This window comes from Capra hircus, chromosome 15 (genome assembly GCF_001704415.2).
Source record: "Capra hircus breed San Clemente chromosome 15, ASM170441v1, whole genome shotgun sequence".
NCBI classification, from domain to species: Eukaryota; Metazoa; Chordata; class Mammalia; order Artiodactyla; family Bovidae; genus Capra; species Capra hircus.
The window spans coordinates 17,852,741-17,913,398 of NC_030822.1; the positions used below are offsets into that span (position 1 = coordinate 17,852,741).

Consider the following 60,658-nt stretch of genomic DNA (forward strand, 5'->3'; position numbering starts at 1 on the left):
CCATATAGTGAAACCTATGGTTTTTCCAGTAAACATGTATGGATATGAGAGATGAACCGTTAAACCATAAAGGCTGAGTGCCCAAGAATTGATGCTTTCCAATACTGGTGCTGAAGAAAAGACTCTTGAGAGTCCCTCAGACAGCAAAGAGATCAAACCAGTCAATCCAAAAGGAAATCAATTCTGAATATTCATTGGAAGGACTGATGCTGAAGCTGAAGCTCTTAATACTCTGGCCATCTAATGCGAACAGCCCACTCATTAGAAAAGACCCTGATGCTGGGAAAGATTGAAGGCAGGAGGAAAAAGGGACAACAGAGGATGAGATGGTTGGATGGCATCACTGACTCAGTTAACATGAGTTTCAGCAAGCTCCAGGAGCTGGTGATAGACAGGGAAGTCTGGCATGCTGCAGTCCATGGGGGCAGAAAGAGTCGGACACAACTCAGCGACTAAACTGAACTGAATGCACTCACTACTTTATGCATTGCTCTAGCCCAGAACCCGGTGCCTGATTCATGAGGGACACAAAGTAAATATTGTTGGAGGGATGAATAAACAGCCCAGAGTAGGAACTACATTCAGGATGACAAATCATAGATGATTTCTTTCCTTTTATTTTTTCCTTTGCTATTTTTTCTTACTATAATTTTCAGATGCCGTTAAAAGCTATTTCCTCCTTTCTTTTTTTTTTTCAGTTGCTCAGTCGTGTCCAACTCTTTGTGACCCCATGAATCACAACACGCCAGGCCTCTCTGTCTATCACTAACTCCCGGAGTTTACCCAAACTCATGTCCATCGAGTCGGTGATGCCCTCAAGCCGTCTCATCCTCGGTCGTCCCCTTCTCCTGCCCCCAATCCTTCCCAGCATCAGAGTCTTTTCCAATGAGTCAACTCTTCACATGAGGTGGCCAAAGTATTGGAGTTTCAGCTTCAGCATCATTCCTTCCAAAGAACACCCAGGGCTGATCTCCTTTAGGATGGACTGGTTGGATCTCCTTGCAGTCCAAGGGACTCTCAAGAGTCTTCTCCAACACCACAGTTCAAAAGCATCAATTCTTCAGCTTTCTTCACAATCCAGCTTTCACATCCATACATGACCACTGGAAAAACCATAGCCTTGACTAGATGGACATTTGTTGGCAAAGTAGTCTCTGCTTTTGAATATGCTATCTAGGTTGGTCGTAACTTTCCTTCCAAGGAGTAAGCGTCTTTTAATTTCATGGCTGAAATCACCATCTGCAGTGATTTGGGAGCCCAAAAAATTACCCATATTCAAATAGTTGTTCTTCTAAATCTAGGATGCTAAGACCTTCTTAAAGCCCCATACTATAGTACAGAAGGAGAGGAGTCAAGTTTTCTTGGCTTGAGCTCCATCTTAAGAGACTGAACAAATGAAGAGCTTGCATCCTTTCCATCCCCTCTTATAACAGTTTCTTTTCTGCAGCCACCAAAAGTAACATGGAGCCAGAGACTGGCATGTTCAGAAAGGCTCTCTCATATCATTTTGTCCTTCTCCCTCCTGGTACAAGGAACCTTGATGAGATCCACATCTAGAAACTGGGCGCCTGAGAGTGGATATATTACCTAGACTTCTACCTGAGAACTCCTTTAGTCCTCAGTTCAGTCGCTCAGTGGTGTCCGACTCTTTGCAACCCCATGAATCGCAGCACGCCAGGCCTCCCTGTCCATCATCATCTCCCGGAGTTCACTCAGACTCACGTCCGTCAAGTCAGTGATGCCATCCAGCCATCTCATCCTCTGTCGTCCCCTTCTCCTCCTGCCCCCAATCTCTCCCAGCATCAGAGTCTTTTCCAATGAGTCAGCTCTTCGCATGAGGTGGCCAAAGTACTGGAGTTTCAGCTTTAGCATCATTCCTTGCAAAGAAATCCCAGGGCTGATCTCCTTCAGAATGGACTGGTTGGATCTCCTTGCAGTCCAAGGGACTCTCAAGAGTCTTCTCCAACACCACAGTTCAAAAGCATCAATTCTTCAGCACTCTGCTTTCTTCACACTCCAACTCTCACATCCACACATGACCACTGGAAAAACCATAGCCTTGACTAGACAGACCTTTGTTGACAAGGTAATGTTTCTGCTTTTTAATAAGCTGTCTAGGTTGGTCATAACTTTCCTTCCAAGGAGTAAGCGTCTTTTAATTTCATGGCTGCAGTCACCATCTGCAGTGATTCTGGAGCCCAAAAAAATAAAGTCTGACACTATTTCCACTGTTTCCCCATCTATTTCCCATCAAGTGATGGGACCAGATGCCATGATCTTAGTTTTCTGAATGTTCAGCTTTAAGCCAAATTTTTCACTCTCCTCTTTCAGTTTCATCAAGGCTCTTTAGTTCTTCTTCACTTTCTGCCATAACAGTGGTGTCATCTGCATATCTGAGGTTATTGATATTTCTCCTGGCAATCTTGATTCCAGCTTGTGCTTCTTCCAGCCCAGCGTTTCTCATAATGTACTCTGCATAGAAGTTAAATAAGCAGGGTGACAATATACAGCCTTGACGTACTCCTTTTCCTATTTGGAACCAGTTTGTTGTTCCATGTCCAGTTCTAACTGTTGCTTCCTGACCTGCATACAGATTTCTCAAGAGGCAGGTCAGGTGGTCTGCCTGCCACCTGACCCATCTCTTTCAGAATTTTCCACAGTTTATTGTGACCCACACAGTAAAAGGCTTTGGCATAGTCAATAAAACAGAAATAGATGTTTTTCTGGAACTCTCTTGCTTTTTCCATGATCCAGTGGATGTTGTCAATTTGATCTCTGGTTCCTCTGCCTTTTCTAAAACCAGCTTGAACATCCGGAAGTTCATGGTTCACGTACTGCTGAAGCCTGGCTTGGAGAATTTTGAGCATTACTTTACTAGCATGTGAGATGAGTGCAATTGTGCGGTAGTTTGAGCATTCTTTGGCATTGCCTTTCTTTGGGAATGGAATGAAAACTGACCTTTTCCAGTTCTGTGGCCACTGCTGAGTTTTCCAAATTTGCTGCCATATTGAGTGCAGCACTTTCACAGCATTATCTTTCAGGATTTGAAAGAGCTCCACTGGAATTCCATCACCTCTACTAGCTTTGTTCGTGTGATGCTTTCTAAGATCCACTTGACTTCACATTCCAGGATGTCTGGCTCTAGATGAGTGATCACACCATCGTGATTATCCGGGTCGTGAAGATCTTTTTTGTACAGTTCTTCTGTGTATTCTTGCCACCTCTTCTTGATATCTTCTGCTTCTGTTAGGTCCATACCATTTCTGTCCTTTATCGAGCCCATCTTTGCATAAAATGTTCCTTTGGTATCTCTAATTTTCTTGAAGAGATCCCTAGTCTTTCCCATTCTGTTCTTTTCCTCTATTTCTTTCCATTGATCTCTCCTTACTATTCTTTGGAACTCTGCATTCAGATGGTTATATCTTTCCTTTTCTCCTTTGCTTTTTGCTTCTCTTCTTTTCACAGCTATTTGTAAGGCCTCCCCAGACAGCCATTTTGCTTTTTTGCATTTCTTTTCCATGGGGATGGTCTTGATCCCTGTCTCCTGTGCAATGTCACGAACCTCATTCTATAGTTCATCAGGCACTCTATCTATCAGATCTAGACCCTTAAATCTATTTCTCACTTCCACTGTATAATCATAAGGGATTTGATTTAGGTCATACCTGAATGGTCTAGCAGTTTTCCCTACTTTCTTCAACTGAAGTCTGAATTTGGCAATAAGAAGTTCATGATCTGAGCCACTGTCAGCTCCTGGTCTTGTTTTTGCTGACTGTATAGAGCTTCTCCTTCTTTGGCTGCAAAGAATATAATCAACCTGATTTCAGTGTTGACCATCTGGTGATGTCCATGTGTAGAGTCTTCTCTTGTGTTGTTGGAAGAGGGTGTTTGCTATGACCAGTGCATTTTCTTGGCAAACCTCTATTAGTCTTTGCCCTGCTTCATTCCACATTCCAAGGCCAAATTTGCCAGTTACTCCAGGTGTTTCTTGACTTCCTATTTTTGCATTCCAGTCTCCTATAATGAAAAGGACATCTTTTTTGGGTGTTAGTTCTACAAGGTCTGTAGGTCTTCATAGAACCATTCAACTTCACCTTCTTCAGCATTACTGGTTGGGGCATAGGCTTGGGTTACCGTGGTATTGAATGGTTTGCCTTGGAAACGAACAGAGATCATTCTGTCGTTTTTGAGATTGCATCCAAGTACTGCATTTCGGACGTTCTTGTTGACCATGATGGCTACTCCATTTCTTCTGAGGGATTCCTGCCCACAGTAGTAGATATAATGGTCATCTGAGTTAAATTCACCCATTCCAGTCCATTTTAGTTCTCTGATTCCTAGAATGTTGACGTTCACTCTTGCCATCTCTTGTTTGACCACTTCCAATTTGCCTTGATTCATGGACCTGACATTCCAGGTTCCTATGCCATATTGCTCTTTATAGCATCGGACCTTGTTTCTATCACCAGTCACATCCACAGCTGGGTATTGTTTTTGCTTTGGCTCCATCCCTTCATTCTTTGTGGAGTTATTTCTCCACTGATCTCCAGTAGCATATTGGGCACCTACTGACCTGGGGAGTTCCTCTTTCAGTATCCTATCATTTTGCCTTTTCATACTGTTCATGGGGTTCTCAAGGCAAGAATACTGAAGTGGTTTGCCATTCCCTTCTCCAGTGGACCACATTCTGTCAGACCTCTCCACCATGACTGGCCCATCTTGGGTTGCCCCGCGGGCATGGCTTAGTTTCATTGAGTTAGACAAGGCTGTGGTCCTAGTGTGATTAGATTAGTCCTATACACCACTTAATCCCATTTGAGCTAATAACATTCAACCTCTGCAGAGTCTAGCTCAAGAATGGTAAATGTTGTGCCTATGCTCTGCCCCACCACTCCAAGCACCCTCCCACCACTCCCTCCCCTCCATACACACACAGAAAACATTGCTGATAGGTTGTGGCACTCTTTACACACTGTGTCAGGATCCTTCTAAACACAGCTCCCCAGGCAGTCATAACCATCAGTCCAACTTGGCAGGCAAGATAAAAGCTATTTTTCATCCCTCATCTAGTCCATGCTAGAGAATATATCTTTATCATCAACAAACGTTTATTGACTTCCTAATGTGCACAAAGGCTTACAATCTAGATATGAATTCAGGAAACCCTTAAAGAAAAAGAGATACAAGGCAATGCCAGGTAGCCCATGCTAAAGGCCAAACGCGTGATGGATTGACTTGCTGGAGGAACTTAGATGTTGCTGGAGATGCATGAGAGCTTCTAGAAGTTTACCGTAGAAAATTAGACTGTAAGGAATCATCGAAGGAAAAATGGAATTTGGGTAAGTGAAAAAATATGGAGAGAAAAATTCCAGCTTCAAGAAGAAAGTGATCAAGAGCTCGGGGACAGACAAGTGTACATGGGGTACTTTTAGAAATGGAGAACAAACCCACTTAGCTAACACCAAGTCATTCAACTCAAATGCCACTTCCTGGGTTGAGGTCTTTCTGGATCAGACAGGTGAAAACAGGGATTTGTTTTTCTTCATGGACCTCCCGACCATGAGTTCCATAGGTCAGGGACCTTGCTTATTCACCTCGATGTTCCCAGTCACTAGAAGAGACCTAGGCACACAGTAGGTGCTCAGAAAATATTTACTGGATAAATGAATAAACCACAGGTTCCTGTAGGGGATGTTATAGGTGCTCCATATGGAGAAATATGTGGGTTTAATTGTTACTACATTTGGATATTAAACTAAGGACTTGGGCCTATGAAAAAGTATTCCAAAGTGTTTCTCGTCTAATCCCATCAAATGTATTAGGTCAAAACAGGATTTTATTTTAATATTTTTTTGACCTGGACCATTTTTAAAGTTTTTGTTGAACTTTTTACAGTATTTCTTCTGTTTTATGCTTTGGCTTTTTGGCCCCAACACATGTGGGATCTTAGCTCCCCGACCAGGGATCGAACCTGCATGCCCTGCATTGAAAGGTGAAGTCTTAACCACCGGACCACCAGAGAAGTCCCCAAAATGAGAATTCTAGATTGAATGCATTTTTGGATCACTGGATAACTTCTTGAAGTTAAACAAAGTTGACCATGTTCATTTTCTGCAATTCTTTCTTTCACGTCTACCGTATCTTTCCAGGTGGTGCTAGTGGTTAAGAATCAGCCAGCCAATACAAGTAGATAAGATGTGGATTCAATCCCTGGGTCAGGAAGATCCCCTGGAGGAGGATATGGCAACCCACTCCAGTATTCTTGGTTGGAGAATCCCATGATCGGAGGAGCCTGGCAAGCTACAGTCCATAGGATTGCATAGAGTCGGACAAGACTGAAGCAACTTGGCACACACACACCGTATCTTTGTGGATATTCAAATATTCTCCAAGCATTATCCCATAGCACTCTTCTTTTATTTTCTCTTCTTTATTTTTTTCATTAAATGCAGCATACTGAATTTAGTGTTTACATTAACGTGAAGACAATTTGGAAAATGGAGCTGTGGAACCTTTAGAGATGCTGGAATGGGAGTTTCTGCATATGCAATGATATTTTAGGAGGATCAGTGTGGTAGAATAGATTAGGAAAGGAGAGAGGCTTAAAACAGGGAGCCTCACTTGGGGATGATAGCAGAAATCATCCTCTCAAACATATGCCACAAATAGGATATGCCAGACACAAGACAGCAAGCATAAAGCAATAAACAAAACAAAGTCTACTCCACCTGAAGAGGATGCCCATATGTTCTGGTTTGTCCAGGACAGTCCCAACTTTTGTCTGTTGTCCCCATACAATTAGTAAATAGTACCATGTTTATTCAGCGCTTCCCTGGTGGCTTCCTTGCAGGTAATGAATCTGCCTGCAATGCAGTAGACCAGGGTTTGATCCCTGGGTAAGGAAGACCCCCTGCAGAAGGAAAGGCCAATCCACTTCAGTATTATTGCCATGTTTATTCTCGAAATTGCCACAGTTTGGATAATAAACTAATGGCCACTCAATTCGTGGAGCTCACGTTATGGAAGAGACCAAGACATGAGCCCACGTGGCACCTTTGTATAAGTCAGAATCCCTTTCTGGGTGGACACAACTTGAATAAAGGCAGTTTTGTGGGAAGATGCAGGCTCTCACAGGTCACTCAGAAGGCAGAGCTCAGGCTGGGTGTTTATCTCCTCTCGCTTATTGCATGCAGGGGGTTTTGTAAGCTAGGTGTGGATTCAAGAATGATTAAAAAAAAAAAAAAAGGCACAAGATAACGCCTAGCCCTGCCTTCTTGGGCAGTGAGCCACCTGCACAACCACCAGCTGGCATCCTGGAGATAATCAGTAAACAAATAAATATATAAGTAAATGAAACATTAAGTACTGGAAAGTCCTGTGAAGAAAACTAGCATGAAGCAAGGGGATCAAGAGTGAAGGGCAGCCCTAGTGCATACTCCAGCAGGCACCACTGGTGTCGTAGGCTGTGGAGAGGGCGCCCCCTGGGGTTGAGCAACTTGGCCACCCAGACATGAGGTGCTTTGTTAGAAAGGATGGTCAGGAAGTCCTCTCTGTGGAGGCGGTGGGTCATTTGTCACTGACTGTAAAGGAAGAGGGATAGACAGGAGAGAAATGTCACAGCGGTGTGGAGTCAGTGTGACATGGTGCCAGCCTTGGGAAGGACTTTGAGGAGTGAGTGTTAAAGATGACTTCAGGCTTCCATGCGTGAGGAACTAGGAAAACGCTGCTGCTGCCAAGTCGCTTCAGTCGTGTCCAACTCTGCACGACCCCAGAGACGGCAGCCCACCAGGCTCTGCCGTCCCTGGGATTCTCCAGGCAAGAACGCTGGAGTGGGTTGCCATTGCCTTCTCCGTAGAAAATGCTCGCACCGCTCAAATCTACCCACTTGAGCCTGCCACAAGTGGGTGGTGGAGGCAACACCCCAGGGAAAGAGGCGCAGTCCCTTCTCTTGGGGAGTTGACTGTCTCCTTCAGAATTTCCAAACCTGTCTGGAGGAACACTAGCTAGGTATGCTAATAGGTGTTACTAGAAAAAGTTGCTCAAGTTTGGGAAAGACTGGATTAAGCAAAATCAAAGAGGTTTCTTTACTAGACGAATTCTCAGAGATTTTAATATACCCTCGTGAGCTTCGTGAATCCGAAGCAGGGACTATAAAGGGTAACCCGTCCTGAGTTAGCTGACCGGAGACATTTTTCTTCGCAAGGTGTTTCAGGATACCAGACCCCACATCTGTTGGGGCCCACGGTTGCTATGGTGCATTGGCAACCTCTGAGTCAGCCCCCCTCAGGGCCAAGATTAGCCTCTGACTGACTGGCTAAAAGCAGTTGTGTAACCTCCTTGGGCCTCCACTTACCCTTCTATAAAATGGGGATAAAGATATTGCCCTCCCTCTCCTGGGTGGCACGAGGCACTGATAATTACTATTTGGCCAGGTGCTGAGGTGCTGATGAGCTCTGTCTGACACATTTCTTCGTGCCTCCTCCAGACGCCGTGCCTCGCCTCCCCAGACACAGCCCTGCTGCTCACCCAGACCTCAGCCACGTCGGGCAAGGCAGCAGCTGTCTCTCTTCTTCATAGCTCCCGTCAAAACAGGAGACTCGCCTGACCTCCAGCCCCCACCTGGGCATTGTGGAGGTGGGAGGGCCATCTGCCGGCTGCCATTCTGGGGCCCTGCTGCACGTGGGAGGCTGTTCAGGGCTGGGGCACCCCGAGGGGGTGTCGCCGGCCTGGAAGCAGCCATGCAGTATCCTTGCTGCTGAGGAGCCCAGCCAACAGGGGCCTTCTCGGGGCCAAGCAATGACCACGTCAGAGGACCAGAGCCCGGCCCAGCCTGGCGGGACAAGCGAGCAGAGGTGGGTGCTGCATGTCTGAGGGTGCAGGGAGAGGAAGGGGCACCTGATGGGAGAGGAGACAGCCCATGGGCAGGGCTAGCCTTGCTCCAATCCTTCCACCGAGAGTGAGGAAAAGGGGGTGCTGAGAAAACGCGGAGGTTCCTGTATATCCACTGAGCCTGCAAACCAGACTCTATCACCATGCCTCGGGGGTAGGACAAGCATCCTCATGAAGCATGGTGGCCTTTTGCAGTTACTTTTTGCTCTTTAGTCTAGGCCGTGAGATTCATTTTTACCCAATGTCATCCAGATAGGAAATGTTGGGGAGTCAGAAAAGCAGCACGTGGCACCCCTAATTCGAGGCTGTAGGCACTTGGAACAGCTCTGCAGGTGACTAAAATAATGCCTGGCCCTGAATGGAAGGATGGAAAAGGAGTGGTTGTTGGATCTCCCTGGGTAATTTTGAAATGCCGGTGCGCATCTGCAGAATGGGATCATAATCACATGCAGTCCCTTCCGTTGGCTGGTGTCAGGGCTCATTCCTGTGTGCTGGGCATTCTCCTGTGATCCAGCGGTTTGTTTTGATGCGCATCTTGCTTATTCGTACTGGCATGCCTTCTGCCCAGCAGAAAAGCATCCCATTGGATAGTAGGTTCTTACTTTCATCCTCAGCTAAACTCAGCTGCTCTAAAATGTGTAAGACAGAGCTGCGACCCAAGCGGATGGCAGTCCCCATCTCCAGGCCCATGGCACCAAATGCCAATTGAAAATCAAGATCTCTTAATTCTTGGAGATGGGGTGGGGGGCACTCGGGGTCTAATTCCAGGGGAGGGACTAAATTAAGGAGTGACATCAGGGGCCTGTCTAGCTCAATTTCTAGCCCCCACCTACTTTAAAAGCCACCAGTGTCTGCGTGTTACCAAATGACTTGTCAATGTTAGAGGAGCCATGCAAAGAATATTCAGCACGTCATTAACCTCATTCCAACATGTAATTAGCCTAAAAGGCCTCTTCGCTGCCTCCATTCAGCGTTACATCATAAAGAATCAGATATTTTCAGGACATCGTGAAGACTTTAAAGAGTTAATTATGGCTCAGTAGAGCCCATCCCCAACAGCCTAAGATCCAGGAATTAAACTGTTTATTTTCAAGTGTCAGTCCTCCAGACAGCATTCACAGTCACTTCCTCCAAGGAACCTGAGACTGACATTGGTTTGGACGTAGAGCCACCAGAGTATGCCGTGGTGAGTTAGAGGAGGTAATTGAATTCAGGCCTTCCTCCTACTTTGGGCCGTGTGTTCTCAGAGATATCATCTGTACAGTCTCAGAGAGAAAAGGGAACCAAGGCGAGCTGGAATTCTACTTACCCTCCTAGTTCCATGGGGCGAATCCAGCTAAAGCCATTTTAATCTCTGAGCTGGAGAGACCAAGAGTGTGTCCAGAGTTCAAAGGGAGTTCAGTCCTAATCTGGATGTTACCATCTGAGCCAATCTAACCAAGCAGGCTCTGAGGACATTACTATCAGTCAAGTGTAATTATAGATAAAATAGTTTTATTAATCAGCTTCCTAAGGAGACTGTGTTTATCTGATGGCTGTGCATGGCGTGGGAGGATCTGTGCTGTGTGTGGTGGATTGCTGGGGAGGACAGGCTGTCTAGGGGAGAGCATGGAAGATATAAGAGGGGGTGTGGTTGGGAGTTGTGTCTAAGACTGCACATGACGAATGGGAGTACAAGCGGTAGAATTTGGCCTGTTCTCCCTTCTATATTGAATCTGTCATAACTCTTTTCCCCCCAGAAAATAGACCCTTCTATATTTCTATTTAGCTAAGACCTCTGGAGCTCCTGATAGCTATCCAATAGCTATCAGGTTTCCCTGATAGCTCAGTTTGTAAAGAATCTGCCTGCAATGCAGGAGATGCCAGTTCGATTCCTGAATCAGGAAGATCCTCTGGAGAAGGGACAGGCTACCCACTCCAGTATTCTTGGGCTTCCCTTGTGGCTAAGTTGGTAAAGAATCCACCTGCAATGCAGGAGACCTGGGTTTGATCCCTGGGCTGGGAAGATCCCCTGGAGAAGAGAAGGGCTACCCACTCCAGTATTCTGACCTGGAGAATTCCATTGACTGTATAGTCCATGGGGTCGCAAAGAGTCGGACACAACTGAGTGACTTTCACTTTCATGGGGCTCCTAATTGCCAATTCTACCTGCAAGTACCCTCTTTAGCCACTGTCTGCCACATTTTCAAATCTTCCGTCCAGGCCTATCTTGGCTTGTCTTCAACGTCTATCACCTTAAACTAGTTTGTAAGTTGCAAGGGCTCCTGAAACAGTACTGCTCCTGAATATTGTGTGGCCTGACTGGAGTCAACTCTACTCACCTCTGGTCCAGATAAATGAACTCCTCAAGGGCCAATACTAAATGAGTCCTCCAGAAAGTCTCCAATTCTGATTTAAACTTGATTAAACATCAGTGGTTTCCTAAAGGAAATCAACTCTGAATTTTCATTGGAAGGGCTGTTGCTAAAACTGAAGGTCCAATACTTTGGCCACCTGATTGAAGAGCCAATTCATTGGAAAAGACACTGATGCTAGGAAAGACTGAAGGCAAAAGGAGAAGGGGGCAGTAGAGGATGAGATGGTAAGATAGCACCACTGACTCAATGGACTTGAATTTGAGCAAACTCTGGGAGACAGTGAAGGACAGAGGAGCCTGGCATGCTGCAGTCCATGGGGTTGCAAAGAGGCGGATATGACTTAGCAACTAAACAGCAATAACAAACATCAGTGGTCAGATGGGTGTAAGGTAACACTTCAAAGCTAGGTTCCCCGCTACAGCAAGGGCTGAGCACCTATCCCCATGTGGGGCAGGCCCAGAGCCAGCCTGGTCATTTCCACCCTTCCCCCCAGTCTACTCACAGCCTTAAATACTTGGACGGCCTCTCTTAGCACAGCCATGGTCTGCTGGTCAATTGTGCAACTCACCGCTTGCTTTGGCTGGAACACTTGACCCCAGTTGGTTATTTCCTCCCTCAGATGGCCTTGTGCAAAATCTGCCATCTGCCTTAACGCCACCTGAACTTTACTCTAAGTGACAGCTGCAGCCTGGGGTGAAGACAAACCCCTAATCAAAGAGACCCTGTGCCTGTTTCCCCCCCCATAAAGGCAGGTGGTATCCATTCTCTCCTAGGTACAGCAGAAGGTGAATTTGCCAAAGCCCACCCACAGGGCTTGCGCAGAAAGATGGAGAGTGGGCCCTGGCCAGGTGGCAGAACTGTTGGCCACTCTATAAAGTGAGTTGTTGGGATTTTTGGAGCATCTTTGTTCCCAGAAGGGCACATGGGAGGTCAGGACAAAAAAGTTTGGGTCAGGGAATGAACATTTTATAAAAGTATAAGATGGATAAAAAAGTGTAAGTATAAAAGTACATCTTATAACATCTTATAAAAGTATTACTCTGTTTAAGATAATTAATAACTGTTGGCCAGATATGCTGGCCTTCTCCTAACTTCCAAGGTTAGTGCACTTTTGACAGACACCAGGTAAGAGATGGAAAATGAACAAATGGATGGATGAAATCAACTAAGTGCCAGGGGCACACACCTGTATTATTTCAATTAATCTAGTGAATAGCTAACATTATTCTCATTTTGCTGATTAGAAAATTGAGGGGTGGCTAAGTTTAATAACAACAGCAGCAGCAGCAATAATAATAATATAGTAAGAAGTATAACCATCATTTATTGAGTATTTAATAAATGCCAGGCATTGAGCTAAGTACTTCTTGTTTTCTATTATTTCCTTTAATCCTTACCAAAACTCTATGAAGTAACAATTTATTTCTCCAGGTTTTTAGATGAGGAAGCTGTGTCTTAGGGAGAGGATTACTACTGGCTACCAAGTGATAGCACGAAGCTTTGAACCTGCAACTGTCAGACTCGAAACCTAGTGGCCTTTCTTGTTCTTGTTTTTCCTTTGCTACCTTCTTATCTGGTTTTTGCTTTTAGCAACACCACAGTTGTCTGTTTAGTTACTGTTTCATTTAAAACTGTTCGGCCATTTTGCACAGAAAAGGAAACCATAAACAAACCAAAAAGACAACCCACAGATTGGGAGAAAATATTTGCAAATGATGCAGCCAACAAGGGCTTAATCTCCAAAATATACAAACAGCTCATGCAGCTCAATATCAAAAAAAAAACAAACAACCCTATCAAATAATGGGAAGAAGACCTATATAGACATTTCTCCAAAGAAGACATACAGATGACCAAGAGGCGCATAATTCTCAACATCACTAATTATTAGAGAAAAGTAAATCAATGAGATATCACCTCTCTCCAGTCAGAATGTGTGTTCTTAGTCACTCAGTCATGTCCAACTCTTTGTGACCCCATGGACTATAGCCTGCCTGTCTCCTCTGTCCATGGGGATTCTCCAAGCAAAAATAATGGAGTGGATTGCCATGCCTTCCTCCAGGGGATCTTCCCAAACCAGGGACTGAACCCAGGTTTCTCTCATTGCAGGCAAATTCTTTACCATCTGAGCTACCAGGGAAGCCCATGAATACTTGAGTGGGTAGCCTATCCCTTCTCCAGAGGATCTTCCCAACCCAGGAATCGAACTGGGGTCTCAAGCATAGCAGGCGGATTCTTTATCAGCTGATCTACCAGGGAAGCTCTCACTCAGAATTGCCATCATCAAAAAGTCTACAAACAATAAATGCTGGAGAGGGTGTGGAGAAAAGAGAACACTCCTGCACTCTTGGTGGGAATGTAAATGGTACAGTCACTATGGAGAACAGTATGGAGGCTCCTTTAAAAGTCAAAAATAGAGCTATGATATGATCCAACTATTCCACACCTGGACATATATCTAGAGAAAAACATAATTTGAAAAGATACCTGCACCTCGATGTTCACTGCAGCGCTGTTTACAATAGCCAAGACATGGAAGCAATCTAAATGTCCATCAACCGAGGAATGGATAAAGAAGATATGGTACCTGTATATAATGGAATATTGTTCTTGTTTAATCACTACGTCTTGTCTGACTCTGAGATGTGTGTCTGACTGTAGCCCACCAGGCTCCTCTGTCCATGGGACTTACCAGGCAAGAATACTAGAGTGGGTTGCCATTTTTCTTCTCCAAAGGATCTTCCCAGCTCTAGGATCAAACCCATGTCTTCTGCATTGGCAGGCAGATTCTTTACTGCTGAGCCACCAGGGAAGCCCAGTGGAATATTACTCAGCCATAAAAAAAGAATGACATAATGCCTTTTGCAGCAACATGAATGGACCTAGAGATTATCGTACTATGTGAAGGAAGTCAGACAGAGAATCACAGATGTCAGATGATATTGCTTATATGGGGAATCTAGAAAGAATGATACAAATGAACTTATTTACAAAGCAGAAACAGACTTGGAAAACAAACTTATGGTTAACAAAGGGAAGGGAGGAGATAAATTAGGAGTTTGAGATTAACCTATACACACTACTATATATAGAATAGATAACCAACAAGGACTATAGTATAGCAAAAGGAACTCTACTCAATATTCTGCAATAACCTGAAGGGGGAAAGAATTGAAAAGGAATAGATACATCTGTATATATAACTGAATCACTTTTCTGTTCACCTGAAACTAACATAGCACTGTAAATCAACTATACTACAATAAAATTATAATAATCAACTATACTCCAACAAAATAAAAATTAAAAAAGGAAAAGAAATAAAATGTTCAGCCAAGTCCCATATTTCATATCGGTTCTTTGGAACCAAAGGATACCATTGACTTAGAATGAAACTGAATCCTACCTACCTGCTTTTGTACTTTGAGAGGAATTAAAACATCATTTCACGAAAAGAGATGAGGGCAAGTGATGTCCAAGACCAAAGAAGACACTTATCTTCTCTTTAACGCCAACAGCTCAATAATAACTTCCACAAATGTGGACCCTAGACAAACACCTTGGGGAGTGAAAAATGCCTCATTGGAACCTTCCCGGGTTTGCAAGTTCAAGGCACAAACCAGTCAACATTGATGTGAAACTCTCAGTGAGGCCAGGCAGCTTCCCAAATTTGAAGGCTCACCTCTCAGATTTATAAGTACTCTTAAGTACCAGAATTGTTGGATTTTAGTTAGCATATGATAACACACTCTAGAAGAAGGTGATAAATCAGAAAAGTTCATAACAATGAAAGGCTGAAATTTTGTAAAACACAGTGCCTGAGTTCTTAAACCATCCTGTGTTTACAGCTGAGACTGTTTCTCTAAGAGAGTCTCCAACAAAACCAAACTCAGGAAATTTCAGTGCGCAGTCCAGACCTTTGTACTTTTTAATGGCAAATCAAACTGTGGGAGATAGCAGAAGATTGCAAGGAAACAACCTAAGAAAGCAATATTAGTTTAAAATGAGTGGAAGAAGAAAACCCAGCAGTAACCTCCATAAGAAATACAGTGTAATCCTGGAAAAAGTCACGGACAGAGTAAGAGAAAAATCAAAGTTGTTGACCAAGCATCATTGCTGACCTGCAAAAATCTGACCCTGAAGAACAGACAAGATCTGAGACCTCCTCAAACTCAAAACCCCTCATCAACTAGCCAGAGACCCGTGCTAGTTCTTAGTGGTTGATGTCCCAGGACTGCCATGTGGTGGCATGTGTTAGATGCGAGCTCCTGGGCCATCCCATGCTCATTCTCTCTGCAAACCTGCAAGTTTCCTCTTGTTTGAAAGAGCCTGTCCTTCTGGCCGTCTCAGACACCACAGAGTGTGGTGGGCCACGGCCTGAGCTCTGAATCAGGCAGTGGGACCCTGGTTCTGCTGCTTGTTAGCTGTATGACTTTGGGCAAATTCCTGAAGCTCTTTGAGCCTCAGTTTCCCCTTCTGTAAAATGTGGATAATAACAGGCCCAATTCCTATAGTTGTAGTTGGCACATAATGAGCAACCATTTTTAGCAAGTCATTCCAATTTTTCATAACCCAACTCACATGCCATATCTCACAAGAAGCAGTTTCTGACTGTTTCAGCTCTTATTGACCTCCCCCTCGCTGAAGTCCTACAGTCCCTAGCTCAAAATTAGACTTGGATTCTATACTCGCTCTAAATGTCTCTTTTTGAATTCTCTGCTAAAGTGTTTGTTACTTGAAGGATACAACTAGATCTTGCTATTTTTTAAATATTCCTGAAAATATTGGCCTATTACATATGCTTTAATTACTATATTTACCAAGTTCACATTTTAAACATTTCTGAAATCAGGATAAGCTTTACCATCTACCTATACATTTAATATAATGTTTTCTGCCCACAAAGTTTACCTAAATCAGTGTTGTCTATTATAATCAACAGCATCTTAGAAATAAGATTTGCTTGACTAATAAAAGTAGATCTACGTGGATCCACTACAGATTTCCCCTAGCATCCCCCCCAAGCCAGCCTCCATCCTCATAGGTGCCATCGCCCCCAGTCCACTGACCGTAAACATGCTTTTTGATGACAACTGACAGAAGAGTTCAGTGCGGAGACATGGATATCAGTGTGAAGACACGCAATATCAAACGCCATGTGTGGTCATGCCTACCGATGGATGAGGAAACTGAAGTTCAGATAAATTTAGCCAGCAAGTGTCAATTCACCTGTAGGAAGATTAAGTCTTCAATGATTGACTGATGGATCATCTAATGATAGCCTGTCATTAATGTGGTTCCTGAATTAACGAAGCGAATGAGCCATAGCTGAAGGGACTGGTCCATTCAATACTCGTCAATGGCAGCACCGTCAGCACCACACCATCCTCCAACCAACATCATGAACTGGCCATAGGAGTCAATGGCATCCATTCTTCGAATTGTCACCCCCAGCAATTCTCTCAGGAAGCAAGCTCATGCCCACCAGGGTATTGATGATTGGTAGGAAAACAGCTGAAGAAAATACTCTTTAAGAATGCTTCCTTTGAGAAAGCTTCCCTTGGCTGGGCCTCTCAGATGCATTCAGTGTATAGCCATTATGACTTCAGATTCAACTTCAAAACATAGCACCTAGCTAGGTGGCACTGCTGCTGCTGCTGCTGCTAAGTCACTTCAGTTGTGTTGCGTCACTCTTAGCGACCCCATGGACTGCAGCCTACCAGGCTCCTTTGTCTACGGGATTTTCCAGGCAAGAGTACTGGAGTGGGTTGCCTTTGCCTTCTCCGTAGGTGGCACTAGCAGTAAAGAACTTGCCTGCCAATGCAGGAGAGGTAAGAGAGGCAGGATTAATCCCTGTGTCAGAAAGATCCCCCGGAGGAGGGCATCGCAACCCTCTCCAGTATTCTTGCCTGTACAATCCCGTGGACAGAGGAGCCAGGCAGGCTACAGTCCATGGGGTCGCACAGAGTCAGACATGACTAAAGCGACTCAGCATGCTCCAGTATCTCTACAGAGAGAGAGGAGACCAAAACTACTGTCATGCAGTTGTGTCTGCTGTTTTATAAACATTACCATAATTAAACCTTAAAATGACAACATCAGTATATCTAACCTCATTTTCATTATGCCTGCCATTGTCTTTGCTATTGTTTAACCTTCACGATGCCTTCTGTGATGGAAATCACACAAAGATCCATTTCTTCCACGAAGCTCATAGCCATGGAAGGATTATCAAGGCAGCTATCTCACTGCTGTTCTCTGCTGAGTTGGGGTTCTTGGCCAGGAGAATGGACAGCGTGAATAGCTAAGGGATGAGCTGGATATAGGAGACTGGGGAAAGACCCAAAGAGGAAATAAAGCAAATACACAACCAGCAACAAGAGTTGCTTCAGCACTTATTTGTGCTTAAGTCCATCCTGGGTGTTTCCGTCGATAATAGGTTTATAATGCTTATCCTTGATTTTGATCCCCAGAGAAGCCTAAGAAATTGATATCAGGACTTCCCTGGTGGTCCAGTGGTTAAGAATCCTCCTTCCAATGCAGAGGATGCAGGTTCGGTCACTGGTCGGGGAACTAAGATCCCACATGCTGCAGGGCAACTGAGCCTGCATACTGCAACAAGAGACAGCACAACAAAGACCCAGCACAGCCCCCCGCCCCCAAAAAATTGTTTCTCCACAACTTAGATTGTGCCTCCTCCAGAGGTACCAAATGATAGCCTAATGGGGAACCTTGTGACTCCAGTGCCACCTGTGTGTACATGCTAAGTCACTCAGTTGTGACCGACTCTTTGTGACCCCATGGACTGTAGCCAACCAGGCTCCTCTTGGGATTCTCTCACATCAGTTCAGCTCAGTTCAGTCACTCAGTTGTGTCCGACTCTTTGCAACCCCATGAATCGCAGCATGCCAGGCCTCCCCGTCCATCAACAACTCCTGGAGTTCACTCAGACTCATATCCCTTGAGTCGGCGATGCCATCCAGCCATCTCATCCTCCGTCGTCCCCTTCTCCTCCTGCCCCCAATCCCTCCCAGCATCAGGGTCTTTTCCAATGAGTCAGTTCTTCGCATGAGGTGGCCAAAGTACTGGAGTTTCAGCTTCAGCATCATTCCTTCCAAAGAACACCCAGGACTGATCTCCTTCAGAATGGACTGGTTGGATCTCCTTACAGTCCAAGGGAGTCTCAAGAATCTTCTCCAACACCACAGTTCAAAAACATCAATTCTTCGGCACTCAGCTTGCTTCACAGTCCAACTCTCACATCCATACATGACCACTGGAAAAACCATAGCCTTGATCAGACAGACCTTTGTTGGCAAAGTAATATCTCTGCTTTTGAATATGCTATCTAGGTTGGTCATAACTTTCCTTCCAAGGAGTAAGCGTCTTTTAATTTCATGGCTGCAATCACCATCTGCAGTGATTTTGGAGCTCAAAAAAATAAAGTCTGACACTGTTTCCCCATCTATTTCCCATGAAGTGATAGAACCAGATGCCATGATCTTAGTTTTCTGAATGTTGAGCTTTAAGCCAACTTTTTCACTCTCCTCTTTCACTTTCATCAAGAGGCTTTTGAGTTCCTCTTCACTTTCTGCCATAAGGGTGGTGTCATCTGCATATCTGAGATTATTGATATTTCTCATGGCACTCTTGATTCCAGCTTGTGTTTCTTCCAGCCCAGCCTTTCTCATGATGTACTCTGCATAGAAGTTAAATAAGCAGGGTGACAATATACAGCCTTGACGTACTCCTTTTCCTATTTGGAACCAGTCTGTTGTTCCATGTCCAGTTCTAACTGTTGCTTCCTGACCTGCATACAGGTTTCTCAAGAGGCAGGTCAGGTGGTCTGGTATTCCCATCTCTTTCAGAATTTTCCACAGTTTATTGTGATCCACACAGTAAAAGGCTTTGGCATAGTCAATAAAACAGAAATAGATGTTTCCTAGAACTCTCTTGCTTTTTTGATGATGTTGTCAATTTGATCTCTGGTTCCTCTGCCTTTTCTAAAACCAGCTTGAACATCTGGAAGTTCATGGTTCACGTACTGCTGAAGCCTGGCTTGGAGAATTTTGAGCATTACTTTACTAGCATGTGAGATGAGTGCAATTGTGCGGTAGTTTGAGCATTCTTTGGCATTGCCTTTCTTTGAGATTGGAATGAAAACTGACCTTTTCCAGTCCTGTGGCCACTGCTGAGTTTTCCAAATTTGCTGGCATATTGAGTGCAGCACTTTCACAGCATCATCTTTCAGGATTTGAAAGAGCTCCACTGGAATTCCATCACCTCCACTAGCTTTGTTCGTAGTGATGCTTTCTAAGATCCACTTGACTTCACAATCCAGGATGTCTGGCTCTAGATGAGTGATCACACCATCGTGATTATCTGGGTTGTGAAGCTCTTTTTTGTACAGTTCTTCTGTGTATTCTTGCCACCTCTTCTTAATATCTTCTGCTTCTGTTAGGTCCATACCATTTCTGTCCTTTATCGAGCCCATCTTTGCTTGAAATGTTCCCTTGGTATCTCTAATTTTCTTGAAGAGATCTCTAGTCTTTCCCATTCTGTTCTTTGCCTTTATTTCTTTGCATTGATCGCTGAGGAAGGCTTTCTTATCTCTCCTTGCTATTCTTTGGAACTCCGCATTCAGATGCTTATATCTTTCCTTTTCTCCTTTGCTTTTTGCTTCTCTTCTTTTCGCAGCTATTTGTAAGGCCTCCTCAGCAGCCATTTTGCTTTTTTGCATTTCTTTTCCATGGGGATGGTCTTGATCCCTGTCTCCTGTACAATGTCACAAAGCTCAGGCCATAGGTCATCAGGCACTCTGTCTATCACATCTAGTCCCTTAAGTCTATTTCTCACTTCCACTGTATAATCATAAGGGATTTGATTTAGGTCATACCTGAATGGTCTAGTGGTTTTCCTTACTTTCTTCAGTTTAAGTCTGAATTTGGCAATAAGGAGTTCATGATCTGAGCCACAGTCAGCTCCCGGTCTTGTTTTTGCTGACTGTATAGAGCTTCTCCTTCTTTGGCTGCAAAGAATATAATCAATCTGATTTTGGTGTTGACCATCTGGTGATGTCCATGTGTAGAGTCTTTTTTTGTGTTGTTGGAAGAGAGTGTTTGTTATGAGAGGGTTTGTTATGACCAGTGTGTTCTCGTGGCAAACCTCTATTAGTCTTTGCTAATTCCGTACTCCAAGGCCAAATTTGCCTGTTACTCCAGGTGTTTCTTGACTTTCTACTTTTGCATTCCAGTCCCCTATAATGAAAAGGACATCTTTTTTGGGTGTTAGTTCTACAAGGTCTTGTAGGTCATCATAGAACAGTTCAACTTCAGCTTCTTCAGCATTACTGCTTGGGGCATAGGCTTGGATTACTGTGATATTCAATGGTTTGCCTTGGAAATGAACAGAGATCATTCTGTCTTTTTTGAGATTGCATCCAAGTACTGTATTTCGGACTCTTTTGTTGACCATGATGGCTACTCCATTTCTTCTGAGGGATTCCTGCCCACAGTAGTAGATATAATGGTCATCTGAGTTAAATTCACCCATTCCAGTCCATTTTAGTTTGCTGATTCCTAGAATGTTGACGTTCACTCTTGCCACCTCCTGTTTGACCACTTCCAATTTGCCTTGATTCATGGACCTGACATTCCAGGTTCCTATGCAATATTGCTCTTTACAGCATCAGACCTTGCTTCTATCACCAGTCACATCCACAGCTGGGTATTGTTTTTGCTTTGGCTCCATCCCTTCATTCTTTCTGGAGTTATTTCTCCACTGATCTCCAGTAGCATTTTGGGCACATACTGACCTGGGGAGTTCCTCTTTCAGTATCCTATCATTTTGCCTTTTCATACTGTTCATGGGGTTCTCAAGGCAAGGATACTGAAGTGGTTTGCCATTCCCTTCTCCAGTGGACCACATTCTGTCAGACCTCTCCACCATGACCCTCCCGTCTTGGGTGGCCCCACACAGCATGGCTTAGTTTCATTGAGTTAGACAAGGCTGTGGTCCATGTGATCAGATTGGCTAGTTTTCTGTGATTATGGTTTCAGTGTGTCTGCCCTCTGATACCCTAGACTCAAATCCTGCTTCACGTTCTACCAGCTATGTGATATTTGGCAAATCCCTTGAAATTTCTATGCCTGTTTCCTCATTAGTAAGTTTTAGATAATAATAATAGTACCTTCCTCACAGGAGTGATGCAAAGATTAAATGATTTAATACATGGAGCATGCCTAGGCAATGTCTGGCAAGTAGTAAATGCCAGATAAATGGTAGTGATTGTGATTATTCATTGCAGAAGGGCAACAGTATCCTACTTGCTGTGGTAATCCTCAAAGGTGGGTGATCTTAACCAACATCTACATTTCTCTCCATAGACCATAGGAGTCACCATTCAGTGAGAACTTAATGTGTACCAGGAATCAGAGTAGGTATGTCCAGATGAGGAAACTGAAGCCTTACAGTGTGAGGCCTCATCTAATGGCTCCCAGGTGGCAGGTGCCAGGAGCTTGTTATCATACATATCCACAAACAGAAAACTTTTCATTCTAGATATTTAAGCCAATAGAGCATAGAAAATGTAATTTTTCCAACAGACTCTTTTCCAAAAAAAAAAAAAATGGTTTTAAGATAATGGAGACAGAGATCCTAATCCATAGCTCATATATTTTATCTTCACCCTGAAAGTCTGTTCCTGCTAATGGCCTCATCTCTGAATTTAGCTAAATGTATTTTTTAATTCACTTTTGTTTTCAGCCTGTGCTGCCCCTTGGGTCATGAGGGTGATAGACTGAGGGAGAGAAAAATGACTAAAGAAATACTGGCTCGGGTTAACCAGAGTCAGGATCTAGGAGAAGAAGGGAACCCATTACATCTAGTGAAAGGAACTGGGTAGGAACCTCCAGCCTTATGTCAAGAGGATTGCCTTTTAATTCACTCCCATGATACATGCATGTAAAGAGCGTCTTCTTTGTCCCAAGAACCACACTAGACACCAGAAAATCAAGGAGGTAGCAGAATTTCTATTCTACTCTGAGAGACAGACTGTGTGTGCAACAGTCATGAGACTGTGTGATCTTAAGGCAACCGAGAGGGAAGGACCCCCTCTGAGACCAGCTTGAACTCTTGTGTCTACACTGTGGTTTTAACAGTGGGCAGCCTTGAGTTCAACCCAGGCTTGGCCACTGCCCAGCTGTGTGACACCCAACAAGCCTGACAACTCTGATTCTCCATCCTTTAAAAGAAGGTAGTCATAGCTACTTTTCAGGATTACAGTGAAAAATAACCACGGGACAACAGGTGAGCGGTTCTAGAACAGTTCTTGGCATGTGGTCGATTCCCTCCTCCTGTCCCCTCTCATGAGGGAACTAGGAGCCCCCAGGGACCAGTCAGCATGGGGTTAAGAGGATGGGCTCCGGAGGCAGAAAATACTCCTCTGCCACTTACTAGCTGTGTGACCGTGGGCAAATTACTTCACTTCTCTATGCCTCATTTCCTTTATCTGTAAAATGGGGATAATAAGTAGCATCCTCATCAGAGAGTTATGAGAATTTAAAGTAGTGAATGTATTACAAGATAAGGCACATGAAAGTTATCAAGTGTCTATTTGAGCAAACGTCAGTTCCAATCCGGCATCCCCAAACTGCAAGTGATTAGTTTAGAAGCACTCCACCAACAAGAGCCAGGGGAGTGACCTTTTTATTTTCTTCTGTTTTCTGGTCACACCATGCGGCACGAGGGACCTGAGTTGCCTGACCAGGAATCCAACCTGTGCCCCTGCAGTGGAACACCCTGTTCCACTGGTTCCAATGGTTCTTAACCATTGGACCGCCGGGGAAGTCCCAGGAATGGCTTTTATAGTGCAGACATGGAAGAAAGCAAGGGAATTATTTGATTGGCTTTTGCTTAAGCAGTTGCTTCATCTGGGAAATCCTAGTTGGCTGTCTGTGATTGGTGGTTTCGAATTTCTTTTTCTTTGGACCTGAGTGCCTTTACAATCAGCTTTGACTGAGGCATCAGTTTGCTTGTGTAGGCTAACCGGGCATTAAAGGCACCACAGTCAAACAGCCTCCTTGTTTAATTACTTTAACAAATGTAACAGGCCAGCATGTAGATAGGGTCTTCTGTGGTGGCTCAGAGGTACAGAGTGCCTGCAATGCAGGAGACACAGGAGACATGAGTTCTATCCATGGGTCATGAAGATCCCCTGGAGGAGAGCATGGCAGCCCACTCCAGTATTCCTGCCTGGAGAATCCCTTGGACAGAGGGGAGCCTGGTGGGCTACAGTCCTTAGGGTGGCAAAGAGTCAGACACGACTGAACACACGCACACACAGCACGTAGATAACAGAGTTCATTCTAGGGCTCTCACCTCTTCTCAGCTTTTAATTCATTTAACTCACCCAACACCCTACAAGGGAGGCATTCTTTCCGCGCCCCCACCCCCGCGACTTTACACATGAGGGAACTAGGATGTAAGGAATTTAAGGAAGTTTCCCAGACTCACTCAGCCAGAAAATGGCAAAGTCAGGATTCAAACCTATAAAGTCTCTCTGCAGAATCCAGGCTTAGAAATTTCACTGGTGGTCCAGTGGTTAAGACTTCACCATTCAGTGCTGGGGGTATGGGTTCTATCCTCGGCTGGGGAACTGAGATCCCACATGCCTCATGGCCAAAAATCCAAAACATAAAACAGAAGCAATATTGTAACAATTTCAATTAAAGAAAAAAACTTTTTAAATGATCCACATCAAAAAATCTTTTAAAAAATATAGAATCCAGGCTTAGTCACTCTGTGGCTCTTGTAAGCCTAATTCATGCTACCTGTATTGCTATGTGGTTGAGACAGCAGAGGGAGGTTGGGCTGGAAAGTCTAGAATGCCTTATTCCTTTGGTCCTCCTCTGACATTCAAATACAGGTTTTATGAGCTTAGTGTTTGATATCATTCAAGATCTCCACTCCAACCAAATTTAGGTTCAATGTGATAGTTAGATTTAATTAGAGTCAAATTCCTCTTTTATTTCGGTTTTATCTTAATCACCCCTTTTATTCACTAGCCCAGAAGCCTGTAATTTCCCACATGGGCACCCAGATATGCTGTATTACACACTCAGGTCCAGGAGACCAACAGTTCTCTGTCATACACATTTACAGCCAGAAACTTTTCACTCTGAAATAGCTGAGCCAAGACAGCACAGAAACAAATGTAATTTCTCCAAAGACTCTTTTCTAAAAACAATATCAGAATACGATGTTTTCCATGAAACTCTCTCCACTAAGAACATATGTGTGTAGATATAAACATAAGAAGACTTTCCAAGACTAGTGACAAGATGGGAAATTACCCAACAGTGGGAAACAGTGTGTATGACCAACCAGATCCCCCAGACACAGAGGAGAAAGAGGCAAATCGCAGAATTTTAAAGCTCAAAGGAATCTCAGTGACCACCTAATCCCATTCTCTGCAGACTCTTTTCAAGTGTGGATTCTTTTGTTCAAGAGAAATCTTATCCTGAAGATTGATATAAAAGCTGAGATGCTCTTACTGAATCAGGGAGGAGCCGCCTGGAGCCTAACCCACTCTGATCCCATTCTCTCACCTACCCACCCCCAGCAGCTCCAAGGGTTCCTCAGAGCACAGTTTGAAAATTTCAATTCTAAGCCAGCCTCCTCCTTTTACCATCAGGGGATGTGAAGCCCAGAGAAGCTACCTGACTTGCCTGAGGTTACACAGCAAGTCAGAATCCCCAGCAGTCCTCTTATCTTCCTTCAACAAGTTTTCCATGATGACGCTTGAGTCCGCTAATGAACTGCCTTTTGTTTCCCCAGACTGTATGTGTGTTTGTATTTGCGTTTGTACCCATGCCTGGTGCTCCCAAGAAAACCTAACAGACCAGTCCCTGCTCTCACTCTAAAGCTCAGAGTCTGCAGTTTGGACATAGGTCTCGGCTGCCCGGGAGAGCTGGAAGCACAGGGCCAAAAGGCAGGGGGCCATCAGTGCCATTCTGCAGGTGACCAGGGACTTCTGTTTTCAGCCTAAGATGGGTCCAGTTTCTGCTCTTATAGGGATGCAGGTAGTTCTCACAAAGACACCTGACAGCTGGCATCCAAGTAAGACCCCAGCCTCGTAGCTGTGGTCACCTGGCCGAGCCCCTAAACCTCTTCTTTTCTCCATCTGTAAAGGGGAGGTAAGAGAGAAAACAACCCCATGGCACATTATGTCCCAAGAGGTTAGAAGTTGAATAAGTTAATGTGTGCGGTGGCTGGTTATGCTTTGGGTGAAAAAGTAGAAACAAGGCCCCAACATTGGTTCAACAAACTGGCTGTTCCCTTTAGTCTGCTGGGAAGGCATGAGTTTAGAGGAAGTGGTGGAGAAGGGTCAAAGAAAACACTACAATCAGAACGAAACAAAGAGCTCACACAGTGCTTCTCTCGCAGGACCTCATATGAGGGTAGGTCCTGTTATTTGCATTAGAGCGACTTAAGCTATTAACTAACTAGTTAAGTGGTTCAAGGTGACATGACTAGAAAATGATGCACCTAGATTTGAATTCAGGCATCTAACTGCCAAAAAAAAAAAATCGTCTAGCTGCAGAGTCTGTTCTTAACCACTGCCCTATCCTACCCTTCCACCTTACTGCTGGGGTGGGGGAGGGGGAGGAGGGCTGCAGAGATGGGCACCTCGGCTAGATTCCTGTTTCCCCTCCAGCTTGCCCAAAAGAGAGTTCCCAGCAAACGCAGGATCCAGCAAAGCTCCCAGAGGTGAGAAGAATTCTCAGCTTGTTTACTGACTCCCCGGGTGGGGAGCAGGGGAGCTGGGGTGGGGTGGGGGGAGCTGTGCACAAAAGCAGGATAAAGGTAAACTTTCTGTGTGTGAGAACTGTTCCCCCTCCAAGGAGCCGTGTCACTGTATGTCACCGTCATCAAAGGGGTTGTGCATAAACCTGAAAAACCAAACGGACCTGTCTGTAGGTGTTACTTATATCACAAGGCTACAGGTGCCTTTATTTCCACCGTACGCCGGTGCTGGGAGTGCCTGCCTTCTCTTGCTTTGAAAACCTCCTCTTTGGACCCAGCACCGCCGTCCTCACGTAAGCACCTTTTCTTTGCTCTTTTGGATAAGTCGTAAGGGGCGTCAGGGCTTAGTGGCTCTGGTGGGGGGCCTGGGTCTGTGGGTCTGTCCCCAGCTCCAGATGGCCAGGCCTCCTGCCACGTCCATCAGTCACAGTACCTCCCCGGAGCTGTTTGACTGGGATTTAACTGCTGGCCTGAGAGAGACGTTTTTGCTTCCTCAGGCTGTGTAGCCACCCAACTCCTTCGTGGCAGCCCCTGCCCCCTCTGGGTCACCTGATTAAACCAAGGGGAACTCACTGAGAGAGAATGGTGTACGGGCACGCCATTCTCTACCCTTCTTCAAGCTAACCTGAGGAAGGAAAGCTGGATTTTACACCAAAAAATATTCAGCTTCAAGAAATGCCCACCTCCTCCTGCCTAAGTGCCTCCTTTTCCCATTGGCCTGCTCATGGAGCACCCCCTTGAAACAGAAAAAAATAATAGTTGCCTTATTACAGTTTGGGGAATTTTTCAGGAGATTGTCTGAACATAATAGCTTAAAGGAAACCCATTGTGCACTCTCACACCTCCTCAGTACAAAATGCTTCCAGAAAAGCAATGGTTAGGGTTTTTCCACTGTGTTCTCAGACCTTTTCTAAGACGCTGCACTGTGTGAGGTTCTTGAGCGTTCGCCCCCTGCTGGCAGACTGGTGTAGCACATGCTCCCTTCTCCCGCGGGAGCTGAGAACCCACATTCATTCTGATGTACTTCATTCTGATGTGCTGAGAATTTTACAAACTGGAAAGGCTGTCAGAGATCATTAAGGACAATGATCCCTAATTGTCTTTACAGAGGAGGAAACTGAAGCCTAGCAAGGTAAAGTGATTCAGGGAGACAGCTTCATGTTTCAGCCTCAAGCCCCAGGGGAAGAGGTTGTTTGCCCTTCTGAGTGAAAGCTTAATCCTTTTGTCCTCATGTTTTCTGTGAGAGGGTTTTTTGGCAATTCAAAGTGTTCTTGGTAAGAGTTTTCACAGATTGGTTGTCTGCTTTTCTCAGAAGTTACCTAAGTAGCAACCTTTTAGAATACTGATGACAATTGATTCCCCCATCCCCTGCTGGGACAGTAATAGACATATATGTTATGTCTGCTCATCTACATATATTACCTAATTTTGTTAAATCTTTGGATTATCCTGAGTATTGCATGTTAAAATCTCTATTTGAGAGATGAGCTCAAAGAGGGTTGTGGATTTTGACACAACACACCTTATATGAAACAAAAATAAAGAATATAAAAAATAAAATTTCAGTAGGCTGAGTAGTAAGAAATGTGTCCCACATCCCTTTCCTTGTGGGTGGCAGAAGTAGGATTTAAATCCCAATGGATTTAATATAGCTTCCCAGGTAGCTCAGTGGGTAAAGAATCCACCTGCAATGCAAGAGCTGCAGGAGATGCCGGTTCCATCCCCAAGTTGGGAAGATCCCCTGGAGAAGGGCATGGAAACCCACTCCAGTATTCTTGCCTGGAGAATCTCATGGACAGAGAAGCTTGGCAGGCTCCAGCCCATAGCATTGCGGAGTTTGGACCCGACTGAGCACACACACATGGGTTTAACCCAAACCCAATGAGCCTTGTATGGGAGCCCATGGTAAACTATTCAGCACAACTCCTATGAGTCTTTGCCAGCACCTTTCGAAAAACAACTAAAAAAGAACAAACTAGCAAACTTCTGATACAAACCAAAGGAAGATGAGGAATCACTTGGCAAGACATTAGCAAAGCAGTCTCATAGCTGCTCTGGTTTTTCCCAGAAGAGCAAACACTCAAGCACCCAACCCACAAGCCTTTAGCAGAAAGCATTGAAATAGTTCAACCAATGGGTTTTCCTCCATGTGTCTCTTCTGAGGGAGGTCCAAAAGGTAGGAAGTGGACCCTGCCTTGCCCATAGGGCTTGGGACCTGGTAGGCATTGGGGTATCACTGGGACTTTAGAGGAAGAAAAGCATTATTCTTCCCAGAAAGATGGCCCTGATGGTGGGATCAAGGAAGGCCCTCCCGAGCCCCTTTTTCCATGGTTTACACCTTCACAGCCCGTTCTGCGCAGTGATGCTTTGGTGCATAAACAGCCAATGTGTAGGTGCTTAATTGGGTGAATTTTTGGTCACATGCCCAGAGTGAAGTTGATGATCTCTGCCAGGGTCAGGAAGGAATTTTCCTTGTCTGGCAGACTGGCCAAGGCTGGGTGGTTTGCGCCTTCCGCTCTCTCTGGAAGGCTGAACAGAGGTGCCATGGACACCACACCTGTGACTGCTGCCTCTGACTCGTGTGAGGGCAAGAAGCCCACAGGCCTGTCTCTCTGACTGTGTGGACCCTTCTGGTGCACCCTTGGTGAGTGAACCAAACTGTCAGAAGGGTTAGGAAGCCCCCGGAGGCACCAGGGACCTAAGCGTCCGTGCCATTCCCAAAGGTCCAGCCAGGCTTTCTCGTGCATGGAAGAGAACCCACTTGATTCTCCCTTCTTGTGCTGAAAGTACTTGATTCTTTCCTACCTACTGGGCAGCTAAAGTGCTGATTACACTTTGGGGAGACTGAATTCTACCTCCATAGGTCTGCAGATGGGCAGTGAGCGAGGGTTCAGAATACTTAAGGGGTCTGGCTAATCCAGGCAAAGAGTGTCCAGAGATCACGGCTGAAAGTGGGTATGGGAGGAAAAGGAGGAGAGAAAATCATGGGAATTTTTTATAGCTAAAATTTCGTCTCTGTATGATTGAATTGTACTCCAATTTGGTGAGCGTACTCGACCGCAATATCCAACTATAACCATCATATATGCCTACATGTATGTGTGCACGTGTGTGGCTGTGTCAGCCAAATCGGGTGGGATCCTGAAGAAAATCACGCAGCTAGGGTATGTGTTAGAGTCCATCTCATTGTTGTATTCATGCAGCCGATGAAGTATTGAGGCTCCAAGAAAAGCAAGAGGCAGAATCATGACAGTTCTCCTTCTATGAGGACAAGTCAGCCAGCCTCTCAAAAAACAAAAACGTGGGGTTACAATAGCAGGCCTAGTACCCTCCCTAGGCTTCCCCTACTTGTCCTGCTGCTGACTCTTAAGTCTAACCCAATGCTTCTCAACCTTTCTTTTTCCATTATCACCCCCTTTTTATTCTTTTTTTTTTTTAAGAATTTTTTAAGGTGGACAATTTTCAAAAGTCTTTATTGAATTGGTTGAAATATTGCTTCTGTTTTATGTTTTGGTTTTTAGGCCACATATGGGGTCTTAGCTCCCCAGGCAGGGATTGAACCCACTCTCCCCTGCATTGGAAGGTGAAGTCTTAACCACTGAACCACCAGGGAAGTCCCCTAGATCATTGTTTCTTAATCTTAACCCCTCCATGACATGTTAATGTCACAGATTTTCCATTCATCATTTATGTACTGTGGGCTTTGAAGAGTCATAAAGGATAATGCTGGTTAAGATTTTTTTGACCCTCAAGACCAATTTTTTTTACGAATTTTTTCCCTCTGTGGTCACTGTCCCCCCATCGGAATACATATTCTAACTTCAGGCCTAAAACTATATATCACTGGGCCTCCATGTCCACCCTGAGAAGAGGGAACCCAAAAGCTGTTGTTGCCCACCACACTCTTCCACCTACATTAAAGAAATCTGAAGAGCTAAAATGTTCAGTGATTGCAAGGACTGTAGAAGGCCTAAGAAGCTGGAGTGCTGAATACAAAGCAGCCATTATTCCTGAACTTTCACACCTAGGGCCTGCTGGTTAAGTGGCCAAGGTCTTTTGTGGAGAGTCCAAGAATTAACAATATCCCCTCCTCCCACTGCAATAGAAAAAAGAAAAGCTGCTGCCTTTTATAAAACACACTTTTCCACAAAGCAAAAAATAATTACGGAAGAAAAACAGCACGTTGTATACTGGAAACAGACCTTTAAGAAAACTTAATGGATATAGTTTGCCATAGAAGGAACCCCCAAAGGGAATCAGATACAGACATCACTGAATATAGCACTGGAGAGATCACAGTGCCAGCGAGTAGGGTGGTGGGAAGAGGAAAAAAAGAAATCCTTCTAAGAGGTAAATATTGTACTGGTCATAGAGATTCCTACTTTTCTGCGATCTGATTCAATTTGCCGAATGACTTTTGAGAGCTTTGTCAGGCAGAGATGAAGAAGCACGTTCCTACTGTTGGATCCTATATTTGGAGGGTTTCTAATTAACACCAGAGACCTGGGAACTGTTCGCCACATGGAGGCCCCCTCTCCTTTCTCCAAGCCCACCCGTGAAGGTCATGTCAGAGGTCTGCCACCCTCTTCTCCCATTTTCTGAGCCTCCGACCCAGAGGGGTAGGGGGTATTTTTACCTTGAACCGTCACTTAGGAGAACTTTTCTGGGGTCAAGCCCAGAAAGTAGAAAAGGCTTTGGGCTCCCACCAAGCCTCTTTCTCCCTCATAACTTCCCACCCCCAACCCTCCTCATCCAGCCACCTGCTCAGGGATATAAAACCAGTCAATCTGTGGGAAAATCAGAGTCCAGACCCAGGCAGCCTTGACCTCTGCTTGATACGGCTCCCAGGGGGAGATCCAGGAACATGATAATCTGCTGGGCACGTTAACCCTCTCCGGGAATCAGGAAGGAGACTTCCTAGTGAGGTCTGGCAACTTTCCAGTGATGCCCAGAGAGGGTGCCTGTATGTGAGAATCTGAACTCAGGTGTTTCTCTGTCTGGAGCAGAGTTCTCGTGCATATCTGATAGTGATGATCATGACAGACTTGCAAATATCCCCAAAGAATTGATCTCTGATTCTGGAATCACACAGTCCCTGACCCTCCCGGGATCAAGATCCGGATTGTCCTGGTAGTGAGCCTGGGATGTGTCTGTGAGCGGATGAGGCTGTGAGCGTTTTGTAGAAAGGAATGCAGATGGGTTGAAAATTGGAAAAAACTTAATTCCCTACACTATAGGGTGTGTGACTTTGACAAAGTTACACAGATTTCTTAGGCCTTAATTTTCACAACTGTAAAATGTCTGGATGCGGGAAAGATTGGACTGACATTAATTTCCAACATGCCAGGCCACTCATGATATGTGCTATAAATCCAGCCAGGGGTAGCAGACATTTTCTTAAAGCACCAGATAGTAAATATTTTAGGATTTGCAGGCCTAAAGGCAAAATCAAGTGCATTATGCACATATTATATAACCATTTAATATGTAACCATTTAAAAATGTAAAATCATTTTTATCTGTGAGCCATTCAAAAACAGGTGGTGGATTAGACTGTGCCTGTAAGTTGTGCCTAGACCCTCTGATCTAGGCAATGAATGGATGACTAATTTTTATGTCAAAGCTTATGTCTTTATTTTTATGTATATTAAATGAATCCTGGCTTTCCATTTATAGTAATGATATAAAGTTTTCCTTTTAAGTAAATGCAGTTATGTTAAACATTAAGGGAGGTGATTTTTTTTAAATAAGTAAGTTATCACGGGGCAGGCGAATAACTAAAGTTTGGAAAACGCTGGACTAGATGATTTATAAGTTCTTGACCATCTTAAAATTCCATGCACTTAATAACCCAAGACGTGGAATCTAGTCTTTGCTTTGCCACTTCCCAGCTGTGTGACCTCGAGCTGCCGTATCCTCTTTGCTGAAGGGGTAGAGCCAAGTATCTCATCAATATTATTGCAATAATAATAAGAGAATTTGGGGGAACAGGTTTTTCTAATTCACCAAGAATGAATTCTTTTTTTTTTTCCCCTCTGAATTGTGGGAATATGGAAAACAACAAAGGAAAATTTGAAAGAGGAAACTAATGTGGGCAAGAATGTTTGCCCTTCTTTTCTATCCCCTCTCCAACCTCAATCAGACATCTTTTCCCAAAAGTTCCCACTCACTGGTATGCACAGCAACTAAGATTATTTCTTCTTAAATAGACCAACCTGAGTTGTCACTCAAACTCCGTCACCTGCCACCTGGGTGGTATGGGGTGTGTCATCTGGAATCTCAGAGCTCCCATCCCTCATCTTTAAGACAGAATGCCTACCAGCCCCTGACTCAGAGTGGTTGTTCTGGGGACACCACGAATAATAAACTGCTCAGCCCCGGGCACTCAGTGAAGCAAGTGTGTTACAGTGGTGACAAGTCCCCACTCTCTTATCCAAAACCTTGGGGTGGGACGTGCTGCAGAATTCAGAATTCTTCAAGTATCAGGAAGCCATCCAGGGTATATACTGCAGAGCACAGATTACTCCTCTCAAGGTATTGCCTGCTTGGACTGCTTAAATGCATCGATATTTTCTGCAGTGTATCACATGAATATTCATCAAGTAGAACAAATGAAACTATAGCTATAGATATAAAACTGTATGGCATACTATAGTTATATATGTTTAATAAATGTATGGTTTAGTTTACATACATATATAGAAGTATAGATATATATAAAAGTTTTATAGCAATCAATTCGGGACTGTTTTTGCTGGGAGATAAGTTGACACCAAACACATACAAATATACTTTCAGTTTCAGAGCTTTCAGATTTCAGAATTGCGGATTAGTGTTTGTGGGCATATTCACTTATAATAATTCTTTCCCTGTTTTCAGAAGTATATTTTTAGACATTATAATCCAGAGTTCAGGGGCCAGGTGAGAGAGAACAGGAAAAGTAAAGAACGAGGCATTATTGCACAATTAAAACCTTCATCCTCAAATGCCAGCTTTGCCACTTACTGGGCATGTTATCTGGGCAATTGTCTCAACCTCTCTGCCTCAGTTTTTCTCATCTATAAAATGGGGATGCACACACAAACCTCACAGGATGTGGCAAGGATTAAATAATGTCCCCGTGGAAGGCACTTAGAGGAATGCCTGCCTCCTGGGAGGCTGCATGTTTGTGTTTGCTGACATAATTAAAAGCCAAATGTAGGGACTTCCCTGGCAGCCCAGTGGTTAAGACTCTATGCTTCTACTCCATGGGGCATGTGTTCAGTCCCCACGTGGGGAACTAAGATCCCTTATGCCAGTGATACAGTCAAAAAACAAAAAACAAGTGTTGCCTTGTTGGGGTCTCCTGCAGAGTGGCTTGCCACCTCCTCACAGCCTCTTCTGCTATTACAGGGTGATGTTGGACTCAGTGACACACAGCACCTTCCTGCCCAACACGTCCTTCTGCGACCCCCTGATGTCGTGGACTGACCTGTTCAGCAATGAAGAGTATTATCCTGCCTTTGAGCATCAGACAGGTGCGTACGACTGGAGAAGCCCATCTGAGCTGGGACAGGCTGGGGCAGGAGGTGGCGCTGGCCTCAGGTGGGTGGCAAGGCCATGCTGGCCTGAAAAGGCCAGCTCTCACCAGCGTTTAGGACAGAGGGTTGCCAGAGTCCGGGGCAGAAGGAAGAGCCACTTCTGCACAGAAGAAAGCCCTGGAATCAATCCTCACTGCAACCTCTTCCCGGCTCTGTGGCCTTGGGAAACTCCACTAACCTCTCTGAGCCTTATTTGCTAATGGGTAAAAAGGAGATAACACCAATCTCCTGGAGCAATTAATTTAAACAAAATAGTAAAAACCCTTAGGCCGAAGCCTAGTAAGTACACTGTGATTGCTTGAGCATCCTGGCTTTAGCCAACATTTGCTAAATACTTAGTAGCTGTGCCCCAGACCCTGTGCCAAACACTCATTTCATCCTTACAGAAACTGTAAGAGAAATCAGTAATTATTATTCCCATTTTATAGATGAAGAAACTGAGGCACAGAGAGGTTTCGTGACCCACCCAAGGTCTAACAGTTAACTGAGTCTCATGCACATTGACTTGAGCTCTGTGCCCTTAACTATCCTACATGCTCATCTTACATATGGTGTAAATCTTACATATGGTGTAATGCTGTGGTTATCAGTATTAATATTATAGCTATTCTCTGAAATTTTATTTCCTTATCGCTAGAGCAGGGATGATGAGTTCTATAAGGATCAGGAGAGCCAAACTGTGAAATATATAACCTGGCAACCAAGGAAGCGCTCAGTAAACAGGGGTCCCCTCATTGTCCCCCAAGGCCGCCCTCCCCACACTTCCTCCTCGCCTAGTCCAGTTCTCTCCACCTAAGGAGGAAGCACGGGGCCTTGTGCAGGCCATAAACCAAAGCGAGGCCAGCTGAGCTTTGCCCCAGAAACCCTCCGAGGGCTGCTGTCCCCAGGTGCCGCGTGACTGCACATCACGGCAAGCCTGGCCGACTCTAGCACAGCAGGTACACGCCCCGCGGTGGGGGTGACGCAAGCCCCGATCCAGCCCTCGGGCCTCACCACCCGGCCTTGACCCTGTGTGTTCCAGCCCAGCGGGGCTCACACTCGGAGTCAGAAAGCAGGTGGCGTCCAGGGGAGGGTGAGTCTCCGAGGTCAGTGTGAAATGCCCCCCTCAAGGAGTGCTTGCCTCCAGGCCAGACACCAGCACTGCACAGACAGACCTGAGGCACATGCTTACATAGACCAATCCCACACCCTCCCCTAACCCTACACGTGACATACACGTGCCTGTGACATGGTTCACTCTCACTAGGGTCCAGATCATTGCATGGGGACCTGACTCATCCAGCTGCACAGGACAGTTCTTCTTCAAGCCTAAAGAGCGCCTTGTTCCCAAAAAGACAATGAGAAATGTACTCAATCTCTCCCTACCCTCCCACCCTGTGTTCCGTCAAGAGGCTAAATCTGAAGGAGGAAAACAGACGTTTCCAAGTCCTCGTCTCTTCCCTGAGTGTCCCATGATGGTGCAGCCCAGCCCCACCCACACATAACCCAGACCTGCCATCCTGGGAGCCCCCTCCTCCTGCCTCTTCTACCAGGTGCTGTCAGAGTCGGATGGGAGAGGGTAGCCTCAGGTGCCTACCCCAGGCAGTGTTCCAGGAGCTTCTGTAGTTGTCAAGAGCTCAGACTTTGGAGCCAGGCATGGCCAAGAGTGGGCCAGCTTCCTGCCATTACCAAGGGAGGGGCCAGGTTTGGGGCTTGCCCTCTCGCACTCTGGATTTCAGGAGCTGAGTGTTTCTGAGCTTATAAAGGTCAAGTTTGGGTGTGAAACAGTCCCAAGTGAGGACCAGGCTCCCTGGGTCCCACTGGTGGGAGGAATACCCTGCAGGGCATTCTGTCTTTTTTTCTCCCAGGAGGTGACCTGGGAGATATATCTGAGAGGGATGTATCAGGAGATAGCCAAGTTCTCCTCCAGACACTGCTCTGCCAACTTGCCACCTTAGTGGCCATCTCTTCTGAAGTCCTTGCCCACCTCCTAGGAAATTCCAGCTTGAAGTCAGGGTTGTCCAAATGGCAGCTTCCTGTTTGGGTCCAAGGTGATGGGGCTGGTGCTGGCACTGACCGGCCCCGTGACCTTGGCCAGGTTTTCCCTAACATCTCTGAGATATGTTTTCCTTGGCTAAAATAGCATCTGCCTCCCTGTGTTGGGAGGATTGACTGAGATTCCACATATAATGTGCTTAGCAAAGTGCCGGGCACTTGGTAGGTCGTCACTGCAGCCAAGACACCACATGGAAAAATAGGTTTCTCTCTCCTTGCCTCACTTTTCATATTGAACAAAAGCAACACAGGTCTCTATCTCAACCTATCCAGTTCAGAATTGTTGGCAGCTTAGACACTTTGAGACAAAAAAGGAGAGAAAGGGAGACAGAAATGGTATGCCTGCTGGATAAATGATATCTATGAACAAAAAGGGCAAGGAGGAATAAGCAATATGGTCAGGAGAACCAGCTGTTTACTGCCTCTTAAATGGCTCTAGCAGAGGCAGCCAAACCTTCACCCTCCGTGTGTTAAGAGCTCAGGACCTGGCCTCTCTTAAAACCAGCACTTAGAGGCTGCCCTGCAGGCTAGCGAGTGGACGGTCACAGATTGCAAAATGCTCTAGAATGTCATGAGTTCACCCTTCAGCTCTTTTAAAATAAAGAATTACAGATACTGGAACATTTTATCCAAGGTGGATAGTGGGGAGCTGTGTATATTTCACTAGCAGGTAATGTTTTTAAAAGATGATTTCTCCGATTGAGTTCCAGTAGCCAAGCATCTGACAAGTCATGGAATATCCTGACTCACCCCTACTTTCTGGAACTCTATCCTGACCCTCCACAAACCCACACCTCCCTCCCCTGATGGCCAAGATGGCCAGGCCAATGTGCAGTGTACCTTGGCTTTAGGATCTTGCTTATACTTCGCAGCAGAGTTTTCTAGGCTGGGGCAGCTCTAGGGGTTCTTGGGAGGTCCCTTGAGGACCTGGAGTGACAGCCGAGACGGACAAGCTTTAGGCCCCCCTCTCCACCCCCACCCTCACTTTGATTCCAAAGACAGTGCACAGTGGTTCCTAAGGCTTGGCTGCAGGAGCTGAGTTATACCTAAATGACCTCCTCCTTGGGCTTCCCTTGTGGCTCAGCTGGTAAAGAATCCACCTGCAATGTGGGAGACCTGGGTTTGATCTCTGGGATGGGAAGATCCCCGGAGAAGGGAACGGCTACCCACTCCAGTATTCTGGCCTGGGGAATTCCATGGACTGTATAGTCCATGGGGTCGCAAAGAGCCAGACACAACCGAGTGACTTTCACTTGCACTTTTCACCTTGCTCGGCCACTTACTCGTTGTGTAACCTCCAGAAGGGCTTTCACCATTCTCTGCCTTTGGTTCTTCATTTACTTTGTAAAATAGGCTACGTGATCTAGGACCTCGAGTTGAGGATGGGATGAGAAAACTCAACAGTGTAGCAGCGTAACTGGCACGTACTAAGTGCTCAACAAATACGTTAGCTGTAGGAGAATTCATGGCTTCCCTGGTGACTCAGCAGTAAAGAATCCACCTGCAGGGCAGGAGGTGCAGCAGACTCGGGTTCCGTCCCTGTGTAGGAAGATCCCCTGGATGAGGGCATGGAAACCCACTCCAGTATTCTTGCCCTGGGAAATCCCATAGACAGAGGAGCCTGGCGAGCTACAGTCCATGGGGCTGCAAGCAGTCAGATATGACTGAAGCGATTGAGCACAAGCACAAGATTTTATTTGATGGAAAAAAAATTTTTTTTAAGGTACAAAATGCTGATCTTGGATATTAACATCCAGATACTCAGAAAGAGAGGTATCTGGGTTCCAGGGGGGCTTTTCTTAAGTAAGATTCCTATTCCAGGTAGAGATATTTGAGATCAGATACAAAGAGAGTCTCAGAATTTCTAAATCAAAGCCAAATAATGAAATATAAAATCATCAGAAAGCCTAAGGTGAGCCCCGTGGCGCTGGTCACACCCCAGCACACTCCCAAGGACAGACCTCACTGCTGGCCACCTCCAGCCTCTCCCGCACACATCTGAGCCTTTGGGCAGCTGTGGCCTGGGACGGCTTAGGGCCTGGTGCTCTCTGTCCTTTCTAACCACACACTCATGGCCTCGACTTTTGGATGATACCCAGCCAGCCTTCTCATCTCTTCCCCATCCAGTTTCTTACACTGCTCCAGGCTCTTTTTTTTTTTTTCTTTTTTTTCATCTCATGGTCTAAATCACTCCACAGGCTTAGAAGGAAAGTCAAGAAAGACTATTGGATGGGGCTAGACCAACTCTGGAGGGAAACCTGGAAGCCATATATCATTTCAGGTCCCTCCTCATAAAGTCCTTCCTTTCAGTGACAAACCACAATTGACAGTGCCCTATGCTACCTAGTCCATTCACTGGCCCTCTTCAGTACTGCTCCAGGCAAAAGACTTTCCCAGTTTCCGATGCTAATAAATCGTGCTAATTACAGTCCAGGCTGGCTAACTCAGGTCTCCTCTGATCCAGACTGTCTGCCTCCCTCTCACTGGGTCCTTGGGTTCCTTTGTTCTATGTGTCCCTCAGTTAGACTAAGGCCCTGGTGGAGACAGCGTCATTTCCCTGAGAACAAATGTCGTCCCCAAATAATAACTAATTACAAGTGACACAGGGAACTGTTGATCTGAATTGTCATCCAGATCACTGGGCTAAGCTTCTCTCAGCCCATGCATCATTTCTCTTCCATTTCACAGCAAGCTTCCTAAAAGATAGACACTATTATTATTCCTCTTTTACAGATGAATGAAGCTGAGGTCCAGAAAGGTTAGAAAACTTTACTAAGATTGCACAGCTAACAAGTGGAGGAAATGCAATTAACATAGTGGTATGGAGTGACCCCAATATTAACAAGTACATGTTAATATTTAACATTAATGGTATTGAACGAGCACTTACTCTCTGCCTGTTCTGTTCCAAGCACATTGCATGCATTGATTCACTTACTCTTTGTAACAGCATGGAGAGGTAGATCCTATTATTTCCGTTTTGCTAACGAGTTCTAGGAGGCAGGCCCCCTAAGTGTGAGATCACACACACTTTCAGCTTTAAGGGAGAATTCAAATAGCAAGCTCCAGAACAGTAATTTTTCAAGGAGCCTAGTGGTGTTAAGGAGAGGAAGCCATCAAGTACCTTCCCCTCAACTCCCAGCAGAGCAGCACTGCTTTTTTCCAGATAAAACTTCAATTTGAAGAAAACACTATTCAGCTAAAAATAAAAATTCTGCCTCTACCAACCCCAAATTCCCAGTCCATCCCTCTCCCTCCCCAAACTATTACATTTAGAATGGATAAACAACAAGATGGTACTGTATGCACAAGGAACTATGTCCAATCTCCTGGGATAAACCAAGATGGAAAAGAATATTTTTAAAAGAATGTGTATATATGCAAAACTGAGTCACTTTGGGCTTCCCTGGTGGCTGATGGTAAAGAATCTGCCTGCAATGAGGGAGACCTGGGTTGGATCCCTGGGTCAGGAAGATCCCTTGGAGAAGGGAATGGCAATCCACTCCAGTATTCTTGCCTGGAGAATTCCATGCACAGAGGTTATAAACTACGGGATCAGGAAGAGTTGGACACAATGAGCAACTAACACTCACTTTCATAGATTAGCATAGCATTATAAATCAACTATACTTCAATAAAAATAAATAAACTCTTAGCATGCCCACTCTAAACAATAATCTGGAAGGAGACAACTGTCCAGAAGCTTGTCAAGTTCTCCCTCAAAAGTGACCACCAGGAGGGAGCCAGCCTGTGGAAGATTTTTAGCTGCCCCTTGGAGTGATTTTTAAAAACTAAATAAGTCAGCACTTAAAAATTGTGAGATTTCACATAACAATCTGGGCCTGGCAACACAGGGCCTAACTTCCTGCCTGGCAACAGCCAACTAGCAGACCTGGGCCACAACTGTCCACTTGGCACGAACTTGCCCATTCTCACTGTCCCCATCGACGGCCACTTTCGGGCATGGGCATCACCTGCTGACCCTGTGGGCATCTGAGTGCACTAGCCCAGCTCTAAAAGCTTAAGCTCTCCCTCTGAATTTGAATGCATCCCAGGTTATAGCATCGTCTCTGAGAACGTCACCCCAGAATTGCTGAAAACTCCCTTTAACCCCATAAGTCTTCTTCCCAGTGCAGCTAACCCTTTAAACAAGTGTCCTGACCTAGTTTCAACTTCAAAGGAGCTGGCCAAGCCTGCTGTGTAATCCTGGCCTGGGGACCTTTGGATTAAGTCTCCCAGACATGGGATATCATCTGTCCCCAACTGGTAAACATAGGCAGAAGTGCCTCATGGCACAGTCTCTCTATAAAGTCTAGATTATTTTGTGAATGGTAGACATGTTGAGGAAAACACTACATTTCCAGACAGTACAACCTGTTGAAGATAATATATTCTCTGGGTGAATTACCCTGTCTTTTATTTCCTCTGAGTTCATTTTGTCCAAGCAGTAAAATGGTCTTCATGTCATTCAAACAGTGTTATCATCAGCCTCTCTATCCTTCCTCTGATTTTTCAAACCTAGGTTATGTATGTACATTATATATATAAATATATATGTGAAACAGAAAACATAACTGTACATACATACACTGTACTATATAAGCATTCGTATAAACTATGTACATATATTTTAATTTAATTATATGTTTATATATGTGCATGCATGCTCAGTCACTCAGTTGTGTCTGACTCTTTGAGACTCCATGGATTGTAGCCCACCAGGCTCCTCTGTCCATGGAATTTTCCAGGCAGGAATACTGGAGGGAGGTGCCATTTCCTACTCCAGGGGATCTTCCCCATCCAGGGATCAAACCCACATCTCTTGCTTCTCCTGCGTTGACAGGCAGATCCTTGACCACGGCGCCGCCTGGGAAGCCCCTTCTACGTATATACCTTCATCCAAATTGTTTAGCCTGTGTGTCCAGCTTGGTCCCTGTCAACCCAGAAGAGGGAGGCAAAGATGATGCAAACTTCCCCCCTGCAAAGATGGAAGAGTTAGTGGGGGCCTAACTCCCTTACCGACCAGCCATGCAGCCTTAGTAGAGTCAGGTAACCTCCTAGGCCTTCAGTTTCCTCCCCGTGAAGTGATGATAATAGCTATCGAGCCCCAGGCTGGTCATTTCACTCCCCAAGCACCCACAGGGGCCTAGGCCAGCTCCCAGCCCACCCGACTCAGGTTGAACAAAGCAGAGCTGGGCCCGCCCACCTGGGGGAATGGGGAGGGAGGTGACAGGAGGAGCCCTGAGTCGGGGTGAGGAGGACTGGCCTCCCTCAGAAGGGCAGTGAGCTGTGCTCTTGAGGATGAGCAGGAATTAGAAGACAGGTTGATGCCATCCTAAGTGACCAGAAGTGCCCGTGAAAAGACCTGGGGCTGGAGGCAATGCTGGCGGGGCGGGCTGGGGGGGGGACGGACGGAGTAAGGAGGAGGAAGCAGGCCTTCCTCACCGCTGTGAGGACAGGATGGCGCAAACACCCCACAACCAAACGTCTTCCCGCCATGTTGCTCTTCGCCCGCACAGGGCGGAGAACAGCCCCTTCTCTCTCCACTCTGGGGGCCGTGGGAGGCACTCAGCCGGCGAGGAGAGCCGCCATGTTGGCCCCGGGCCGGCCTCCCTCCAGGGGCGGGGGCCGCACACAAAGCCCGCTCTGTGGGGAGCTTCGGGGCAGACAGGGCCCAGGGGAAGGAGGCGGAGCCGGCGATAGCTTCCCAGTGTCCATGACACCTCTGTGAATCTCTCAGGCCTCGCTGGCCTCCAGAAACAACACGGCCATGGCCATCTCCCAGGGCCAAAAAAAATAACGCGGGGGTGGAGGCGAGGAGCGGGGAGGGGCCTGGAGGCTTGGCGAACACTCTCCATGGAAAGAAAGAAAGTGTGTCCTCCAAGGGCAGCCCCCAGATAGGTACCCCCCGGCGGGGTTCAGCTCAGGACTGGGCGGAAGAATTGCAAGGTGCGTAAGTCTCTCGTGGGAATACCAGGGAGGTGGAGGCCCCGGGTTTACTCCAGCCAGAACTCAGCACATGGAAATACATGCCACATGGGGAAAGGCCGCCAGATTTTCCAAGGATATCTTGGAGCCCCACCCCACGACTGATAGGGGTCCCTCCTCATCCAGCAACGTCAGCCTCTGCCATCCTGGCCAGATATCGACTCTGATTAAAAACTTAAGATCTGGGATCCTTTGCTGTAGTGCTTACACCCAGACAAACATCTCAAACATAAATTACAAAAAAAAAAAATAATTAAGGGAGTAAAAATAACTGCAAATTTGGGGCAAATGGCTGAAAGTGAAAGTTGTTCAATCCTGTCTGACTCTTTGTGACCCCATGGACTGCAGCCCAAGCCCACCAGGCTCCTCTGTCCATGGGATTTTTTAGGCAAGAAAATGAGTGGGTAGCCATTCCCTTCTCCAGGGGATCTTCCCAATCCAGGGATCAAAGCTGTGTCTCCTACATCGCAGGCAGATGCTTTACTGCCTGGGCCACAAGGGAAGCTCTAAATGGTGAACAATAAAATACAAAAAGCCCTAAGATACAAAAAGGCCAAAACCCAACCACCTCTTCTGAGGCACCAGAGCAGAAACAGGGAACCACGCATGATCCCTGGGCTCAGAGCCTCCAAGGGGATAGGCAGACCACCTAAACCACCCCTCCCGCCTGACCCACCAGTTTGCTCTCTCCTTCACCCTACTTGAGAGACCAGGCTGACCCTCCTCCGGCATCTAGCAGGGATACCTGTTTCTTGTTCTCATTCCCTCGTGCTGCAGCATAAGTCATAAGAAAGCCTTGCCTGAATTCCTGGTCTGGTCTCTTATCAATTTCTATTGACTAAAGAGTCCAAGGACCCGAGTCTATAACAAACCTAGTATTCAAGTTTGACCTCAATCCACTTCATGGTAGGAAAAGAGATTTCTGGAAGGGCTCTGAGTTAGAAGGAGTCTCAGTTTCTTCCTATTACCCATGTGGGAGGATTTGAGGAAGCAAAGCTGGGTGTAGGTCAGGGCACATAGTAGCCTGACCAACACAAATGGGTGCTTAGGGGCAGAGAAGCCATCTCCTGCTAGATATTAGAATTGCCACAGTTCATTTGGGAATAATGGCAGCAAATTCAGCATTTAAAGAGAGAATCGTAATAGCCTCACTGCCATTTACTGTGGGGTCTAACTCATGAGAGACACTCTGTCATCCACACAGCCTGAGCCAGTTACCTCTGCCTGGCTCTGCCTGCTGCTTTCTCCTCAGCCCTCTCCTTCTCTCTGGCTCTCCGCTGGCATCCAATTCTCCTTCCATACTTCATCTCTTCTGTGTACTGACCTCTGAACACCAGCATGATAGAATAGGAAGAACACTGGTTTTCGAGTTCAGACTGGGGTTCATATCCCAACTCTGCCCACCACTGGCTGTGGGACCTTCAGCAGGTCCCCTGTGAACTTCAGCTTCCTCCTGCGGAACAGGAACCAAACCTCCTATGCATCATGAATCCTTAGCTCACAATTTGTTGTTTCACACATAGTAGGTGTTCGGTGATAATCTTTGTTGTTGTTAAGTCGCTAAGTCATGTTCATTTCTTGGCAACCCCATGGACTGCAGCATGCCAGGCTTCCCTGTCCTTCACTGTCTCCTGGAGTTAACTCAAACTCTTGTCCATTGAGTCAATGATGCCATGCAACCAGCTCATTCTCTGTCACCTGCCTTCTGCTCCTGCCCTCACTCTTTCCCAGCATCAGGATCTTTTCCAATGAGTCTGCTATTCACATCAGGTAACCAAAGTATTAGAGTTTCAGCTTCAGCATCAGCACTTCCAATGAATATTCAGGGTTGATTTCCTTTAGGATTGACCGGTTTGATCTCCTTGCTGTTCAAGGGACTCTCAAGAGTCTTCTCCAGCACTACAGTTCAAAAATATCAATTCTTTAGTACTCAGCTTTCTTTATGGTCCAGCTCTCACATCTGTACATGACTACTGGATAACCACCATTGCTTTGACTATATGGACATTTGTCAGCAAAGGTGCTTAATGATAATCTTAATAATAGCACTAAAAATCTTCTAGACTGTTTTCTAAGTACTTTTCTATATATTAACTCATTTAATCCACAGAACAACCCTATGATGTAGGGGCTATCATTATCCCCGTTTTACTGATGAGAAAACTGAAGGGTTTTGAATGAATGAACAAATGAATGAATGAGTACCATGGTAATTGCAAGATCTGTCAAAGTGCCTGACCAAGGACCTGGTCCCTCACCTCTTCCACACCTGATCTATCAACCTTTTAGTTTCTCCTGGCATTGGGACAGTCTGTTGAGCACCCGTCTCTGCCCCTGGGTCAGCACAGCCACCTCTCAGCCTCTTGGACAGGATGGTGCCCACCTCTGTCTGGGGGCATAGGGAGCTTCAATGAAGGAGTGAAGGGGATCTGGCCTTGGGATAGAAATTCCTCAAAACACCACCAAAACACAAGAATGGCAATATAACCAACACTTCCACCTCCCCCATCCCGCAGAGAAGCCTGCTCTGGTTATCCATGGTCTGCCAAACACTTGGGCAACATCTCAGCTACCCAAGACAGCCGGAGACAACACACAAACCAGTAGCTAGTGTGGGGCAGCTGTCCATAAAAGCAGAGGGAATCAAATCAGCTTCAAATGGTGCCTGGCACACCACAGGTATTTAATAAGTATTCATCGATAATTTTCTATGTGCCATGTAGTCTATATACATTAACCACAAACTCCAGAAGAGTCCTGTGAGTGGAGCATATTATCCCCATTTTGCAGATAAGGAAACTGAGGTTTAAATATCTGTGGATCTTGCCCAAGTAGAAAGCCATGGAACCAGGATTAAAACCCAGGCTTGTCAGGCTCTAAAGTCTGTACTATTGATGTCATGTTGTCTGAAACCAAATACCTGAAGGGCCTTTTTCTTTCTTCTCCCATAGTGACCCCCCTTCAAGGTACTCCCAAGCCATAATCAGGTTTCTCACACCTCTCATTCCCTCTTCTGCCAATAAGTCTACACACAGGATGCCTCCGGTTTTCACTGCAGGATAGAAGGTTACTAGGGTCCCAGAAAAACACCCCAGGACTGGAGGCCCCATTGACTCACTGGAGAGAGGATGAGGATGTTAACAAAACCAGAGCCTCCTTCAGGGGGCTTCTAATCCTCTCCCAGCCGTCATCCCTCACTTGTCTCTTCCCGGTGCAGCTTGTGACTCCTACTGGACGTCTGTTCACCCCGAGTACTGGACGAAGCGCCACGTCTGGGAATGGCTCCAGTTCTGCTGTGACCAGTACAAGCTGGACGCCAACTGCATCTCTTTCTGCCATTTCAACATCAGTGGCCTGCAGCTGTGCGGCATGACACAGGAGGAGTTCATGGAGGCAGCCGGTGTCTGCGGGGAGTATCTGTACTTTATCCTCCAGAGCATCCGCTCACAAGGTCAGTGTCCAGAGCGTGGGGCCTCAAGGACAGGGGCTCGGGATTGGGACCAAATGACTCTGAGGTCCTGCCCCACCATAGGACTCACGTGGCAATATTTTATTAACTGCAACTGTTAACCCAGATCCTCTACTAACCAGAGCTTTCCATACCTAGAAGTTCTAGCACACTAGAATCAGAGATAGGAGGCAAAGCAGAGTGAGTACCAAGGAAGTAAGTTGAGTCCATTTTAAAAAAAAAGAAAAGAAAGAAAAAGAAAACTGAAACATCTTCAGGGATTGCCCAGGAACCAGGCTAATACAAAATAGTATGTTCATGAAGATTGGTGGCCATGAAAAGTGGACAAAAAGAGACTTTGGCTTGACCTTTCATTAAGCAGCAGAAGAAAATTAACTGGACTCTTTACCTTCTCTGTTTCCAGGGAGGCTCAACTAATTGCAATTTCCTTTCATCACATTCCTAATGGTCAAGGATCAATTGGCCAAAAGGTGGCGACAGTATCTTTATTTAACACATAACATGCCCTGAAAGGGGGTCTTCCCTGCTAGCTCAGTTGATAAAGAATCTGCCTGCAATGAGGGAGACCCTGGCTCGATCCCTGGGTCGGGAAGATCCCCTGGAGAAGGGAAAGGCTAACCACTTCAGTATCCTGGCCTGGAGAATTCCATGGACAGTATAGTCCATGGGATCACAATGAGTCGGACATGACTGAGCGACTTTCACTTCGTGCCCTGAAAGGGGCTTCCCAGGTGATGCTAGTGGTAAAGAAGACTCTTGCCTATACAGAGAGACATAAGAGACATACGAGATGGGAGTTGAGTCCTTGAGTTGGGAAGATCCCCTGGAGGAGGGCATGGCAACCCACTCCAGTACTCTTGCCTGGAGAATCCCATGGAGAGAGGAGCCTGGTGGGCTACAGTCCATGGGGCTGCACAGAGTCAGACACGACTGAAGAGACCTAGCATGCACACACATGCCCTGAAACAGCAGAATGTATATAGACAGGTTTTTAAAATCTGGAAAGGCTTTTTGAGAACATATAATTCTGTTTCCCCTTATCACAGATAAAGGGACAGAGGACCCAAGTGGTTAAGTAACTTCTCCAGGGTTACACAGAAAATAAGGCTGATTCGTGGAAAGTCAGTACAAAGCAAGGGCTGAGAGATCAAAAAGACCTTTGTTCCTACCCTGGCTCTAATACATCAGAGCCACAGGACCTCTGGCACATGGTTAAACCTCTGTGAATCTCCATTGTCTCACCTCTAGGGTGGGGTAATGATACACACATCCTCAGCCTTCTTGACAAGATTCAGTGAAACATTACCTGGCATAAGCAGATAAGGAGCCAAATACAGTGAATGACACCTGCTTTTGTCATAATGAATATAACCAAGAAGAAAAAAATAATTTAATAAATAAAGGAAAGATATTTCAGCTCAATTTAAGGAGACATTTCTAAAAGCATCTTCTTTTATTTCATGTATGGTCAAGTCCCTTCACTGTTCACCTGAAACTATAACAACGTTGTTAATTGGTTATACTCCAATACAAAATGTTTTTGATGTTTAAAAAAAATCAGATAAAAAAATAAAAAGGCTGTTTCAAAGTTATCATAGGTAGGAGGCTCCCCATCACTGGAGGTAATCAGGCAACCTAATGGTCCCTTGCTTGATGGAGGTGCTGTGACAGGGATTCCTGTTTGGGGAGAAACCCAAAGAGGACTTTCCAGCTCTGAGATTCTTTGCCCCCACCTTGATCTCCCCCATCATGAGTGCCTAAGGGTACAAAAGCCCAGGACAGGGCCCCTCAGACACTGCTTGGCTTCTGCCCTAGGAACCATGGCCTCGTGAGGGCAAGGAAGGGACAAACAGACCTGCTGTCCCTTGATTTCCAGTCCGTACTTGACTATTGCCAGTGCCAGGGACCTACCAGGGTCAGTGTTCTGCACAGAGTGGGCCTTCCAGGAAACAAGGCAAGTCTGAGCAAATCACAGAGGCTCAGGGAGGAGGCAGGCTCCATTTGGAACCCTTCCAAGGGAACAGCCTTGCACAAGAATGCCAGGACCACAGAGAAGAGTACCCCATCTAGGAGAAGATGCAGCTTGGCACTGCCAGCCTCAGTCAAAGGTCAAGTCAGTCACATTTGTCTTCAGGCCCCTGCAGGTCCTGTGCTGGGATCTCCCCTCTGGGGCCCTTCTGTTCCAAGCAATTGTTACATCAAAACGTACCTGTCCCATCACCTCAAGGTCTGTGCAAAATGGATAAGTGAAAAACTAGCTGGTTTTTAAACAGGCCACAAGTTGCCTCTTCTTATTCTAAAGGATCCTAGGAGCCACAAAGCCACCCCCAGTGATGGTCTTTCAGGCAGTCTGCAGGCCAGGGAGGTTATCGTGTTGAGCAGTGAGATTACTCCATCAGCCAGCTCAGTTCTCAGATCTCCATTTAATGTACCTTGGTTGGGAATGTGTAAAGTGTATTGAAATGCAGATATTGTGACCAAAGTTTCCAGGGTCCCAATCTGCCCAGGACATAGAGTCTTCACCTGTTATCCTGTTTTTTATCCTTAAAAGAGTCCTTGTTTGGACTATAAGTTATATGTTAAACTGGTTATTACCTAGGTTAGGTCTTGCATGTGTACATGTGTGCTAAGTCACTTCAGTTGTGTTTGACTCTGTGCAACCCTGTAGACTGTAACCTGCCAGGTTCCTCTGTCCATGGGATTCTCCAAGCAAGAATACAGGAGTGGGTTGCATGCTCTCCACCAGGGCATCTTCCCTACCCAGGTTTTGAACTCACATCTCATGTCTCCAGCATTGGCAGGCGGGTTCCTTACCTCTAGCACCACCTGAGAAGGCTGGTTTAGGCCTTATATGACCCCATAGATTAGGGCTCTGACAGAAAAGGACACAGACCAAGTTTTGGCAGGGAGAGGAGTCAAAGGGGGTCTCTATGCCCAGGGTGTGGTCTGGCTCCACAGGCACTGCAGTGGGATTTAAGGGCCCAGAATCAGAGGGACCCTGGTCCCTGAGCGCAGGGTCGGCGGGAAGGGAGGAGGAAGGAGGCGGCTCCCCAGCGCAGGAGAGGAAGATCCCCCGGCAACCCCGCCTGTTCTTGGGAAGAAGGAACAGTGTATGGCTGACCAGAACCAGTCGTTCCGAGAACCAGCGACCCTAGGAGTCAGCAGTCACAGCTGTGCCCCGTTCCCGTCTCCTCAGTAAACGGAAACTGGCCCTCACGTTGAACGCCACGTTAGAAAATGGATGTCCTCCGGCCTGTGGTGCTGCGTGAAAACGTGATCTGAAAGTCCTCATCCAGCCCCACCCCCACCCCCACCTTCAGAGGAGAAGAGCAGTCTCCAGGCCCCCCTTTGAATCCTCAAGTTGGGTTTCTTAAGGCCTCCTATGTCCATTCTTGTGTCCATTGTAGACCAGCATGTCACAAGTGTTCAAATCCCTGAGGGATCAGAGGTCACAACCCAGATCATAGACAGCACCAACAGGGCGGTCAGGGTGGTTTTGTCACATGTTGCAGGCAAGGAACACAAGCCTGGAGGTTGGGTGACTGGCAAGTCTGCACAAGGGTCCATGACTCAAACCAGTGCAGAGCTCAGGCCTCCTGACCCCAAGCCAGGACTCGCTCCCAATAGCCACTCAAAAAATTCTAGAAGCTGCGGGGAGGCCTGGCCCAGGGCTCTCCCGGGGTGACCTTTAAAAACAAAGAGATTGGGGGATTCCCTGGTGGTCCAGTAGTTAGGAATCTGCGCTTTCACTGCTGGGGCCCTGGTTTGATCCCTGGTTGGTGAACTAAGAGCGCATAAGCTGTGCAGTGGCCAAAAAAGCACCAAGGAGGTTGTATCTCTCAGGAGTGGCTTTGGGGTGGCCCTATAAGGGCCAGGTGGTCTGCAAGTTTCCTTGTGAAATAAAACTACCCCACAGAGGATGAAATCACTCCCCTTCTCCCCAGCACCTCCCCTTCTGGCCTGGCCGCAGAAACCAGGGTTGTATGCCATGGTTAATGGATTTCTTTTTCTTTCCCAGGTTACTCCTTTTTTAATGATCCTGATGAGACCAAGGCCACCCTCAAAGACTGTAAGTAACCAAGTTCACGCTGCTGTGCACATGGGCTTGATGGTTCTTGTAGGACTTCACTCAAAGGCTGATAACCTGAAACGGTGGGAGACTAAGAGAAGATGGCAGGAGCAACATGGTGGACAGAGCATGAGGCTTGGGTCTGTGGCTTCTTTATCCTCCCCTAGACTCAATTTCTTTGTCTATAATATGGTCAGACCCTCACTGGGTCATGATGAGTTCAAGTAACAGTGCATATAAAGTGCCTAACCTATGCCAGCAGCCTAATTGCTCCAAATACTGGTACCCGTTAGCAGTAAAAAAAATCATAATTACAAATTACTAACTGTTAGAGGCCTTGAGGTTGATAATGTCTAAAAATCAGAGCTCATTAAGCCGATCACATTTGTAATTATAAAGCAATGGAGGATCTCAAATGGCCTTGTTGACTGAAAATTAACCCGCTTGGTCTTACTTCTGCAGATGGAGAAGGTTTAGGAAAGGGAACTTCGGAGCTTTCATTTTTTAAAGCTGATGATGATGATTGCTCTTGGTTACTGAGACCCTCTCAAAGGTCCTGGCCTGGGGGCCTGACCAACCAGGACAAAGTGGCATCCGTCTGGGGACTTCAAGCAATGTTCCCATCCATCTTCCATAACTGTAAGATTAAATTAATAGCTATGGTGGCCGTTTGTGAAACCCTTACTGCATGCCCAGCATGTTGCCAGGCCAGATATTCTATGTCCATTGTTATTTCAGTTCAGTTCAGTCTCAGTTGTGTCTGACTCTTTGCAACGCCATGGACTGCAGCACACCAGGCTTCCCTGTCCATCACCAACTCCCAGAGCGTGCTCAAATTCATGTTCATCAAGTCGGTTATGCCATCCAATCATCTCATCCTCTGTCATCCCCTTCTCCTCCCACCTTCGATCTTTCCCAGTATCAGGGTCTTTTCCAGTGAGTCAGTTCTTCCCATCAGGTGGCCAAAGTACTGGAGCTTCAGCTTCAGCACCAGTCCTTCCAATGAATATTCAGGACTGACTTCCTTTGGGATTGACTGGTTTGATCTCCTTGTAGTCCAAGGGACTCTGAAGAGTCTTCTCCAACACCACAGTCCTTATATATAACCTCACTATTTGTTTTTATTTTTTAATTTTTGTTGGAGTATAGTAGCTTGACAGTGCTGTGTTAGTTTCTACTGTGCCACAAAGCGAATCCTCTGTATGTAAACATAGATGCCCTCTTTTATTTTGGATTTCCTTCCCATTTAGGTCACCACAGAGCACTGAGTAGGGTTCCCTGGGCTATACAATACCTTCTCATTAGTTGTTTATTTTATACTTCGTATCAGTAGTGTGTATATGTCAATCCCAATCTCCCAATTCATCCCATCCCCCGCTTTCCTCCTTTGGTGTCCATATGTTTGATCTCTACATCTGTGTCTCTATTTCTGTTTTGCAAATGAGATCATCTATACTAGTTTCCTAGATTTTACATGTATGTGTTAATATATGTGCTGACTTCCCTGGTGGCTCAGAGGTTAAAGTGTCTGCCTGGAATGCAGGAGACCAGGGTTCGATCCCTGTGTTAATATATGATATTTGTTTTCCTCTTTCTGACTTATTTCACTCTGTATGATGGTCTCTTGGTCCATCCACATCTCTACCAATGAATAACTTCACTAGATAGTAGCATTATCCCCATTTGCTTCTATGGAAACTGGCGGTGCTGGAACTCACAAGTCACACAAGTCATTGCAGAACTGAGATTCCAACTCTTCTCCTCAAGGTCTGTGCTCTCATACATTGTGCTCCGCACCACACGCCCACAGGTGCACACACGTGCACACACGCATGCCCCCAGACCCTTGTGCTCACTCTGCTCTCCACTCAGTTGAGACCTAGGACTCAGGATTCCTCTGGGTCTGGGCCTGGCACCACAATGATTTAGAGAACAAGGGATTTTTGACTTACACCCAACGAGCTAGGAAACTGTCAGCAGGGGCTGAAGGGATGCACCCCAGCCCTTCTCCACTTGTTCTCTCCTCTCCCCTGCCCTGCCCCACCCCCACCTCAGAAGAGCCAGTGAACCAAGCCTGCAGGCCCAGCCTCCCTGCCGGGCACCTCTTGCGTTGGCCCGAGATGCAGGCTCTGTGACTGGACTGCTGGCCTCCTGGGGACATGTGCATGACAAGCTCAGTATAGACACTGCCCCTCCAATCTCTATCCCAGCTTCTGGAAAACAGTGAGCGTGATTTCAGTCAACGACAGGGAACATATCCTCTGGCCACACTTTACCAGTCTCCGGTTTCAAGGCAAACAAACCTCTCCAAATCACACAGACAACAGACAGCCTGGGCCCTGTTCCCATTGGCCCGTGTCAGGCACAGCCCCGCTGTGGGGACACATTCAAGATGAAGGTCAGTGTGAGGCAGGGAGAGCAACCCTCAGACTCTGTGGACCTCTGCAGAGAAGCTTGGGATGGGGCGGGGCTCATCATGCTGCTGCCGCCACTGCCACTTTGGGGAGCTTTGGACATGGGAACCTCCCTCAACCTGGCCACCCAGTGATGGCTTCAGCTCCTCTATCCCCACCCCCAGCCCCACCCCCAGCCAAGCGGGGCCTCCAGCCTTAGCTGACCCCTGACTAACGTCAAATCCACTGCTGAGAAGTAGGAATGGATAGAGCAGGACTGTTTGTCTCTGGCAAGACCCACAGGTGGAAACACCCGCCGTCCCACCCACCTCGCTTCTTGCTGATCAATCCTGTGCCATCCCATCCAGCCACATAGCTTCTGTCCAAAGCACGTGGGGGAAATCTTAAGAATTAAAAAGGTGACTCTCTTCCACCTGTGCTTGCCGTTTGGGCATTTCAGTGAAAGCTGTTGTCCAGTCCCCAGTTAATAGTTCACCTTTGTTTATCTTGACCGCTTCATTTGTTTTCTCTCTTCCTGAAAGATTAAATTGAAACAAAGGCCAGGCCTGCTCTGCAGGCAACGCCGCAGAGCATGGCACCGGATCTGAGAGGAGGGTGAAACCCTTTCTCCGTCTTGATCAACTGACCATCAGCCCTGCTCACCTCCATTCACCTCTCTCCGCCTGGCAGCATCTCTGCTGTCAGCTGATGTCTCCTGAGCATTCGCTGTGGTTTGGCCTGTGCACTTGGGCCTATTTTCCCACAGTGATACAGTCCTAGGCTGTAACGTAGGAAATAGCAGAGGGGAGGCCGAAGGGACCCCGAACACTGAAGTCATGCGTTCATGTCATTGTTCGTTCTGGTGAACCATGCACTGCAGTTACGTGAGCTGAGGGCTCCGATGCCAGAAAACTAGATGAGACCTCAGCTCCGCCATTAGGCAGGCTCCCCAAATGTCTCCAGGGCTCGCTCTGTCCTGCTCAGCTGTCTTCTTGTCCAAGAGCTTTCTCTGTTGGCTCCAGTTATGATCGCAGTCCCGCTCAGCCCCTTCACCACCACCTCGATCCTTTCACACGACTACTGCGTCTTTCTCCATCGCGTTTATCACCAATATGGGTTTGTCCACTGGCTGTTCCCTCCCACTTGGGCCTAAGTCCCCTGAGAGGAGAGACTGGGACCTGTTTCGTGTGGTCCCTCAGGAGCCTGTGAGTGAGGGACCTCCAGTGAGACACCTCTGTCTTCTTATATGTGAAGTGGGGAGGGTGAGAAACATACATCGTAAGGGTGGGTGAGATTGGGTGACCACCTGGCCACAGCAGATGTTCAACACACTTTAATAACTATTCACTGAGTATCTGTTGGACACTTGGCATGAGGGAGACGCTGAAGCAGTAGTTGTGGACATCTGCCTGGAACAGAACTGCTTTAGGTCCAAGTCCCGGCTCCACCTCTCTGGGTGAAACCCTTAAACTCTCTGGGCTTCAGTTGCTCCTCAGTAAAGGAAAAAAAGCAACAATACCTCAAGGGGTCTTGGCAAAGATGAAATGAGATACTGTCTGTGAAGCCCTCACCAAGCACTCGGCATTTAGAAGCACTCATCTGCTTGCAATGCAGGTACCCAGGTTCAGTCCCTGGGTCAGGAAGATCCCCTGGAGAAGGGAATGGCAACCCACTCCAGTATTCTTGCCTGGCGAACCCCATGGACAGAGGAGCCTGGCAGGCTACAGTTCACAGGGTCACAAAGAGTTGGACACGACTGAGCGACTAACACTTTCCACTTTCCATGGATATCAGCTGTCAGTTCAGGTGACCAACAGTCGACGTGAACCTTTACAATAGAGGGATAGTGGGTCCAGTGCTGGACACTAAGGAACGCACAGGTGCTGTGGGACAGAGAAGTGTGGGTTCCAAGAAGCCTTCCTGAAGAGTTTTGTGAGAACGGAGTCAGTTGGGTGGAAGTGGGAGGCAGGGAGCCTGTGCAAAGGCCCTGAGGCACGAGAGAGTCAAGCCTTACTGGGACCGTCTGACCCAAGCAGGAAGGAGTTGAGAAGCAGCAAGAGATAAACCTGGAGAACCAGGTGGAGGTCTGGGTGTGAAAGGCCGGACTGACATGGCAGCCTCTGCCTGGGAGACCACAGGGCACCAATGCAGGCTGTCACCCCGCGGAGTGACAAGACTCACGGGCACTGAGACCGGCCACCCTGGGCAGTGGTGCAGTGCATGGGACACCGTTCCCTCCCAGGACAGCATACTTATTTTGTCGTTCAGGAGTTATAGCATCGCCTCCCTACAGCAGGGATGGTGAGAATAGCGCAGTACAGTACATGGCTGCGCCACAGCATTTATTGAGCACTTACTGTACGCCCTGCACTGTGCTAGGTTCTGGGGATACACATGGGAACACAAATCCCTGCCCCCTAGTGGGGAGAATCAGCCAGTGAACAAAATAAATACATATGTTCCCTGGCAAAAAATAAAACTAAGACGCGGAGTGCGGAGCAGGGTGAGTGTGTGCACTTCCGGCTCAGGCAGTCAGAGAGGGCCTCCCTGAAACGGTGACTTTGAGCAAAGACGGCGGTGAGAGCATGAGGCCGAGGACACCCCAGGGAACAGCACTCGGGGCCAAGGGAGCGAGTGCCCCGAGGCAGGAGGTGCCTGTGAGTTTCAGAAGGAGCTGGGAGGGCAGTGCGGCTGGAGTGGAGGGAGCAAGGCGATGTGGGGATGGGGAGGGGTGGTCTGCTGCCACCTTTTAGACTTTAATCATATACACGTTGTGTTTTTGTGTGTCTGTGTGGCTCAAACAACATTTATTATTTACACACAAACAGGCAATTTGGGCAGAGCTCCGCATGGGAGGCTTGCACACCATGCAAGGCATCCAAGTCCTGCGTTTGAGGAGGGGGAGGGGAGGCCCTGGAGAAGGGAGGGGGAGGGGAGGGGGAAGGGAGGTGAGAAGGGAGGGGTGGAGGATCCTCTTCCAAGACTCCACTTGCAGGGCTGGCCATTGGACCCAGCTGTGACCTGGTCTGTGACGTCTTCCTGCCAGCCTTGGGAGTCTCAGGGCGTGAATTCTGGGTTCCGTTCAGGGCCCATATTGGAGGTGTGAGGACCACAGACTCTACCCATTGACAGAAGGACCACCCCTGCTAGAAGCCTCTGTGGACATTTAGCTGTGGCTTCTAAATAGAGAAGGAAATGGCAATCCACTCCAGTACTCTTGCCTGGAAAATCCCATGGACAGAGAAGCCTGGTAGGCTGCAGTCCATGGGGTCGCTAAGAGTCGGAGATGACTGAGCTACTTCACTTCACTTCACTTCACTTCACTTCTAAATGGAAGGCCAGATTTTTTATTTTATATCGGAGTATAGTTGATAAACAATGTTGTGTTCAGCAACGTGATTCAGTTATACCTATGCATGTATCTTCTTTTCAAATTCTTTTCCCATTTAGGCTGTTACATAATTATGCAACTATACCCCTGTCTCAGACTGCTACAGCCTGAGTTCTAATCTAACCCTGCACTGATTTCATGCTTTGCTTTCTGCTCTTCATAAGCTGTAGTCTCTTTGCTTTTCCCTGTGTCCTTTTTGGTCTGTTCTCCACACACTAGCCGGAGGGATCATCTTAAAGTGTGGATCTTGTCAAAGTCCTCAGTCTTCACTTGTTGAATAAAATCCCTCGCCCTTATCAGGTGCCCATGTGACTTGTCAGCAGCTAGCTGCCCCTGAGGGCACCTCCTGCCCTCCCTAGCACCCCGAGGTCCCCTTGGCTTTGCACTGCTGCTCCTTCCCTCTGAAACCCTCCCCACCTCCTGACATTAGCATGACTGTGTTCCCTCTAGGAGATCCGCCCTGGCCACCCCATCTAGATGCAGCAGGTGCTTTTGCCTGCCTCCATTCTGTATCTAATGCCTCCTTCCTTCATAACACAACAGAGGCAATTTGTGTTTCACTTGTATTTCCCTTGCCCTATAGTCCTCAGCCTCTGCCTGAGCGAGGACCAAGTCTGCCTTGTTCGCTTTCTGTTTCCAGCTCAGAGCCTGGAATCTGACACACAGTTGGGCCCCAGTGTAGAATGCATATTCTCCTGAAACCTACTAATTATCCCCAGAACAGCCAGCACCAGCTGTCTCCTGCCACAAAGGTGTCCAATTAATAGCTGCTCATTTGGTGTGACTTGAGGTCAGAATGTAGCCTCTAGATTTCTTCCTGCAGCTGTAAATCACTCTGTTGCAGATGCTGATTCCAGTTGCTTGAAAACAAGTGGCATCAAAAGTCAAGACTGTCACAGTCATAGTCGAACAAGTAAGTGTGCTGATGTCATTTGTCGCGGCTAATTTCTTGAAACGATTCATGAGACAACATCATCTACTTCAATAAGCTTTGAGACCCAGTGTTTGAGCAGGACTAGTTATTTCCCAAACAACACAGCAGAGAAACTGATGATTACTTTTATAAGTGTTATCAAATTTTTCTTTTCCCTTGGAAATGGTAATAGGAGAATTAAGTAAATGTTTTAGCCAGACTGAATTTCTAAAGAAGGGGTTTTTTTCTCCTGGTCTACTGTGGATCCTTCTCTCAAAGGTACTCCAGGATAATAGCAATTCTGTTAGCTTTCCCAGCACTGAGACAAATCTACAGGGTCAATCCTGCTGGGCTTGGGTCTAACCATTTAACACGTGTTAAATCATGACCCTCTAACCTGTGCTATGAGACAGGTACTCTTACTAACCCATCTGAGAGAGACAATGACTAGAGAGATTTGGTTACACAGCAAGAAGAGGCAAATTCAGGACCCAAACCCAGGCTCCAGAGTCAGTTTTAACAATGATACAATGGAACAACAGAAATACCAGTTTTTCATGAAAAACACAATTGTAGTATTCATCCAGCCAGATGGCTGTAGCTATGGGGCCTCAGTAGAATCATACTGCTTGTCAGAAAGAAGAATGAAAGCATCATTCGACTGTCATGTCGTTAATTCCATAAGAACTGGTCGGGAGTTCCACAGAGCAGGGAAGCTTCATGAGCCAGTGTCGCTGGTTGCTGTAAATTTGGTGTCTCTGTGGGTGTTTTGTAATCGTTTTAGCAGAAGAGAACATTTCACAGCTCAGTAAGGCTCCAAGTAGAGCGTTCGGTCATAACTTTGGGACAAACTCCATGAAGGAGGAATTCTCATGGTTTCATAAGAAGTTGTATGCCTCAACAATTTTAATTTTTCACTTTTTTTTTTTTTTGCTTCCCTAAAGGCCTCCAGAGTTCTCATCTATGGGAATTTGTGCGAGACCTGCTTCTATCTCCTGAGGAAAACTGTGGCATTCTGGAATGGGAAGATAGGGAACAAGGTATTTTTCGGGTGGTTAAATCAGAAGCCCTGGCGAAGATGTGGGGACAAAGGAAGAAAAACGACAGGATGACGTACGAAAAGCTGAGCAGAGCTCTGAGGTAAGTGAACAGCACGAGGTGCCGTGAGTCTGCCGGCACAGTCATATAAAATGGTCAGCCGCAGAAAATTGGGCTGCTCAGGAGGCGCTAGTGTTAAAGAACCCACTTGCCAACGTAGGGGACGTAAGAGATGCGGGTTTGATCCTGGGGTCGGGAAGATCCCCTGGAGGCAGGCATGGCAACCCATCCCAGTATTCTTGCCTGGAGAATCCCAGGGACAGAGGAGCCTGGCAGGCTGCTGCCCAGGAAGCGCTAGTGTTAAAGAATCCGCTTGCCAACGTAGGGGACGTAAGAGATGTGGGTTCGACCCTGGGGTTGGGAAGATCCCCTGGAGGCGGGCATGGCAACGCATCCCAGTATTCTTGCCTGGAGAATCCCAGGGACAGAGGAGCCTACAGCCCAGAGGGTTGCAGAAGAGTCAGACACGACCGAAGCAGCAGCACACACACAGAAAACTACACGGCTCTTTTTACTTGATAACCAAAAGGTCATGAGACTACACTTTGGGTCTTAGTTTCAGGTGAGATTAGGGCTTGTAAACTGACACGCCATCCTTGCCCTTCTTGGCAGTGTTCCCAGGGGATCACTCTGAGGCCATCACACACACACACACATTTTGACCTGCATGTGGTGAGGTTCAGTCTTCAAGATGTCTGGGAAAGGTTTAAGTGTAAGTTGATAAGAGGGTGTGAAAATACCAGGGCAACCACAGACTGGCCCCGCCAGCTGAGAGGAACGAGGGGGGAGCTTGTGTTTTGTCGCTTTCCCGCGGTGTGAACCTGCCCCCCGCCCCACCATGCTTCTCTTCTGCTGTCTTCGCAGGTACTACTATAAAACCGGAATTTTGGAACGGGTTGACCGAAGATTAGTGTACAAATTTGGAAAAAATGCACATGGGTGGCAGGAAGACAAGCTATGATCTGCTCCATCATCCAGCTCGTTTAATGGATTTCTGTCTTTTCAAACAATAGATTGCAATAGACATTGGACAGTCCTTTAAAAAAAAAAAAAAAAAACACCTGCCAACGTGCTGATAAAATTTCTCCACATCTCAGCTTACGTTTGGATTCAGAGTTGTTGTTGTCTGTTTGGGGGTAATGGCCACAACCCTTAAGCAATTCTCTCTTTTTTTTTTTAATCCAAGGGGAGGAGGGAATGACCTTTTGTGGTACCCTGATCAAACATCAGTTCCCTAGTGAAGAGGTGCAGAACCACAATGCCCAGTGCCGTCAGTGCTGCTCAGAGAAAAAGGATCCAATTCTGCCATTTAGAGGCTCATCTGGTGCTCCCGCTCCAAAGGCTCCCAAGTTTTCACGTCGGTAACTGTGGCAGCTCACAAAGCAAAAAAAAAGTGATTAGTTTTTAGTTAACATAGTAGGAGGGGGTGAGATGTGATAAAATAAACAGACATATTTTAAATCGTTAAAGTCAAATTCCATAGTAAAGTTTCTTAATTGGTAAAGGAGCTAAGCCATCAAGCTGATACATAATTGGATTTAGCATAGTAAACTTTCTTAACCAGAATATCTTTTTAGCTGCTCAGCAAAACCCCCATGGCCATCTATCCACACTTAAAATGAGGCACATTCTTAATTCTTGCTGAATTTATTCCCCCTCTTCTCCAGGGTAGGGAGCATCAGATGTGCAAAGACTTAATCAACAGACGCTTGCATCAATTTCTAAACCACTACTGTTTCTATGGTTCAAGCTGTCAATACAATAAAATCATAATTCACTGATTCTGTCTGTGGGTAAGACATTAAATCTTTATAGAGCCAGGAATTTCCTGACGGCTCTGTAACAGGCAATTAAACTATGAGTCTCTCGTTTTGTTTTCCTACCTGATGGGTACGCAAGCTCTCAATCGCATATTTCCTCGACAAAAATAGTGACGGTGGATTTACGTTCACGGGTTAAAGTCTGCACTGACGTTTTCTCATTGGTCACTGGTAGGTGAACCATTAGTGACTCCAGCGAGGTGGACTGCCCCCAGGACCCCTTCCCCAGAGCAGGAAGCTTCATGTGATGAGGCACTGAGCCACAAGATGGACTGAGGGCCTCCATCATAGAGTTTCACGTCAAAAGTAACTTGTTTTTAAAAAATGTGAATGACTGTGAAATAATCTATTTTTTGGATTCATGTGTTTCCCAGGTGGATACAGTTTATAAACAATGTGAATAAAATATTTAACATGTTACACTGTCTCTGGATTGTTCAGTTTAGCAAGGCTGGCTCAGCAAACATTGCTCAGAAGCCAAGTTGTGTTCAACTCTTTGTGACCCCATGAACTGCAGAACACCAGGCTTCCCTGTCCTTCACCATCTCCCAGAATTTGCTCAAACTCATGTCCATTGAGTTGGTGATACCATCCAACCATTTCATCCTCTGTCACCCACTTCTCGCCCTCAGTCCTTCCCAGCATCAGGGTCTTTTCTAATGAGTTGACTATTCGCATCAGTTGGCCAAAGTATTGAAGTTTCAGCTTCAGCATCAGTCCATCCTATGAATATCCAGGGTTGATTTCCTTTAGGATTGACTGGTTTGATCTCCTTGCTGTCCAAGGGGCTCTCAACAATCTTTTCCAGCACCACAGCTCGAAAGCATCAATTCTTGGGTGCTCAGCCTTCTTTATGGTTCAGTGGTTCAACTCTCACATCCATACATGTCTGCTGGAAAAACCATAACTTTGACTATATGGACCTTTGATGACCCTTCTATTAACATTTCCTACCATTTAGGAGATGGAGATTCCTAGAGAGCCCCAAAGATGTAAGAGATATAGGGGAGTGATCTACCCCACCACCTTTCCTACTGAAGACAGAGTTCTCACAAGATGGAGTGCTAGGACCAGTGGGGCCTACAGGTATGTTTTTGTTTGATTTGCATACAAACACACATTTTTGTTGCTTGTGTTTGAGGTGGTGTTTTGTTTCTTCCTGTGAATTAGTTGCCTTATTTGAAAATCAGGAAATGTATAGGCAAACCCAGATCACCAATTTCTTTTTAAAAGTCAGATCGGGCATCACTAACTTCCCAGTGCTGTGGCAGTTATTTCCTGGACTGGGTGGAAGAGCATTTGGTCACCACTTCATGCTGCCTCATACCTTGAACTTTGTACCCTGTTGGGTTTAGTTTGAGGTGGTTTTTGATTTTTCAATACAATTTTAAAAGGTTACATCCCATTTACAGTTATTACAAAATGCTGACTATATTCCCCATATTGTACAATACATCCGTGTACCCTACTTTACACCCGGTAGCTTGTGCTTCCCACTCCGCCTCCTCTATTTTGCCCCCTCCCCGACGAGCAACCACTAGTCTGTTCTCTCGCTCCGTAAGTCTGCTGCTTCTTATATTCACTAGTTGGTTGTATTATTTAGATTCCACAAGTGATATCATACAGTATTTGTCGTTGTATGACTTATTTCACTAAGCATAATGATCTCCAGGGCCATCCATGTTGCTGCTAATGGCAAATTTTCATTCTTTTTATGGCTGAGTAATATTCCATTATATACATATGTACCACATCTTTATCCAATCTTTTGTCAATGGATGCTTAGGTTGCTTCCATATGTTGGCAAACAATGCTGCTTTGAACACTGAGGCACATGCGTCTTTTCAAGCCA

General features: G+C 46.2%; 1 protein-coding gene across 3 annotated transcripts; it reads left to right on the plus strand.

Moving 5' to 3' along the window:
- Positions 8,450-59,226, plus strand: ELF5 (E74 like ETS transcription factor 5). 3 transcript variants are annotated; one of them, XM_005690078.3, is made up of 7 exons: positions 8,450-8,852; positions 33,444-33,568; positions 44,871-45,104; positions 49,141-49,191; positions 55,820-55,888; positions 56,833-57,028; positions 57,851-59,226. In XM_005690078.3, exons 1-7 carry the CDS (start codon positions 8,797-8,799, stop codon positions 57,945-57,947), a joined length of 828 nt encoding a protein of 275 aa, XP_005690135.1. In that variant the 5' UTR covers positions 8,450-8,796; the 3' UTR covers positions 57,948-59,226.

Bases quoted from the DNA above. Each gene is read 5' to 3' on its own strand.
- ELF5 (XM_005690078.3), top strand. From the start codon at position 8,797: ATGACCACGTCAGAGGACCAGAGCCCGGCCCAGCCTGGCGGGACAAGC. The intron at 49,192-55,819 runs GTAAGTAACCAA...ACTCTGTTGCAG, and splicing joins CAAGGCCACCCTCAAAGACT to ATGCTGATTCCAGTTGCTTG. The intron at 55,889-56,832 runs GTAAGTGTGCTG...GCTTCCCTAAAG, and splicing joins TCACAGTCATAGTCGAACAA to GCCTCCAGAGTTCTCATCTA.